General features: G+C 41.6%; 2 protein-coding genes across 4 annotated transcripts; one reads left to right on the top strand and one right to left on the bottom strand.

Annotated features, from left to right (window-relative positions):
• Positions 1–5186: 5186 nt before the first annotated feature.
• On the bottom strand, positions 5187–35665 carry RMND1 (required for meiotic nuclear division 1 homolog). Of its 2 annotated transcripts, none has more exons than XM_070417457.1 (12): positions 35309–35665; positions 31333–31847; positions 25691–25799; positions 23904–23979; positions 20674–20713; positions 18543–18643; positions 15866–15972; positions 14849–14913; positions 13576–13652; positions 10096–10216; positions 5782–5898; positions 5187–5405 (listed from the first exon to the last, which is right to left on the bottom strand). In XM_070417457.1, exons 2-12 carry the CDS (start codon positions 31831–31833, stop codon positions 5373–5375), a joined length of 1347 nt encoding a protein of 448 aa, XP_070273558.1. In that variant the 5' UTR covers positions 31834–31847; positions 35309–35665; the 3' UTR covers positions 5187–5372. The 2 variants fall into 2 exon arrangements, with proteins under 2 accessions (XP_070273558.1, XP_070273559.1); XM_070417458.1 differs by having other exon boundaries at positions 35551–35661.
• A 331-nt stretch (positions 35666–35996) lies between these two features.
• ARMT1 (acidic residue methyltransferase 1) lies at positions 35997–48076 on the top strand. Of its 2 annotated transcripts, XM_070419187.1 has the most exons (5): positions 35997–36093; positions 38847–38952; positions 39384–39628; positions 42979–43144; positions 46206–48076. In XM_070419187.1, exons 1-5 carry the CDS (start codon positions 36053–36055, stop codon positions 46971–46973), a joined length of 1326 nt encoding a protein of 441 aa, XP_070275288.1. In that variant the 5' UTR covers positions 35997–36052; the 3' UTR covers positions 46974–48076. The 2 variants fall into 2 exon arrangements, with proteins under 2 accessions (XP_070275288.1, XP_070275289.1); XM_070419188.1 differs by lacking the exon at positions 38847–38952 and having other exon boundaries at positions 36026–36093.
• The last annotated feature ends 11449 nt before the right edge of the window (positions 48077–59525 follow it).

The following is a 59525-nucleotide window of genomic DNA, read 5'->3' as shown; positions in this document are numbered from 1 at the left end:
TATTGGGCCGGCAGCCTTTCACTGCCAGCGCTGCGTCGCCAATGCCTGCCATGTTTCGTGCCGCCCCCTGGTGGTCAGCACACGTCATAGCGAGCAGTTGAACTCCCGGTCAAACAATTAGGCTTTTATTTATATAGATGAACCACTCCAGACATTTCTATGCAGGATTCACTAACATCTATCTAAGTCTCAGTAATGTTTCTGAACTATGGATTCAAGGGTGCAGGGGAGGGGGGGCTTTCCATCTCTGTTTAATCTCATCCTATGTGGATTTTGAGCTGAGGTAGTACTTTAATTAAACCCATTATACAGATGAGGAAACAGGCCCAGAGAGGTTCAGTGATTTGCCCAAGGTGATGCAGCTATGTAAATGGTGGTGGGAGCGAGAATTCAGGTCAAGGTTGGTCTTAACCACTGTACTCTCATGAGTGCTAGAAATTTTTTTTTTTTTTTTTCAATTTGATTTTTATTTTTATTTTTTTTTATTTTTTTTAAATCTTTATTGTTCAGATTATTACATTTGTTCCTCTTTTTTCCCCCCATAACTCCCCTCCTTCCAGCTCCCACCCTACCCTCCACCCTCACTCCCCACCCACTGAGTTCATCCATAGGTGCATGATTTTTGTCCAGTCTCTTCCCGAATCTCCCATTCCCCTTTCCCCCCCAAGAATAGTCAGTCCATTCCCTTTCTATGTCCCTGATTCATTATAGTCACCAGTTCATTCTGTACATCAGGTTATTTATTCACTTGATTCTTAGATTCATTTGTTGATAGATGCATATTTGTTGTTCATAATTTGTATCTTTACCTTTTTCTTCTTCCTCTTCTTAAAGGATACCTTTCAGCATTTCATATAATACTGGTTTGGCGGTGATGAACTCCTTTAGTTTTTCCTTATCTGTGAAGCTCTTTATCTGACCTTCAATTCTGAATGATAGCTTTGCTGGATAAAGTAATCTTGGTTGTAGGTTCTTGGTATTCAGCACTTTGAATATTTCTTGCCATTCCCTTCTGGCCTGCAAAGTTTCTGTTGAGAAATCAGCTGACAGTCGTATGGGTATTCCCTTGTAGGTAATTGAGCCTCTTTCTCTTGCTGCTTTTAAGATTTTCTCTTTGTCTTTTGCTCTTGGCATTTTAATGATGATGTGTCTTGGTGTGGTCCTCTTTGGATTCCTTTTGTTTGGGGTTCTCTTCGCTTCTTGGACCTGTAAGTCCATTTCTTTCACTAGGTGGGGGAAGTTTTCTGCCATTATTTCTTGAAATAGGTTTTCAATATCTTGCTGTCTCTCATCTTCTGGGACTCCAATGACTCTGATATTAGTCCGCTTAAAGCTGTCCCAGAGGCTCCTTACACTATCTTCACACTTTCGGATTCTTTTTTCATTATGCTTTTCCAATTGGTTGTTTTTTGTCGAATCTTTGGTTTGATTCTTGCACTCCTCTGGTCTGCTATTGGGTATAATATTCTTTATTTCAGTCCGTGTATGCTTACTTTCTAATTTCTTTATCGTAGCATCGAGGGTCTCATTAGTTTTCGTGAGGCTCTGCACAAATTTATGGCAAGCCCTCAAAATTGCGATTATTAGCTCCATATCCTCCATTTCTGTCATGTTTTTTTGTCTCCGCATCTTTTATGCTTACTTGGTGCACCCCCTTGTGGTCTCTGTGCGCAGTCTTGTTCTAGCGAAGCCTTAATTGTTGTAGTTAACACTAGAGGGATTTGACCATCAGGCCGACTGGCGGTGGAAATCAGCTGTGGGAAAACTTCAGTCCTCGTCGGCAAATGGTTGTGCGCAGGGTTTGGGCGGGGCGGGCTCAACAGGGCGGGGGGGAGGGAGCAGCTATGGCCGCTCTCAGTCCGTCCCCAGGGGCTCTGCCTCTCTGTCCCAGCAATCGCTGCAAACCTCGGAGGGGCCGTAGCCAGACAGTCCCGCTTCTCCCGTTTGAGTCTGGGTCCCTAGAGACTCGCCCGGATCTGTAGCCCAGAGTCTGAGACTCACTCCTGATCGAAAACGACAATCGCGCCCTCAGCCGCCAGCCCGCTTTGCGCGCGCACCCTCACCACCGCACCGCCGTACCTTTAAATTTTCCACACTGCGCCTCCGCTGAGCGTCGGAATGCTGTTGTTTTTGCTTCTAGTTGAAGAGACTCTCCTCAGCCAGCCTTCCCGTGGTTCTGGTTGATGTCCGCTCCGACTTTTAGTTGTATTTTTGAAGTGGTTGTCCACGGCGGCAGTCTCCGGTGTTTTACCTATGCCGCCATCTTCGATTCTCCTCAGTGCTAGAAATTTAAAAAAAAAATATATATATATTTTATTGATTTTTAACAGAGAGGAAGGGGGAGGGATAGAGAGTTAGAAACATCAATCAGCTGCTTCCTGCACACCCCAAACTGGGGATGTGCCCGCAACCAAGGTACATGCCCTTGACCGAAATCAAACCTGGGACCTTTCAGTCCGCAGGCCGACGCTCTGTCCACTGAGCCAAACCAGTTAGGGCAAGTGCTAGAAATTTGACAAACTTTGAGGAGTGCTTTCAGAGCCACTGGAGAGTGTAAATTTAAGTAGTTGAAAAATATGTAATTTCTGGTGTATCATAAACATTGATATTTAAATATAAAACTATTATATTCTGGCCCAGTGTGGCACAGTTGATTGGAGGGTCATCCTATATACACCAAAAGGTGGTGGGTTCAATTTCTGGTCAGGGCACATATGTAGGTTGCAGGTTCCTTCCCCAGTTGGGGATGTGTGAGAGGCAACCGATGGATGTTTCTCTCAAAATCAATAATAAAAAAGCTATTATATCTAATGTATGCAGTGGAATGTAATACCATGAGTTGATGTTTACTATGATCCAATTAAACAAATAAATGATTCAGATTTAACATTGATCTTTTTTCTCCCTGGAAACCTGTATTTGTTAAATTTCCACCACAAAAACATGACCCTAATAAATTTTTATGCTTGAAGGCCTTATTGTTTATCTTTATCTCTTTGCAACATACTTGTGTGTAAGTTGAAATGTTAAATTTTAGTTTGCCATGACCATAAGACACCACGTTCATGTTTATTTTATATTAAAATTGTTCTATAATGAATGCACTCTTGAACCATACAGCAAATCATTTGTTGATGTTGGGATAAAATTTTATTGGAAACCCCCCTTTTAAGAAAAAAAAAATTAAATATATTCTTATTGATTTCAGAGAGGAAGGGAGAGATAGAAACATCGATGAGAATCTTCAATCAGCTGCCTCCTGCACGCCTTCCATTGGGGATCAAGCCTGCAACCTGGGCATGCACCCCCGACTGGAATCAAACCAGCCAGGGCTAAAAAAAATATTTTCATTGATTTTAGAGAGGAAGGGAGAAGGAGAGAAACATCAATGATGAGAATAATTGATTGGTTGCCTCCTGCACACCCCTACTGGGGATTGAGCCCACAACCCAGGCATGTGCCCTTGACCCCTTGACTGGAATTGAAGCCGGGACCCTTCAATCCACAGGCCGATGCCCTATCCACTGAGTCGAACTTGGCTAGGGTGGAAACTCCTCTCTTACTAGGTGGGGATATCATGGTCTCAGTTAAAGGAGGCTTCGTTGACCAGTATTTCAAATTGTCCTGTTTGGCTTCCCAAAGGTTTTTACAGGTTAAATATAATTAAAGGTTTTTAAATATAGTGGACACCAAACTCGGATTCAAGCTGGGTGAGCGATGCCTTCTGTACAGTTTTGATGGGAAGACTGATTGCAGGTGTGTGCCTGCACACAGCAGTTTTATGGAGGTGCTTTTGTGGAACTTGATCTAGAAAGCAGTTACTGAACTATCCATGGCCATGTGCTCCTTGGAACATCTTTGATGCCCTTGGGGTATAAATACCTCAGAAGACTGCTACTTGGGAACTCTTGCCAAGTGCTGCAAAAGACACCAGGATGGTCACCTTCGCACAGGCACAGCAAATGGAGTCATCGGTAGGTGTATAGATGTCTGTTCTCTTGGTAGAATGCTATATAGTTAAACAAGATGCAAAATGACAGTGTCCCAATTTTAAACAATAATCCTTTTCATCAATATGTATACAATATAAGAAAAAGGACATTTAAATTCACTGGGGTGGAACAGCAGTGGGACAGTTATGCATAAAAAGGCAAATGAAGATAAAGACTTTGTTTTTAAAAGTTTTTATTGATTTTTAGAGGGGAGAAGGATACAGAGATAGAAACATTGATGAGAGAAACATTGATTGGCTGCCTCCTGCATGCCCCACACTGGGGATTGAGCCTGCCACCTGGGCATGTGCTTTGATCAGGAATTGAACTGTGACTTCCTGTTCACAGGTTGATGCTCAATCACAGAGCCACACCGGCTGCACTGCCTGTCTTATTTTATACTAGAGGTCTGGTGCACGAATTCGTGCATGGGCGGGGTCCCTCGGCCAGGCCAGCGATCAGGGCCGATTGGCACCAGCTGGGAGTGGGGGTGTGGGGAGGGGACACAGGAGGTTGGCTGGCTGTGGGAGCACACTGACCTTCGGGGTAGCTCCTGCATTGAGCATCTGTCCCCTGGTGGTCAGTGCGCATCATAGCTACTCTCCAGTTGTCCGGTCATCTGGTTGTAATGGTCGCTTAGGCCTTTATATATATATATAAAAAAGCCTAAGCGACCATTACAACCAAACAACCACAACAACCAGAACAACCTGTCAACCCATCGCCATGATGCACACTGACCACCAGGGGGCAGACGCCCAACACAGGAGCTGCCCCCTGGTGGTTAGTGTGCTCCCGCAGCCGGCAAACCTCCTGCAATCCCTTCCCCCACCCCTCCCCTCATCTGGGAGGCCCTGTCTGGCAGGTCCTGGCCAGCCCGGGCCCCATTGGGGCTGGGTGAGATGGCCCCAATAGGCCCTGATAGCCGGCCAGGCCTAAGGACCCCATCCGTGCATGAATTTTGTGTACTGGGCCTCTGGTATATAGATAACATTCCTGAGTTCCTGCATGGTTTCCTAGCCAAGGCCATGATTGGGATTCCTGGGGATAGATTAGTAGCAGTGTCCAAAATCTAAGCCTTAGGCTTTAATGAGTATCTTTGCTTAGATTTCCTAGATGCTAAGCGTATCCAAAGTTCTTTAAATTAAAATCGACATTTTTCTTTCAAGTGATCAGTGTTAACAGTCCCAAACATTAGGTTCTTCATAAGTTTTATTCAAGCAGCAATACATTTAGGAACAGAAGATGATAACTTCTTGATTAAAAAAATTAAATACTTATTAAATAAAGGAGACTTCCCCCCAACCGTGAACATTTATTTTTGATTGTAGAGCTTGAATTATGTCTTGCAATAACACTTTTCCTTTGGTCATCACTTGGTTATAAAAATACTCGTCCCAACTCAAACATTACCTTAGGGTGAAAAAACGAGAGTTAATTTCATGGCAAATTACTGGTACTAGCTAAGATGACTCTTCCAAGGTGGTGATTAATGAAGAATTCTGAAGAAAGAGTAAATACGTGTCTTTCCCATGTGGCAGATCAGCTCTGCGGGTCAGGCACTTGCTCTGGGCTTTACATTGTACATTTATAGCCAGAACTTTCTCTAAATGCCATATTTTAAAATGTAGTACTTTTTAAAAAATCAGACTGCATTTATAAACTATTACCATAGCCACCTGAAACTTAACCTCACTTCCAAATAGACTTAGTAATTGGAGCAAAGTCATGTTCTTTCTCCCTAGCATTTTCTATGCCAACTTTTCATGTTCATGAAAAGGTGACTTACCTCTATGGTGATGAGGATGACGATCATCCACTCCAGGCGGAGTGCCCTCTTCTCTGTCAGGTGATTCCGCATTAGATCTGTCAGCTCCATGCAGTGCTGAAGTTTTTCATTCATAACCTGCATTAGAAAAATAGTAAAAAAATTAAAAATAGGGACATAAAAAGTATCCTGTACTTCAACACATTTAATTCAGCAAATAAGTAACATGGTCACATGCTTCAAAATAGTACAGGTTTGAAATAGGTATACAATGGGGCCTTGACTTACGAGTGTCCCGACTAACGAGTTTTTCGACATACGAGCCGGCTCTCGGCCGATTTTTTGCTTTGAGTTGCAAGCTAAAATTTGGGTTACGAGCCAGCTTCAGATACCCCACCGCTAGTCGGCGCAGCGAACGTCACAGTGAACGCCACAACATCAGCCCAGCATCACGTGTCTCACTCGTTCACTTTAAGATTTGACATACGAGTAATCTGAGTTACGAGTTCCGTCACGGAACGAATTAAACTTGTAAGTCAAGGCCCTATTGTACAGTGAAAAAGCATCCTTTCAATTCTCTCTCCTCAGTTCTCTTCCTGAAGGCAACCTGTCAATATTCCCTGTCTCATGCATCCGTCTAGAGCAGTGGTTCTCAACCTTGGCTGCACATCAGAATCACCTGGGAATCTTTTTAAAATCCTGATTTTTGTGCCTCATCCTCTGGAAATTGTTTCTTTGTTACTAATGTGGCCCCACCTCATAACAAAGAAACAGAATTTCCAGAGGATGAGGCCCAGAAACCAGGATTTTAAAAAGATTCCCAGGTGATTCTAATGTGCAGCCAAGGTTGAGAACCACTGATCTAGAGATATTTTGTATGTACAGATTGAACTGCAAGAAGTACTTTGCATACTGAAGCTCTTATTGGTTGGGTTTTGATGGAAGATCTAAATATAAATTAGTTTCCGAGTCCTAGTTTTTTGGTGGCTGCCCGTGGATTTTAGCAGTTATGAAAGGCAAACGTGAAACATGGTTCATTCAGCATGGCCTTAAGATAAGAGAAACAATGATTAACCTACCTTATACTACAATTCACTGTCAAATCCCACAAACACTAACACGACCTGCTGCACACTCACCACTAGATGGTACTGCTTTTAGCGCTGAACTGCAGAGGTTCTGCCCGCTGATGCCTTCCTCAGGTTGGTTGAGGGGGTTCATGGGATACAGAATCTTTGAATTTGAGACTTGAATGTGACCACTGGCAAGTTATGCCTCCTAAATCTCTCTGTAGCTCACTTTCTTTTGGAAACTGTCAAGTCTGGAAACATTTTAAAAAATAGTTTGATTCCCCTTGATTACTTATGGGGTGTGCTGAAGATGCAGGTTTGGTCAGTGGAGATTAGAAACAAGTTACAGATGAATGTTCGGGGTTTGACTGAAATGTGTTATGTGCTGTATAATAATAAAAGTGTAATATGCTAATTAGACTGGCTGTCCTTCCTTCTGGACACAGCTGCAGTGGGCGGGGCTGAGGCAGAGGCCCCTAGCCGCGGTGGTGGGCAGTGGCCGGGGCCAAGGTCCTTGCATGAATTTCGTACATTGGGCCTCTGGTAAAACCATAATATGGTGCACTAACATAAACAGCCTTACTAATGAGCCCGGGCACATGGAACCACACTGGTAGCATGTTTCCAGACATTATGGTCACTTTGTCGTTTCTCTTATGTATAAATGCACAGGACAATGCTTTTCTTTTTTCCTTCCTCCCTCCCTTCCTTCCTCTTCCTAGTTTTGCTGGCTGCTTGGTCTTGGTTTATATCATGCAGCTCATCCAAGCTTACTTCTCTCTTCAAAATACTGACCCAACTCTCCATTTTCTTTCAACTTTGACTAAGGAACCTACATTTTCTTCCTCTACCTCCTCATCCTCCAACTTATTCCTTAAGCTTTAGAAATTGTATATATTACCACCACTCCCCTGAAACTTCCAAGCCCCTAATACGAAATCTAACAACTTTTGGTTAGATTCTAAGCCTCAGTTGACTCAAGCATTTGACCACACTTTGAAATGGATGTTTCCCTTGCTTTCCCTTCCCTAAGAACTAAGGTCTACCTCTGACCGCCATTCTTTTTCTGAGTCTTCTTTACCTCATCTTGCCTTTGAGTGACATTTCCCAAAGGCCTGATCGTGTCCTTGTCCTCCAGCTCTCTACTCTTACGTGATCTGACCTATTCTGGTTTGTGCAGATACTTCCTAAACGTCAGTCATTTCTGTCCTACATCACTACTTCTGTGATACATGTGCCAAGTGTACTATTAAATTCCACAAGACTGTACATAGAAATGTTTATTTAAAAACCAGTACCATCAATGGAAAACCAGTGCTACAGGAAATAGTACTTGCTGTCTACACAAAACTGAGTCTGACACCTGTTAAGACAGGATATGAGCATCCAATAGAGGACCACTCAAGACCCACTAACACCAAACAAAGCCTTTCTCCTCGACAGTAAGTGGAAGTGTTACTTGCTTCAGTGTTATCTCAGGGTCCATGTGTCACCTACGTTAATTTGTTGTACAAGTGTATGTATTACCCATTTTGGGAAAGACTAATAGAAATTACTATTTTATTTTTTCTTAAATTTCTCTTTTTTATTGAATTTATTTGGGTGCCACTGGTTAGAACTACTATTTTCTTTTTAAAAAAATATATTTTTATTGATTTCAGAGCAGAAAGGAGAGGGAGAAAGAGATAGAAACATCAATGATGAGAGAATCATTGATAGGCTGCCTCCTGCACACCCCCTACTGGGGATGGAGCCTGCAAAACCTGGGCCCATGCCCTTGATTGGAATTGAACCTGGGACCTTTCAGTCCGCAGGCCGACACTCTATCTACTGAGCCAAACGGGCCAGGGCAGAACCATTTTCTGATAACTCTCAGATATAAATGCTTATTCCTGATTTCTCTGAATTTCTGACTGCCTATAAAACATCTTTTGGGTTTCCTACCAGCACCTCAAAATTTAGCATTTCTCAAACTCACATTGACCTACTGTTCAAGGCTACCCTCTTGTGTTCCCTATCTCAAATCAGGTCACTATCTTCTCAGTTACCCAGGACAGAAACCTTTAATCTTTAATCCCCACTCCCTACAGTTATCTGGGGCTCTAAGAGGCGCCAATCTGTCCTGCATACCATGTCTTAATACTGGTAGACCTCCAGGGGGTTTCCTTTCTGTTACAGTGGTTTCAACTTATCATTCCAAACAGGTTAGATCATGTCAGTCCCCTGCTCAAGACTTTAAACCTCTACCATTGCCTTCATAACATCAAACAATTTTGGATCATTTAGTCCAATCACACTTTAGATGATGGCTTTCCCCTTCAACCTTGAAGGCACAGCCTTTGTGACACCTCTCCAACCTTCTTCCCCTCGGTGCTCCGATGGCACTTCATTCTGCCTCAGAGTTATGTTGTCTGCCCAGCGCCCTTCCCTCCTGCCCCCCTTCTTTCAGGGAGTTACCATATGATGCTGATAATGGTATCAATAGCCACCTGAAACCCTCCCGAGGAGCCAGAGGGTAGACGGGGTAGGTACAGACCCGGGCTCAGACTCATGTCCCGATCCTTTGAAGTTGCCAGGCAGAGTGAAATGTCAGTCTGGATATCCCCTCTCCCCACACCCCATTGTCCCATCTCATAGAGAATGCCGCTGAGAAGGAAAGAATGAGGCCAAACTGGTACAGAGTCTGCTGAGGAGGGAAGCAGTCCTGACGACCGACCTGTTTGGGTCTGTGCAGCAGACAGTCCCCGTTCCAAACTCAGCCCTGCTCTGTTGTGTGAGCTGGTACAGCTTATCTTAAATTTACATTCTCACCTCCTCCTCCCCACCTCTCTGTTTTCCCATTTTTCTACCCAGCGTTCACAGACAAACATCAGTCATCCTTACTCTTTCCTCTCCCTGGCCTTCCATGACCAAGTACTTGATTTGCTTAGAGGATTTTCTAAGAATGCATCTCTATTCCCGCCGTCACTATTACAGTTCCAGACCCCATGAAAATTGTTTGAAACTTGATGAGAACTTCCTTATGGGCCACTAGACCTCCAAACTCTCACCAATCTTATCTAGTCTGCAGAGCAAAGATCAGAATATGCTTTTACACAAAGAGTTGAAAATTATAGACAGGAAAGGGGAAAGGGGAAATCTAGAGATCTGAACAGAAGTCAAATATTTCTCCAAAAGCAATTAAATACAGTTTCCTGAAGTTTGTCTTCACATAGTTATGCAAATTATAGGCAACACTGTCTCCTGTAATAGTGCAAATACATACCTTAACTCTACGAGTGATGCTTAGGAACTGACAAGTTTTATCGTAAAGTTCTTCCAGGTTTTCTCTGTCCCAATAGAAATCCGGAGTGATCAAGAAGTCTGAACTCAAGTTTATACGGTGTCTTAAAAAAAAGGAAAATCATAACTTTTTATTTTCTATCTTGAATTAAAAATCATGGTCTCTATTATTTTTTATACATGGTGCTTTATTGACAATTGCTGATCTTTGTAATATTTCTGAGAAACAAATAAATTTAAAAGAATTTTAAAAATCGCAAACTAATTCAATCTTTACTATTAGTATTATTTATGAAGTAATTTGAAAACAAAATGAAACTTTGTTTCTACTTTTTTTTTATTAAAAAGTTTTACAGTATACCCAAACATATTTTTTTTTGTGCGGATAGGAATTAACATGGCTCAAAAGTAAAAAAGAAAAAGGTAAAGATCGACCACTCTTACTCCTCTTCTTATTACCAACTTCCCCTCTCTCCTATCCCCTAGCCCCTACAGGTAAACACTGTTAGCTTCCCCTGTAGCTTTCCAGTGTATGTGTGTGTGAGAGACATTATCTCTTTCGTAATTTCTGTCTATTTTTACTTAAGAGAAGTAAGCTTACTTTTAAATGAAACCTAAGTCGTAGAAGTAACATATAAATAGCTCACTATAAAAAAGGAAAAACCTAGAGAAGAATTCAGAGAAAAAAAGTGGTTAAGGCCTCTTAACCCAACATACAACTCAAATACTTCAGGCCCTGCAAACATGTTGCTGTGTCCTTCCAGACCTTTTCTGTGCATACACGCATGCATGTGTGCACATGTACTAGTATGTGTGGTATGTACACATATCAAGATGAATATGGGTATTTATTTTTGTTGGTCTACACAAAGGCAATCATACCGTATATAATTTGTGCATGTTTTTATCACAGACTGACTGACTACATTCCTTTTAATAACAAATGAGCACTTTTATTACAAAGAGAAGAAAACTTTGGATAAGAACAGCAGGACTCTACAGAAACTATTCACAAACCTAAGCATATTTATTCCTAACTTCTGAGTTGTGATACGATAACTGGCTATATCAAATTCTGCTTGCATTCCCAAGACAAGAGGAGGGGCTCTCTCTACCCCACCTCTTACAGAACTCAAGGCTTAGATCTGCTGTGGGTGCTCCTGGTGGATGCACCCTGAGTTAGGGTCCCTGAGCTATGAGAAATGCGTAGATGATGAAACAGGGACCACCGCTCTCCAGGCCGAGTATCTAAAGAGAATGTGGAAAACAATCTCAGGTCAACTGCTTACAATGAACTCTAGTCTCATCCCATACACTGGAGGGGATGAGACACTGAACAAGGCGGCCTATTGAAAACAACTCCCAAGAATCAAGATTTCCCTTCCATAAAACGACAATAACAAATTGGGACTTTTTCACACACTTACTTAAAATGATGCATTACTATGTTTCATCAATTTTAAGACAGTTCTTCCCAATTTAATATCTCTGAAAATGGAAGGCATCTTTAAAATTGGTATGTTATCTTGAAATGGCCCCCGTGAGGTAGGGACGACCCCGGTCAGGTCGAAATGGCCCCGGTGTGGTAGGGACGACCCCGGTCAGGTTGAAACAGCCCTGGTGTGGTAGGGACAACCCCGGTCAGGTTGAAACAGCCCCGGTGTGGTAGGGACAACCCCGGTGAGGTTGAAACGGCCCCCGTGAGGTAGGGACGACCCCGGTGAGGTTGAAACGGCCCCCGTGAGGTAGGGACGACCCCGGTCAGGTCGAAACGGCCCCGGTGTGGTAGGGACAACCCCGGTCAGGTTGAAACGGCCCCGGTGTGGTAGGGACGACCCCAGTGAGGTTGGAACAGCCCCCGTGAGGTAGGGACGACCCTGGTCAGGTCGAAACGGCCCCGGTGTGGTAGGGACAACCCTGGTCAGGTTGAAACAGCCCCGGTGTGGTAGGGACAACCCCGGTGAGGTTGAAACGGCCCCCATGAGGTAGGGACGACCCTGGTCAGGTCGAAACGGCCCCGGTGTGGTAGGGACAACCCCGGTCAGGTTGAAACGGCCCCGGTGTGGTAGGGACGACCCCGGTGAGGTTGAAACGGCCCCCGTGAGGTAGGGACGACCCCGGTGAGGTTGAAACGGCCCCCGTGAAGTAGGGACGACCCCGGTGAGGTTGAAACGGCCCCCGTGAGGTAGGGACGGCCCCGGTGAGGTTGAAACGGCCCTGGTGAGGCTCAGACGGCCCTGGTGAGGTTGAGACTACTCCAGTGAGGTTGGGACAAATAAAGGGGACCAGTATGGACTGATGAACAGGGGTAGATACAGAAGCAGAGCAACATTGAACAGAATGTTAAACTACAGTGGGAAGCCTGGGGAGGGTTGGGGGGGGGGGTTAAGAGACCAACTGAAGGACTTATATGCATGCATATAAGATTAACCAATGGACACAAGACACGAGGCGGGGGGGGCGGGGGGTAGGGGCCGGGGGAATGTCAAGGGGGGGAAAAAAGGAGACATATGTAATACTCTTTGTAATACTTTAAGAAATAAAAATTATTAATAAAATAAAATAAAAGAAAATAAAAAAAAATAAAATGTAAAAAAAAATAAATAAATAAAATAAAACTGGTATGTTATCTTATAGGTGGCAGCTGTGACTTAAATGTCAATGCCTTGAACAATTTATTTCCCTTATGCTTTCCTTTTTATGTATGACCGAGAGAGAATGTGACAGAATTTACACCCAAATAAAATTAAAAGAGCTATTTCAGCAAGTGCAAGATCGAAGCTCTGTGATAAAAAAGCACTGTATCACAGCCCTGCTGGCCTGGCTCAGGAGCTGAGCATCAAGCTATGAACCAGGACGTCACTTTACGATTCCTGATCAGGCAACATGCCCTGGTTGCAGGCTCAATCCCCAGTGTGGGGCGTGCAGAAGGCATCCAATCAATGATTCTCTCTGAACATTGATGTTTCTCTCTCTCCTCCCTTCCTCTCTGAAATCAATAAAAATATATATTTTTAAAAAAGCACAGTATCATAGTTTTAAGTGGCAGCACCATCCCTCTCCTGGGGCATCTTATTTGTCTATCAATGAAATGTGGTATGTAGCTTGTTTGGAGCAATTAGATCTATTTAGCATTCTGATGCAGTGACGTATTTTTACTGAGAATTCCCATTATCCAAATGCTAGAAGGTATCTTGCTACCTTCAAAGAACATCACCTATGCTCTCATGTAGGTTTAATGTAGATTAACTCTGACCTCTTTTGCACATGTAGACTTTCTTCAGTTCAGTCCTAATACAGCCCACTGCTTCTCATGGGTAAGAATTCTCCATGCTTATAAAGAACGAAATGAAAACAGCTCCAAGTCCCATAAAGGTGCAAATGTTGACTCTTTACTGTAGAACTACAGGAATGTCTTCTTGAGATCATTAAATACATGAAATATTTATTGGGAACATTTTACCTGAGGGCAAAGAGTTCACCCATTTTCTGCATAACTTCTTCGTGAGATAGTTTCACTTTCCTCCCAGTTTTTAAAGCCTATTTGGGAGGGAAAAAGAAAACATACATACTTACACATATATCTGCATAAGTAAGAGGACCATAAAGCAAATTCTGAAGCATTATCCAACGTAAACGACATCTCTTGGATGACTTTCCCAATCATGTCACTCTAATAAAAAATACTTAATCTTATTAGGTAGAAATTTTATATTCCCCTTTTCATTTCCTTTCTTACCAGCATTTTCTATATTGTACGTTTCTAATCTTATTAAAAATTCAAGACCTCTGCCCTGACTGGTGTTTCTCAGTGGTTAGAGGATCGGCTCAAGCACCAAAAGGTCAAGGGTTCAATTCCTGATCAATACCTGGGTTTCGGGATCCCTCCCCGCCCCAGGGGCATAGTTGGGGTGCAAGTAGCGGGCAACCATTCAATGTGTCTCTCTCACATCAGTGTTTCTCTCTCCCCCCTCCTTTCCTTCCACTCTGAAAAGCAATGGAAAAATATCCTGTGAGGATTAATACAAAAAAAATTCAGGACCTCTTATCCCAAGTATAATTATTCTTTCACGGTAAAAAGATTAATTAAAGCAAGCCTGATTTTTAATGTATTTTTAAGTTTTGATATAACTTTATATGCATTTTTCATGCCACTATTTTTTTTCACAATTTAGCAAAATACCTTTTTTAGTCAAGAAAAGTGGTCATAACTTCCTTCCTTAGAGAGAGGAAGCACTTCACTTTATTTTTCTTTAATGCAGTTACATTAAGAATACTGCAACATCAGAGGAAAGTAATTTGAATTTTACACTTGAAAAGTAAAAACAGCCCGGCTGGTATGTGTCAGTGGTTGAGTGTCAACCCATGAGCCAGGAGGTCACGGTTTGATTTCTGGTCAGGGCACATGCCCGGGTTGCAGGCTTGATCCCAGAGTGGGGCGTGTAGGAGGCAGCAGATCAATGATTCTCATTGATGTTTCTATCTCTGTCTCCCTCTCCCTTCCTCTCTCTGAAATCAGTAAGAAAAGAAAAAGGAAATTAAAAATAAAACAAATATGAAGTTTCTTATTCATCATTTTATATGTAAGTGGGATTCTTTTTTTTCTTAAAGTATAGCTTTCCTAATGTTTATTATTATTTTATTGTACTCCTAAATATATGGGTATAGTGGAAAATTTGCATTTTTCCCAAAGAGAAATCAATCCTTGAAAGCAAGCATAAAATTGGTATAATTACCTCTGGAATTGACTGAATAGATTCCACAAATTGATCCAGTGATGCTTCCCAAATAGCCAGTTTCACTGGGGAAAAATTTCACAATGGATCATTTCTTTATCATCACCTTCACATTTATACAGCATGCAGAAGGGCACAGTACCTTTTCTGCCACGTCAACAATACTCTAAGACAGTGATCGCCAACCGGTGGTCCACAGACCACTGGTGGTCCCTGAGGTCCCAAAGGTTGGCGAATGCTGCTCTAAGATGCAAATCTGCTAACAACTTGAAAGTGAAATTTAAGAACAGTTAATCATCATAAGGGACAGCACTAAAGTGGCAAAAGATAGAAGAAATGAAGTTGATTTCCAAGCCCTTGCTGGCAGTTCAAAGCTATATTTAATAGAATTTCTGATTTTCTAAGATTGTAGCTTGAAAACCAGAGAGAATGAGCTACATCCTGGGACAAAGGGCGGCTGCATAGGTGGAACAGGGACAGGCTTCCCTGCCCCTCAATTCCTTGGGGCTGTGAGTACAGCTCAGAAGTGCCTGGGCCCCCCAGGTGGTGTGGAGAGGCCACAGTGCAGGCTGAGGGCAAACAAATTCTTAAGGAACTTCTCAGTTTCATCAGGTGCATGGACCTTTCAGAAAAACATAGAGCCATGTGACCCTCCCCTTTCTGTGAAAAACAAGTGTATGTTTCTCCAGAAGCCTGTGCCAGTCACACAGGGCAGGGCTTTCCTGCACTAGAGACAAGCTAACAATGATCGCCACACAGAGAGGAGAGGAAAACAGGTAATAACAGCAACATAAAACGTTTTTGGAGGGGGTAAGCTTTATCCATACGATTAATAAGGAACGAGGAGCTTCAGCACAGATATTTATATTCTATTTTCTTTCTCTTGCAGGAAAAAAAGGAATGCTAAAGCTTTGCTGAGTATTCTATAAAAACATGTCCAAATCTTTACTAAATACTTCAACTTCCCTTGAGATGAAAACTATGCAGTGCTTCCTCGGATAAGTAGTATTAACTCACCTGAAAGGCAGAGAGCATTGGAGAAGGCGAATTTCTCTAGGATGGTGTCATCCACATCTAGCTCTGAATTTAACCTGATTTCTCCTCGGTGCAGTTTCGACTGCCCCCTGTGTAGAGGGAAACAAAATGTATCCTGTCCGTCTTAAAAAGCACTTAATTTTTTTCTTTTGAAAAAGTCACCTTAGAATCTTTCTAGAGGTCATTTTGGTAATTTGTATCAAGAGTCTTATAAATGTTCTTATACCCTTTGATTCAAGTAATTCCACGTCTCGAAATTCATTCTAAGAGAATAAAAGATGTGAAGATTTATGTACAAAAAACTTCATGGTCCAATGTTTAATAGTAAAAAATTAAGAAGAAATGAAATGTTCAACAGGAGAATGGTTTGTTTATAGTACCCCACAAAAAAAAGTTATAATGCCTATCTTGGAAGGATATTTAATGGAAAGGAAAAATAATCACAATAAATTGTTAACTGAAAAAAATGTTGAATTAAAAGTATAGACAGTGTAATTTAAAATCACACTGATGTAGTGTGGGTGGGAGGAAGGTGGCAGCTGTGAGAACTAAGGGGTCCTGGCCTGCCGGGAGCCGGTCCATCCTTGCTGCTTGACACAGTCGCTGCAGGAAAGAAACATCTGCACAGCATATGTTTCAATGGGCCTGGCATATATAGCATACTGTTCTTGATATGTTTGCTCCCTTTAGCGCCATGTGTTTTAACCAAGGTCACCTCTCCGAGAAAGGTTGTTTCCCCAGGTGGGGATCTTTCCCTGAGGTTAGGGAGGGGATACAACCCCTTAATTAAGTGCCAGGCGGGTAGTTGAGCTACATAATCTTTACTCCCTGGAATGGAGATAAGAAACGCCCTAACCTTTGTAATAGAAATTGACAGGATTAAAATCGGCTGGTATAAATACGGATGTAACAAGACAATAAACATCAGAACCTCATCAGTTCCTAACCAGAACTCCGACCAGAACTTTGGCTGGAAATCCTGGCTATAGGTCCTGACTAGGCTGCTGATCAACTGAAGGCTGTCTTCGTGTCATTCCTTCTTCGCCGACTCCATCCACACCTTTGGGGACCCCTGGACCCGCTGGGATTGGACCCCAGCACTGGCCGGTGGCTCGGCTGGTTGCAGTGTCAGCCCGTGTATCAACAGGCTGCGGGTTGATATATTCCATCCCGGTAGGGGCACGCACGGAAGGCAAAGGATAGATGTTTCCCTCTTTCTCTCTCCCTTCCTCTCTAAAATAATAATTAAAAACATCCTCAGGCGAGGATTAAACAAACAAAAAACTAAATTGCACATGTAGAGACCTCTGGGAGGGACTGGGGAGATGGGCAAATGGAGGGGATGTGGGAACATAAACATCAGAACCAAGTGGGAGAAGTATAGGGTGAATCTTCCCACCGGATGTGAGATTCGTGAAGGAGCCCAGGCCTCGTCACAGCTGAGGGAGGCAGCAGCCAGGAGTCACAGGCAGGGCCCACAAAACCACCACGCTGCTGGGCTGCTGGCTGGGTGAGGTGGTCTCACTGAATGAAACCAAATCACTGACGCTGGGGCCCAAAGAAATAAGGACCTGACCCCTCCTTAGACTAACAGGTAGTGAGAATGAGCCCGGAGTGTGCGTGTGGGTGGGTGGGGGAGAGTACCTAGGAAGTAGCAGTTCGATCTGGAGGTAGAGGCACAAAAGGGGGTTCATGGTAACTAGAGCCACAAGGCCAAGTGCTTAATAATTACTAATATTCCATCAGCTCCTCATTTTGTGGTGTCTCTTAGGTTCACATCCCACTTTCAACTACCGCGACCATGGGCCCAGGTCCTCACTCCCTGGTCAGGTGCCTTTGGGCAACACAGGAAGCCAGTTAATCGCAATGACAGGGTTTCTGCCAGGATTCAATGAAACGATGCACAAAAAGCACGTAGACCAGTGTTGGCATAGGCAAGGGGTTCGTCTTTCCTGATCACTCCTCACTCGTACCCATCCAGGCTTTCAGTGTCTTCCTAAGGGTCCTGAAGCTCTTCCTGAGTATTCCACCAGACAAGTAACTCCCGGGGAAAAAGACCTTCCAACCTGGTTCCTACTGCCTTCTCTCTACCCCTAACATCTCTTCATTACTCCCACACCTTGCCGAGACAGCCCATACATCCCCCCTGGGAAAGTATGTCAGGACCCCATTTCTACAAGTGGTCCTTTTAGATCACTCCCTCATTACATCCTGTTAATGCCAAAAATGTATCAATATGGAAAATGGACTCAAGAGAAAAACTACTAGAATAATCTGAGGGGTTCGTTCTGATGAAGGCATACTATTTTACTGATTTAGGCTGCTTACCATTTTGGGGTTAGGCTATCTGTTTGTTTTGATTTATGAGTAGCCCAAGAAGGTAAAAAAAGTAGTATTTATTATGCAGGGGTGGGCAAAAGTAGGTTTACTTGTTGTGAGTACACAGAACAGAGTTTGTTCTTATATTACTAATTATTGTATTATTTTCCATACCAACAACTGTAGACCTACCTTTGCCCACCCTGTATTTTTCAGCTTTGCATTTGTACCAACAACTGTTTTCTTAACACTAGTCTACGAATTCATCTATCGTTTATCTCGGCTGCTTTTCCCTCGCTGTCCCAGGTGCGCTCCCCGTGAACTGGTGGAAGTCGCTCACTCTGTTTTTATGTAGTTGAGCTCTTCGTTCTCCCAGTGCACCAGCGCAGTCTCATAGGGCTGCACTTCGTGCTTCTCCAGAACCTGCATCACATGCTTCATCTGGAAGGAAAGGAAGATGAAGCTGAAATGACCCGGCTCCTTCCGTGCGAAGTGTGTGACGTTTTCATTACAGTGGATGGCATTTCTCCTGCTGTTCAGTTCATAAGGAAAAGGCAAATTCATTGTGACAGTAAACTCACCAGGAAGATATATTCATTTGTCTTTATATTTGGAAAACACAAAAGAGCATAAAGAAGAAAATAAAAATTATCATTATCCCACAACCCAAAGAAAACCACTAGTAAAATTACAGTTTGTATTCTTTAAATTTAACTTTTAAAAAATGTTAAGTAACAGACGTTAAAAAATTTAAACAGCACAGAGGTCCCAAAAGTGACAATGTCTCCCTGCTCTCCTAAACTCCTAATTCCCCTAAGAACCATTCAACTCCGTGCACAGCCCGCCACTTTTTTTCCGTGTGTATATAGTACATTTACTTTGCTTTTTATAGGAAACTAGAGGCCCAGGGCACGAATTCATGCACAGGTGGGGTCCCTCAGCCTGGCCGGGGATCGGGCCAGTCAGGGCCATCTCGCCCAGTCCCCATCGGGCCGATGGGGGCCGGCCAGCTGGGGAGGGGCTGTGGGAGGGCTCCAGGGCATGTCTGCCCCTCTCACCCGGTCTCGATCATCCAGACCCCAGCAGCAAGCTAACCTACCGGTCGGAGTATCTGCCCCCCTGGTGGTCAGTGTGTGTCATAGCAACTGTCTGAGTGGTTAACCGAATGGTCGATTGATGGGTCGGACACTTAGCATATTACGCTTTTATTATATAGGATGGGATCATAGTGTGCATAGGAACGTTTTCATGCAGAAACTGCAGTCTGGTTAACTGTCCTAAATGTGCACCCATGGGGGAGGGGGGGGGGAGTCCTCTCTCCACTAGGACGAAGTGCACATCCGTACGTGTGTATCTGCATGGCCTTGTGGGAATATTTCTTTAGCATTGTTAGATCAAAGACATGCACAATTACAATTTTGATAAATTTTGCAAAACCGCTCTCCCAAATAGTTTTCCAATTTTAGAAAACATTTATGAGAGCATTCTTTAAAAACCCTGGTATTATCACCCTTTTAGATCTTTGCCACTTCAAATAGCCAATCTGTATCATCTTTTTCTTGCTGGTCATTTATATTTCTCTTTCCTTCAGGAAACGCCCCCAGTTACCGCGTGCGCGCGCGTGTGTGTGTGTGTGTGTGTGTGTGTGTGTTTACTCTTTGTAAAACTGGAATTATATGAGGTATACTTTTCTAACCAACTCTGCTATTATATTAGTTATAATTTGTAACCTGCTCTTTTAATTTAACTGTATTGTACACACATTTTCCACCACTTCCTAGGACTATTTTTTCCACATGATTTTTAAGAGCAGTAGTATATTCTACATTTACTACAGTAGTAAACTCGTAAAATTTGTAGTATTTAATGAACTTCATACTATCATGTATTTTGGTTATTTCTCCATTTTGCTATTGTAAACAATGTGTTGATGAACCTCATGTATCATCCACCATGCATAACTGCAACCATTTCCTTTGGATAACTTTCTAGATGTAAATCGCCGAGTTAGATACAAAGCTTTGATATGTATGCTCAAACTGCCTCTAAAAAGGTTGTGTTAAACAAATCCTGACTGGGGTACTGGAGAAATTGTTTCCTGTGAGTGATAAAGTCCTAGAAAACTGATCTAAAAATAAGACTCAGAGGACCAGCTCCCCGTGAACTGCGTGTAACGTTATTCATTTTGTAGGTTACCATGTATGGAGTATACTTCCTTCTGACTGGAGTGTACCTAGGATTGTTTTGATTCTCCCAAAATTAGCGTATGCTCAGAGAATGCAGGAGATTTATAAGCCAAAATAGCATGTAATTTGGAAGATGAAACTGCTAGGATAAATATGACATAATGCAGAGCAAACAAGTTGTAGATTACCTGTTAATTCATCTCCCAGTGGCTCAGATTGTTGACCGTTAACAATTTATTCTCAGAAAACTATATTTTTATACTTTTACACCTTATTTATACTCACAGTTTTGTCTTTTACATTCCAGAACACAGCAGCTCCTTCCCTAATTTAAAAGAATAAAAGAATCAACGAAGTTAAAGCTAGAATACATGCTTTAGGGCCATACATAAAGCCATGCTTGGGTGACTTCTAGAATGTATCCAGAATGCAATTTAAAAATATGTGATTTATTACTGATTTGACATTATGGTTCCTAGGTGGATATGCCAAAACAAAGCTACTCTTTGAACTCTTGAGAAAACCTGACCTCTCAATAATTCATGACTTCTCTCATGGTTTGCAGAATAAATAACTCTTTTATAATATTATGGAACGATGTATCTACACTGTTGTATACTTGCTTCAATTTTGCCGTACAAAAATCACAATAAGCACATTTTTGAGACTCGTCTTCGCTCTCCTACAGATTCTGCTTTAGGAGTAGAATAGAGGGCCATGCTTCATAGCTGTGGACTAAAGAGACTGAGATGAATGAAAGCCTCAGGTGGCACAGGCACCTGGGGAGTGAGGCTCCCATCCTCAGTGCTCACGGCAGAACGACAAGGAAGCCGCAGGAGCCTCGGAATCCAATTCTGGCTTTGATAGAATTTAAGGCCTAAAAGCTATAAACAACTTGTTCTGATTTCTGCAGTCTGCGTGTGGAGTTGTTAAGCAGTACATAAAAAAGGGAGTTATGCCCTGACCGGTTTGGCTCAGTGGATAGGCAATCGGCCTGCAGACTGAAGAGTCCCAGGTTTGATTCCGGTCAAGGGCACGTACCTTGGTTGCGGGCACAGTGCTGGAGGCAGCTGATCAATGTTTCTCGCTCATTGATGTTTCTAACTCTCTATCCCTCTCCCTTCCTCTCTGTAAAAAATCAATAAAATATATTTAAAAAAAGGGGGGGGGTTATGGCTCTGGGTTATTGCCCTGGAGGAAGGAAGGGTGGAAATGGAAGGAAGGTAAAATATCCTGACCCCCTAGCAGACATTTCTTAAGCAATGCACTTAGCATCTGGGCTAAAAGATGAGGATAGCCTAGTTCCTATCCTCACAGAACGCCCAATCTGGAAAGACTGATCCTAGACTGCCCATTTCAACAGCGTGTGACCAGTGCTCTGACAGAATTAAGCAGCATATACCTGGACGCGCACGGGACGGACACAGTTCCCGAAGGACCAGCAAGCCAGCCACAGGAGAGGAGGAGAGGAGGCAACCAGCAGAGGGCACACCCTGGGCTCAGGGAGAAGGTGGGAGGGATGGGCACCCTCTCAGGGTGGAGGCAGGGAGGAACTTTGTGCTTTGATAAGTTGAGTCAAATTCCATAGAACTTTAAGCAGCAGAGGGTAGTGACCAGAAAGACCTATTGAAAAATTATCCTGCCTGGGACAGGCACACAGACTGGTGGGGAGAGGAGACAGGCAGGAGACCAGGGAGGGCGTTGTTGCGGTAGGCCAGCACGGAGTCTCAGGACACGGATTTGAAGGCGTTTAAAGCCACAGCCAGAGCAGTCATTCAGAGGGTCACTGTCAGGCACACGAGAGGTCCCGGGCACAGTGCACCCTCCGCCTGGAGCTGGGCTGTGGCCGTGAGCACTTGACACAGGCCTGGTCCAAACAGAGAGATGCTGCATTGTGAGACACACCAGGTTTAAGACTTGGTATGAAGAGAAGAATGTAAAATGTCACACACCTGGAACTAATACAAAATAATACCGAATGTAAACCATAGTTGCAAAAAATTTAAAATTATCCTGCCGTACTCTTAGGGGAAAAAAGAATGTAAAATTTCATTAATTATTGATTGATTACATGTTGAAATAATATTTGAGGTATGTTGAGTCAAATAAAATACACTACTAAATTTAATTTGAGGCATTATATGATCTTATTAGTGTTATTCAAAATTAAATTCATCTTTTTTTTAACTTTAAAAAATGTGGCTATTAGAAAATGTATCACTATAGATGAAGCTTGTGTTTGTGGCTGGCATGATATTTCTAATGGACGGCACTGACCTCAGAATTCAAATTCCTCCCACTATTCTGCTGGGACTACACGTTGAACTCTGAATTATCTTCAAAGTAACATCAAAAGATGAGTCATCGACAGAGGCAATGGTAGGGCTTCCAGTTATCATCAACCACACAGGCCGTATAAGGCCCACAAAATCATTTGGTCTGGCCCCGCCAAGGCATTAGGGGTGAGTTAATTGTTTGACCAAATACAGGAGGCTAATTTTTAAGTTGATAGTTTTGTATGGCCCGAGAATGATGTTATAAATATCCAAATGACCCGTGGCAGAAAAAGGGTTCCCTACCTTGAACTGCAAGGATGAAGACCACAAAGACTTTATCAAAGTCTGGGTTCTTCCAGATGCTCCATGTTTCTGTTCTGCCACTTGTAAGTCCCCTGCTTGTGGATAATTCACTTAATTCCCCTGACACTCCCCCCCTCCCTCCCGTTTCCTCAGCTGCAATATGGGAATAACGGACTTTTCTCAAATGTTGGGAGGGTAGTATGAATTATTCTAAGTGGTTTCTACTATCGTTACCCTTCCCCTCAGCCACTCGGCATTGTTTGACATTAAAGCAACCTTTCAGTAATGGAGTAAGTGTGAGCCAGGTCGCAGTGAAAGTGTCTGGACAGGTAAAGCGGCTAAAACATCAGTTAAAGAGCTTCAGAGGGAGAGGAAGAAAAGGAAGAAAAGGCAGCAGGGCAGGCAGCCAGAGTCTGATAAGTAAGGGGCCTGAAGATGAATGGAAAATGGATGCTTTACCTGTACTTAGTAAATGCAAATCCAGACTTAAAGAGACAAGGCAGGGGAAGATTATTTACTGCTTTTAATATATTTTATTGATTTTTTACAGAGAGGAAGGGAGAGGGATAGAGAGTTAGAAACATCGATGAGAGAGAAACATCGATGAGCTGCCTCCTGCACACTCCCCACTGGGGATGTGCCCGCAACCAAGGTACATGCCCTTGACCGGAATCGAACCTGGGACCCTTCAGTCCGCAGGCCGACGCTCTATCCACTGAGCCAAACCGGTTAGTGCTACTAACTGCTTTTAAAAATTATTTTACAGGAAGGTTTACCAGAAGATTCCTAAAACTGACAAGCCCTCCTGGATATAATAAGAATCGAAGGATACATTTAAACCACAAACTCACTACGAGAGGGGAGGGAGGCCTGACCTTTAAAGACCACGTTACCCGCCCACGCGCCCACCTCCCAGTGGGTTCTTTCTTGTCTTACCTGAAGAAGAATATTGTTCCAGGATCACCTTCTTTTGCAGAGTTTTCCACACCCATCACCAAAATATTGGCTGCATCTGTGATTTAAAATAAATGACTGAAAAGCTATGTCACGAGGTGACACAAGGTTTAAAAGGCACCTATAAAGGTTTAATCAAGAACTCATGATCATTTCTTCATACACCATTAAGCACTGTATTAACACGCTGTCCATCTTCCTACTAAGGTTTTCTGAAAATGTTCCATGAACAGGAAAAGGCCGTAGGACATGACTTTCACAAAACATTCAACAACCTGTGAAACTATTAGTGCTATTTAAAACTGCTCATTCATACCCATTTTGATTCAGTAATCACTAGTCCAGTTAATTATTATTAAAGTCTTAGTTTCAATACAACTAAAGCTCAAGAAATAAACTTCTTTCTACAAAATTAATTTAAAATAAAATGTGAAGAACCATTTATATATTCTCATCCTTTAAATACCATTTTATTTATAATTTTATATATTAATAATATAATTCTTAAATGACTAATCTTCCTGAATTTTAAATGATACTGTGTAAATTGAGAGTAAAAAAAAATATACAGAAACAAAGCTACTGACCCTTTCAAAGTTAATTATGAGAACTACCACCATAGTCACCTATAACCTTGAAATATTTTAACCTTTTAAATATTAAATATCAATATACTCATCCATAAGTTGTTACAAGTATATGAATATCCTAAAAGTTGTAAATATATTAATATATCAATTAATACATATACTAATATTAATATGTAAAAAGTTATATATAATTTCTTAACCTCAAATTAGGATCTTCAAAGTTTCACAATTTCTGCTAGAAGCTAGGGAATTCAGATAGGGACCGAACCCTAAACCACCTTTTCTGGGTGAACTCTAACTTCCCTAAATCATACAGAGGGCAAAGTTCACCTGTAGCCGAGCAGCATAAATGGAGGTGGAAGCCTCGTCAGGGAGAACGGTGCAAGCAGCCCTGGTGTGCAGCGCCCAGGCCACCCTACCCGGCTGCCAAGGGTGACTCCGCTTTAGGGGCCCTGGACAGAGCTCCGTTTTTCTAAGTCAATTATGCCTGTTTTTGCCATCAAATAGAACAAACAATCTGTTCGGATCATCAAGGCTGAGAAAGCATAATGATATTTGGACTATTTCATGTGAGAATTCCTGTAAGAATTTTCTCTGTAGCAGGGGGTTTTCAACCTACTAGTTTTGCTACTTTGAGGTAAATTCATGAATTTCCATCAAACTGTTCCAAGTTACTTATTTTTTAAATATAGGGCAGGCTATTTTCTCAAGAATCCTTCCTGACAGTAGTCTAATATCGTCGGTTAAGGTTATTTTAATATTGTGTTCATCTTTTAGCTCATTTCCTTAGTTTTAAAGTCTTGGATTATATGGTAAATTTTTCTTTAACGGCTCTCTCCAACATCTCTATCAATCTCCTGGTTCAGCAGTAATACTCAAATAACAATTCAATGCGGCAGCAATGAACTGCCATGGCCTTCATCATCCAAGGTACTGGTGATGCTGTGCAGCTTAACAGGTCTTTTTGATTTTAATCTGAGAACTGAGCTCCCATAAACTACATTCTAATTTCTTATCTTTGTATGTTGTTTGTATGAAGAGGTTCAACCACCACTTTTGTGATGCAATCCTTTAAATAGAAAATGAAACTGAAGCAAGTGTAGACTTAAGACAGTATCAGAGGAAAAGCATTTCCTGATGCATTTGGACATACTTGGCCCCAAGTTCAAGGAGATGTACCTCTAGGCAGGCTGGTCACTTCAACATATCCTTGAGAGGCCAGGTCTTGAGAGAGCGTGCTCAGGTGATACTCATCCGCAGTTGCAAATGCTGTGCAGTGCATCAGGTCCTGTTTCGGCGAGATTAGCATGACAGGGGTCACTGGGAGGCCGAAGTGTCTGCAATGGTTGCTGTCACCTTACAGGCTCCGTCTTGCAAAGCTAGTGTTTTTCCAAACATCTCAAAGACTCATACAAGGGATGTATGAAAGAGGAGGAAGGGCAGCAGGCAGACAGGTTGCTGCTGAGAGTATGAAAGAACTTGCTCCTGCCAGCCAAGACGGCGGATGGCTATACTGAGAAGGGAAGCCGCTCCCCTACTGGGAGTTCAGGCACAGAGTGAGCGAAGATACGGAGGACTTTGAATCATATGGGTGCCTGGGTGACACGCTATTTATTTATTGATAGATTGATTGACTGGATGACATGATATTCAAAAAGTCTCTCGAACCCCGAGTTCCCATGACTCTTATTCACAGCCACATTATTATTTAAGGTCATTTAATAACCTGTCACTAGCCTGTACAGAGATTATTTGAAATCTACAAAGGAATTATAGATCTTTTACTCTGGTTAATATTAAGCACAACGTTTCATATATGTATCTGAGAATGCACCTGGGTTTGGTTCCTGCACTGTCTCATCCGTGTGTACACGTAAACATTCGTGATTTGTGTCTGTACAGTGCACGCATGAAAAGACGGTCCAGTGCAGTGTTTTTCTCAAACTGTCAGTCACAACCCATAGTGCATCCTGATATCAGTTTAGTGGCCCAAACCAGCTGAAAAACAAAACTAAACAGAATAAAATAGAAAATACTAGAGTACATTATTCATAGGAAGGATACATTTTATTTGGTGAAGTTTTCTGTCACTTAGATATGTCTAAGTATGTATACAGGGTCACTATGTATATATAATATAAAATACATTTCTCACTTTGGGACGAGGTCAATAAAGTCAAAAGCTATTGGCACAGGTGCTAAGAGTTCAGGCACAGAATTTGATTTTTAAAAAATCAAAATTATAATAATGCCTGCCTTTTAGGGTTGTTGTGAAGTTTAAACAAGGTGATCAATGTCCACTACTTAGAACCCTGACTGGCGCAAATGCTCAACATTTCTTACAGTTATTAAACCACCAAAATTTATGGGAGGTTAAAAAGTTTATCAAGTAAATTACATCTGAACATTCACATATTCCTAATTTTCTGTATTAATATCTACTGATCAGAACGAGTGATTCTATTCCTTTGATATATATGGGGCTTTAGCCCATCACTGATCAAAAGAGGTGAGTCACTAAATCAAAAGTTATTCCTTGGACTCACTCATCTCAGCTCCTAAAGTCTTTCCTTTTCTGTTCCAGCCCTGGTATGAAATTCAAGAAAAGGAGTATATTAATTCCTTCCTTTCTCCCATCAGCAATAAATTACAATTTTACACAAAATCCAGATTTCCACCGCCTTTTGATCATGGGGAAGAACTGGCAATAATTGACTAGGGCTGAGGAGGGGCGGGCCCCCCAGCCCACACAGCCTCCCACTCCCTGCTGTCTCGTCTCCGTCACCCCCATTTGGTACTGGCCAGGCCCATCTGTGCTGAAAATGTTCACTCTTTTGCACTCTCAAATATGGGGCAAGGCAAAGCATTTCATCACCATTTCCAGGAGAAAATTTATTCTGAGCTCCAAAGAGTCAGATTATAAATACATTTTAAAACACAACCTGTTTTTCCCTTAGCCAATCCAAGGACCTTCTCTGCAGATTCCCTAAAGATTGTCATATGTCCTTCTCTCCTGGGTCCCATTTAGTTTGGCTAAAAGTTCTAGCCAGTATCACACGGCGTACATGGCTGCCACACTACTTTCTGTGTCCTCCTTAACCCGAATCTCTGTTTAACTTATGGCTTCTTCTACTAACAAGTGATTCATAAAGTTTTTCAGTCTGACTTGGTAGACATTTTTTTTCCCTTTGCTCTTAAATTGCAAGACTGTATTTAAATCTATTTGGTAAAAGGAAAGAGAATTATGAAGTGTCCTGATTTTGCATTTCCTCCTATTAATTCAAAGTGTTACTACTTTGTGAGAAGCTTTCATTTTCATATATGTCTTTTACTTAATTTTTATAATGAATCCTTATTTAGTAAGCATTTTATACATACACACACATAGTACAAATTTCAGGTTTTAAAATGGGGTAAAAAAAAAAAAAAATGGGGTCAACAATTTGCTCTTAAATAAATGTGCCAAACCAACCAAAAATAGTTCTTAGATTTAAGACCTAAATTTAGGCCTTCCTATTTTAAAATGTTAAAAACAAAACAACCCAAAGCCAAGAAAACCACAGCACTTTCGGTTATGGGTTGTTGTTTTTTTTCCTGGCCACAGAAAACACGTTCCAGCAGATGGGGCTAGAAAGCTATACATGATTCTTGTTTTAGCATCACACGTTCTGATGAGACACTTGTTTTAAAAAGGAAAGTTTATTTTGTTCACATTCTGTTCCTGAAGAACATTAGCACATTACAGCAATGCTGCTTCCCTACCATAAGGGGGAAATGCATGTCTTTGCTGATATGTACAGATTGTAGGTGAAGTTTATTAAACAGGTACATTTTACGTTACTGTTACAATGCTTTAGCTTTCAAGCTTTTTGACTGCAACCTATGGTGAGAAGTCCTTTCACATACACAGCAGATATATGCGCATATGCACACACCAGCAACTGACACCGTTTCCCCAAACAATATTTTTCACCTTTACCACTTGTAATGTATTCTGATACATTTGGTGATAGAGGAACTAATTTCTCGTAAGACATTTTTATGTCTTCCTTTTTTTCTCTGTTAGACAACAAGAAATATATGACTCAGGAGGATTTCCTCCTTTCTTTGATCACTGGGCTTTGCAGAACTAATGAATTAGTCATACCAGGTACCTGATAATCTTTATTCCTCTGTTCATGTCAATTGTTTGCTCTACTGTAAATATAATGCTTTTATTACCTCACTTGACACTGTATTAAATTTTGAAAAATCTACTTCAAATCCTTTCTTCTAAACAGAAGAAAAGTTCCACAGAAAGATAAAAAAATGGAATTCAGGATAATTGCTCCCGAATCTAAGGCTAGCCCAGAGAAGTAATGCCTCTTTGACGTTTTATAACGACAACAACAAAAAAAGTAACATCTTTGACCTTGTCAGGATCTTCATAAGAAACCTGCTTCTGCTCTATGCTGCTCGACAGAACAAAAGAAAAAAGGGAGTTCATCTTCCTCTTTTTGTATCTGCCATGAATTGGGGTTTTTATGCTTAAATTAATCTCAGTCACTTAGATACTGGATTTCCCAGACTATCACAAAGCTGAATGTTATAATAAAACATCAGGAGCTAGGAAGAAGAAATGAGAGAAGTTCACACGGAGCTCTTCCATCCTTCATATACTGGGTTCAGAGGGGCCATACACGAATTTAAACAAAAGCAGAATCCAAAATGAAAATCATTCGTCGATGCTTAACTTCATAATCTGAAGATTAGTAATGAGGGTCTGTAGATCTTTTCAAAGGAAGCCAATAGCCCAGTAAAAAAAAACAACAAGCCCTAGCTGGTTTGGCTCAGTGGATAGAGCACTGGCCTGCAGACTGACAGATCCCAGTTTTGATTCCTGTCAAGGGCACATGCCCTGGTTGTGGGCTCGATCCCCAGTAGGAGAATGCAGGAGGCAGCCGATCAATGGTTCTCTCTCATCATTGATGTTTCTCTCTCTCTCTCCCCCTCCCTTCCTCTCTGAAATCAATAAAAATATACTTAAAAGAAACACAGACAACAAAATTAAACATGCTTAGGGTCCACTCAGAATTGAGATGTTCAGACAGACATTCTAACCTGTTTTCTGATAGATTCAGCAGGCCTGATCAAGTTTTAAATATTCTACATTCCTTTAAAAAAAAAACACAAAAAACCTCACTCAAGGATATGTTTTTGATTTTTAGAGGGTGAGGGGGGAGGGAGAGAGAGGGAGGGAGGGAGGGAGGGAGGGAGGGAGAGAGAGACAGACAGACACATTGACATTGATTGGTTGTTTCCTCCCGCACACCTGACCAGAGATCAAACCCTCAATCAACTGAGCCACCTGCAGGGCCACATTCCTATTTTTTGATGATGAGGAATACAGACATAGAAATAATTCCTTTGCCTCTTTTCCATCCTTCCCAACTTAATAAACATTTATTAAGTACAAGGCACAGTTCTAGGTATTATGCAAGATAGGAAGGTTAACAAAGGGCTTGATCCTGACCCTAAATATTTCTCATTTAGAGGGGAAATGTGATTATAGCTGAGAAAGTCCCATATACCTTGTAATAGTGAACAAAAATACCCCTTCAACCTTCAAAGAATAAAAAAGCAAAAACCTTCCCCCTGCCTTTTGATTTGACCTTGCCACGTCATCTCACTACCCCACCCCACCCATGCAGTCCCATGGACTAATGAATGCTTACCTGTCTGCACAGTTACTAAAAAAATTATTTCTAATTGAATAAAGAATTCAATTTGATTGAAGGAATTCAGTTTGATTTTTTTTTAAATGAGTGTTTTTTTAGGGCACCATTCCTAGACTGCATTTAATACTAGCCTGCCGGAAGCCAATTCCAGCAGGTCATAATTGCAAGAGTTTCATCAAAAGGTTGATGGAACTTGGGGACTCAACAAGGGCTGAGTCACATGTGTTGTCGCCTGTTGGGAATGGCTGATGGCATTTCTCCAAACCGGAAAAGGAATGATTGCTTGGCTGCCAGACAGCTCAGGGCATCTTCATCTACATGTTATTGCCTCCTACTGGCCAAACACCTGAATAGCCGTAGGCAAATTCTTCAATCTGACAATGGATTCTGTACCAAACCCTACCCTTTGAAGTGTATATATCTACCTTGCCTTAGGACAAATTGTGCTAATAAAAAGCAAGGGGTCCTGAGGAAGAGAATTTAGTTCATTTAACTAAGTCTTCTCTGACTCCCTAACGCCTTTCAAAATTATGTTTTGTCTCTGGACTCTTATTTAAGTTACACACAGCCCTTCTCCAGATTTCCTGAACCCTTCTAGATGCTGGAACAAGAACCCTGGCACTAGTCTTCTTTTGCAAAGTTTCCTTAGGCCAATAACTAAGCCTTTCGTAAACTATATTTGTACATTTAATCACCTATAGCTTGTCTTTATATGTCTCACTAATTCTTTTTTTTAAAAAATATTTTATTGATTTTTTACAGAGAGGAAGGGAGAGGGACAGAGAGTCAGAAACATCCATGAGAGAGAAACCTGCCTCCTGCACACCCCCCACTGGGGATGTGCCCGCAACCAAGGTACATGCCCTTGACTGGAATCGAACCCGGGACCCTTCAGTCCACAGGCCGATGCTGTAGCCACTGAGCCAAACCGGTCAGGGCTGTCTCACTAATTCTTAACATTAAAATTTTGATTCCCTTTGAATATAATAAGTTTTACTCTTTGGCAAAGACCTTGATGAAAAAATTGCTGAGCTGTGTGCGATCCATGCTAGCCTAGAGAGGGAGCGATTATTCCTCAAACGAAGGCCCTCACCATGTTTTTACCTCGTTCACGGACAGAACCGGAAGGTTGGTCCTGGACGGTTGCCGGGTCCTCGAAGCTTTTAGTGATCTCTTGATCTGCGGAAAGTCTTGTTTAGGAACCAGCGTTTCTGTTGATGTGGATGAGCAATGCCTCTTGATGATTTTTATAAGCCACTTAGGAACTAATCGATTGGGTTTGTGAGTCATCCGGTGCGTGCTCAGAGACTTCCTGGTGGGGAGGCGTGCTTGTTCATCTTGGCAACGTGCAGTGCTGGATGCAGAGAACACGCTTGTGTATGATGCGTTCGGGTTCATTTCCAGGATCTGGGACTCATTCAAACCACCGGCTCTGGTATCAGGAAAGAACAAATCCAAGGTTTGACTTCTCGCCAGGGCGCCGCGTGTTGCGCTCTCAAGTTCCTTAAGTGGTTTTCCTGTTCGATGAACCAGTCTTTGGCGCTGACATGCTTTTGATAAAACGCAGTGAGATCCGGCCAGGGCATGGAGAAGTCTGGCTGACATGACCACATCCCAAGCTAGAAGGAAAAGAATTCAAAGTTCAAGTGTTGTTGTTGCTGTTTTTTAAAGTTTCAAAAAATACATAATATTTTCCTAGGTAACAGGCATATTTCTGTAAAAATATTTGCAAAACAGATACATCTTAACCTAAGTCTAGCAAAAAAAAAGGTTACAAAATAGATACAAGTATTTCTGCTACTTTTCCTCTAATCAACCTTCCGCCTTTTTTTTCTGGAAGATTACAAGATTATAAAGCTGACATGACAAGGGCCTTAAAAAAGAAAGAGATGCGAGAACTCTCCATTTACTTCATTAGCATATCTATTTTTAAAAATCTGTCCTTATAAATTCCTTTATTCAAAATGTATTCAGCCTTTACAATGAGGTAGCAATGAGCTAGGGTCAGGCATGCTTCCATGAAAGGACAGGGTCCCTGCCATCGTGGTGCCAACGGTCTCCTGGGGGGACAGGATCTCCATCTGTTCACTGTAACTCTGTGGAAGGCCCTAGGCCCTAGCAAAGACCCATTGCAAGGCACTGAGAACCACGCAGGAGCGTGCCCCACTCCACAGGAAGAGTCAGGAAAGGCTCCCAGGAGGATGTAAGCTGCTACTCGAAGGAGAAGGTGCTTTTCAGGTTGGGGGTGGGCATGGCAGTGAGGATACGGGATGTCAGACAGACAGACAGACAGACATAGACACACTTTCTTTTCACACAAAGAAAACAGACTACATAAGTAATTTCCCCCACTATTTATAGTATAGAATATTTATTCTTTCCAAGTAAGCCTGTAGCAGGCAATTAAAAATATGTTACAAAATCACACGTTAGGTGGGAGTCAGTGATCTCAGGATTCACTGTCCAGCCGGGGAAACAGACACATTAATGTTGTGAGCACTACAGCACGAATTGCTGTTGGGCCTGGGAAGGGAGCATCTGGGGTAAGGCGAGGGCAGGACAAAGTCAGAGGTGACAGTTGAACTGGGTCTCAAAAGGGCAGAGGGATCAGCAAATCAAACACCCAGGTACACAGTTCTGTTTACCTGACAAACAAGTGCAGCTTCAGGGGAGGCGGGAGTAAGCTGCCTCAGCGATCAGCACTGACAAGGAGCAGTGGCCAGATCATAAGTGACCCTAGAGCGTTTCTGTGGGTAGGGGGAAGCCAGAGCTTTCAAATGTGAGACTCACAGGGCCAAAGGATGTTTAAGAAACGTATCTTAGGCCCTAGCTGATTTGGCTCAATGGATAGAGCATCGGACTGTGGACTGAAGGGTCCCGGTTTGATTCCGGTCAAGGGCACATGTCCGGGTTGTGGGCTCAATCCCCAGTGAGGGGTGTGCAGGAGGCAGCTGATCAGTAATTCCCTCTCATCATTGATGTTTCTGTTTCTCTGTCCTCCTCCAGGTCAGGAAACTGAGGCTTAAAGAGGCTCACTGGTCAGTTAGTGAGTTGCAGCGATGTAATTAAAACTGAGGCTTTTCCAGTTCCCAAAACAACACTTGTACCCATAGCACTGTACCACAGGAATGGAGGGAGGAGGACAGGACGGGGGTGGGGGGTGTTTAGGGTTAGGGTGGGGCAAAAGTTGGTTTACAATTATTCATATGGAAAATAATACAGTAATTAATAAATAATACCCGGTTCTATCTCCAGCCAGAGCACATACAAGCACTCAAAGCCCTGGCTGGTGTCACTCAGTGGTTAGCATGTCAGTTCTACAGAAGAAATGATTCAGCTCTTCTCCCCTCTTTCCTCTCTGCCATTTATTTTTTCCTCTTTACTGGCACATTCCTATCAGCATACAACGATGCTTTCATTTCTCCCATCTGATAAAACCAACTCTCCCCTGGCTCCATCTTCCCTCCCATATACTATACCTTTTCTCTGAGCTCCCTTCCTTTTAGAGTTTTATTTGCTGTCTCTGACTCCTCGTCTCTGATTTTTCTCAAACGCACTGCAATCAGGCTTTCATCCCCACCCCGTTACCACTTGTCAAGGTCACCAATGACCTCCACATTTCTAAGTCCAATGGGCACTTCTCAGTCTTTGGTTTACCTGACTTATCAGCGACATCTGATACAGCTGATCACTCCACCTTCCTGGGAGCACCTTCTTCCGTAGGCTTCGTCTAGGAGTCCCCACGGGCCACTTACCTACTGCACTGGTGGCACCTTTGGTCTCTTGCTGGTTTCTCAACCCCTCAAGAATGGAACGAGCTAAGGCTCAGTATTTTCGCCACTGCTCTTCTCTCTTCTCAGATCTTGGTGATCTCACCCAACCTCATGATCTTATATACCATTTTACTCCTTAATGAGTATCAAAAACTTACCTCTAAACCACTCTCATTCACACACAAAATGTAACATTCTCAAAACTCAGTTTCTGAAATCTACCTACAAATCCTATTCTTCCCACAGTCTCTCTCCCCCTTTCATGAAATAGTAATCACATCCTTATCTTTGCTGAAGCCCAAAACCTGGAGGCCACCTTGGTTCTTCTCTTCATTCTCTATACCCAATCTGTCAGCAAACCCCACTTGCTTTATTCCAGCTAGTTCCTGCCACCCTGGTTGAAGCTGCTATCTCTCCCAAAGGTTATGGCAATAGCTCCATATTGTATCCTCCCTGTGTCTGTTCTTGGACTCCTACAGATTCTGCTCAACACAGTGACCAAAGTGATCCTTTTAACACTTAAGTCAGATCACATCTTTTCTTTGTAGAAAATTTGCCAATGGCCTCATATTTCACTAGAAATAAAAGCCAAAAATCTTAAACTAGCTTGTGTGGCCCTGCATTCTCTGGCGCTGCAGCACTCTAACATCTCCCACAGCTCTTTCCCTTGCTCATTTTGCTCGTCACTCTGGCCTCTGGATCTTTGCATTTACTGTTTCTGAATCTCTTCTCCCAGGTCTCTGCAAGCCTCATTCCCTCACCTTCTTCAGACCTTGGCTCAAAAGTCTCCTTCCCCAACCACTTCATTTAAAACGCACAGTCAGCACCCATTCTCTATCTTCCTCCCCTTTACAGCTCTCCGTTGCATGTAACATCCCTTGCATACCTTACATTTTCAGTTTATTAATACACACAACACATGTGAACTGGGTTCCTATCATGTGGTAGGTAGACACTGTCCTACTTGCTGAAAATACAGGAAAATGGCTAAAAATCCCTATCTTTTTAACTTTACGTCGCATTGGAGTGACAGATAATAAATACAGTAAATCAGCAAAGCAGACATTAAACAGCAACAATGCTAGAAGGAAAAATAGAAGAGGAAGGGATAGATTTGTCTCCCCTCTAAACTGCGGATTGAGGTTTGTCTTTGGTTCACGCTGTCCCCTTGGCCACAGTGCCCGGCACACAGTAGGCATTCAGCTCCTGTTTTTTGTATGCAATACAAAGCAGCTACTCGGTTCTTGGGCACGTTTCCTACGAAAACAGTATCAGTGGCCAAGTGACCTTAATCTTTGGGAACATACCTTCCAATTCCTCAACTTCAAAGCTATTTCATCTGTGCAGTGACCGCTTTGCACCGGCTCAGAGGAGCGTTCCGTAAGTGTTTGTGGGCTGAGTGCTTTTCACTCCCAGCTAAGTGGACCAAAGAGCACCGTTACGCGCAGAGAACCACGGCGGTCCCGGTGACACTGTCACGCGGAGGTTTCAGGCAGGCGGGGGCCCCGCGCAGGGCCTCACGGACTGCCGGGGCAGGCAGTGCACTAACCTCTCCGCCGGAAGAGAAGGGGGCCCGGCCGCAGAGGAAAGAGACTGGTGGCGACAGTTCCCCGTCCCCAGAGCCAACCCACTCCTGCACTGGGCCGGTCGCAGAGCGCGGCACTGCGCAGGCGCACAGAGCTCCGGGCCCGGCGGAGCGCGAGCCTCCCGGTCCACGTGACTGCCCGGCCACGTGACCGCGCCGCGACCTTTTCCGCTCCCTGGTCCCTGGGACCTCCCGGTGCCTGCTGGCTTCCGCCTCCCGCCTGCTTCCGGGTTCCGCTTCTCAGGTCGCCCTCCGCTGTCCCCGCCCCCGTCCCCGGAAGATCTCCTCGTCCCAGAGCCGGCCATTGTTTGTCCCTCTCACGGGCACCAAATAAAGTTTCTTTGTTCAAAAGCACTTTTTTTTTAAGCCGCGGCGCGGCCTTTCGCAGCTCCTCCTCCGCGCCGGCCCCGCCTCCCTTCCTGCGGCGGGCGAGACCCCAGCGTCGGCGCGGGGAACGCCGAAGGCGATGGCGGCTTCTCCGCCGCCTCTGTCGGGACAGGACGAAGGGTCGGTGTCGCTTGCCTCGCCCAGTGCCCCGCTCTCTTTCCCCTTCCCCAGCTTTGCGTGAAGCCGGGCCTCGCCGGGAGGCTGTGGGTAACCGGCGGGGAAGCGGCGCGGGCGGCTCAGTCCTGCCGGCGGGTGGCGCTTCCCCTGCGCGGGGGCGAGGCGGGGCCGGGGCGAGTCTCCTGGCGGCGGCCGCTCGCCCGGCTCCGCGCTCGGGCCGGCGGCGCCGCATCTTCCTTGCGGTGGCTCGTGGCGTCTCCCCGACCCGGGACCGGGCCGAGCGTCCCGGCTGAGCCCACCCCGGCCCCCGCCGCGATCCTGCCGGCGTTCTCGGGCGTCAACAGCCGTTCGCACCGGGCAGCCCCTTGTCCTCGCCGTGATCTGTGTTACCCCGCATGACGGCCTGGGGCGTGTGCGACGCCCTCCTGCCCGTTTCTGGGTGCTGCGGAGCATGGCTTAATGGTTCAATAAACGCGCTTTCTTTCCGGGGGGCGGGGGGGGGGGGGCCGCGGGAGGTGGTGTACAAATTCTCTGCAGAGGCATCTCAGATGTATGGAGAAATGTGTTTCTTCTAGCGTGCCGGTTAGGGTAAGCATAATCCTGCTATTGAGAATCCTACCAGGTAAAGTTGTGGACACCGTAAAAAAAAAAAATCCATTGGTATAAATTGAACGGTCACGTTTACTATTTGAGTTACGCCCTTCTTCCAACATATTGCAAAACACAAGAACACTCGTAAGAAAGTGACCTCGGTCTACTCCAGGGAGGCGAGAGAGAGACGCCCGGTGCCCCTCTTTCAGCGGGCACTTGGGGGTGCAGCTGGAAGGAGGGTGCAGCCGGAGGGAGTGTTCGCTCACTGCCCGAGCCCTGACCGGGAGGGTACCTGCACCCGGGACCCGGCCTCTGAGGACACTCAGTAGCTGGAAAAATAGCAATGCGCGCTTGACAGCTAAGTCCAATCTTCAAAGCACTGCTTTGTATCTGCTGCTTGGGAAGATTCAAGTGTCAACTCAATGTTCCTTCTCTCCCCCCAGGGAATTAGTAGTGTTTTAAAAACATTTTCTTTAAATTGATTTTAGACAGAGAGGAAGGGAGAGAGAGAAAGAAACATTGATTAGCCGTTCCACTTATTTATGCATTCCCTGGTGGGTTCTCGGATGCGCCCTGACTGGGTGTCAAACCCACAACCTTGGCACATTGGGATAGCACGCTAACCCAGTGAGTCACTGTGCCAGGCCCCCTAGTGATGTTTAAACGTTAAGTTCTGATTACAATGGTTATTACACATATTATAACCTAACCACTTTAGGTTACTCAAAGTAACACAGAATCGGCATCTTCTGATTTCTTAAAATTTATACTTAAAATGTTCTTATCGATTTTAGAGAGAAAGGGGAGAGGGAGAAACATCAACATGGATATGGGCTGCCTCCTGAGCACCCCCCGACTGGGGACGGGGCCTGCAACCTGGACATGTGCCCTGAGCAACAGCTTGGTGTGTGGGTCAGTGCTCACCCACTGAGCCACCCCCGATAGGTATCTGTTTGTCGTTTTATAGTTGTCTTGAGGAAACCTCAGTTACTCAGGGTATAACCCAATATTTAAAAAATTTCAGTAAGATATTTGAGTTTTTATATTGTTTTTTTTTCTAATTGATTTTTAGAGAGACAGGCAGAGAGAGAAACATCAGTGTGAGAGTGAAACATCCATCATCAATGGGTTGCCTCCTGCACGCTCCCTATCTTGGTCATCTGGGCGATGACCAACCACCTGAGCCACACTGGCCAGGGAGATATTTGAGTTTTCAGAATTGTGCTGATCCCAAGTTAAAGTTAGAATAGGTGTTTGGGCATCGGTATTTACAAAATGATTGTGTCAACTTTCTTTGTTTTTGCTTTGTCTCTGATGATGTAAGTGAATTGATCAGCTAAGTTTTGTGCTCTCTAAAAACTGCACAGAATTTCACCACTGGCTAAGGTCTGCTTTTTTCTAACTGTGCTGTATGTCATTACATATAAAATGATAATCTGTAAATCTTGGTATTTGTAGGTCTAAACTCGACTATGTTTAATTTTTAAATGCAAATATACTCAAGTTTTCCCTTATCTAGCTTTCTTTTACACTTTTAGAAAACCTTTTTTTTTTTTTGGTTGGGAGTGTGAGCTGGTAACATGCCTTAATTTTGCTTAGGGACAGAACAGGGTGGAAGGAGTCATTGTGCAGGTAGAGAAGGCAGCAGGAAAAGCCTTTGAAAAGAATTAAAATTGGCTAAGACAGAGAAAAGAAAGAAGCAGGATCATAACTATCTTTGTTTTTCTAATACAGTAGAGTCTTGCAAGCCGTTTTACATCCATGGCCTTGTTCATCTAAGATGATGTCACTTAGCAATTGACGTGGGAGGAGAACCTGTTTGAGTTTTAGAGTAATTTTTTTGTCCTATCACATCGTTAAACTAGTTTCTGATTAAGGAGAATAAAAGTAATAGATCGGGAAAGGTAAGGATTTAACAGATTTCCGGGGAGAATCTGGGGCTAGAGGCACAAAGACTGCCCAGCTTTGATGACATACCAGAGAAGCTGTCACAGATTTTCCTATGTCTTGATATAGTGTTAGCCAGACAATGCCGATTTTCCTTATAATGGTTGTATGAAAAGGAATTTTAATTTAAATGAGTTGCCCCAGAAACTAAAAGATGACCAATCTTCTAGTATCAATGCTACTAAGTTATACACTATGTATGTGATTCCTTTTTCTAGGTCGTTTGCATATCTTACAATTAAAGACAGAATACCACAGATCTTAACCAAGGCTATTGATACATTGCATCGACATAAAAATGAAATGTTTGAGAAACATGGAGAGGTATGAAATGTATTTGGACTTTAATTATTTTCTTAAATCTTTAACAAACATACTAAGCTGTTTCCCCTCTTTGATAATGGTCATTCCACTTGAAGATAATGAAGGGACTCTAGTTATTAGATGAAACTTAAAAAAAAAACCCGGTAGAATAGATAAGGCAGGATAATGTTGATATGAGATCTGTGTGTGTGATTTGATTTTCAACTTAATTCTAAATTTAAATGTTTATAATAGTTTGTGAAGACATAAGATGTACTTTTGTAATATAGTATTTCTTTCCTTCTTAAGTTTAGGTCCATAAAAATGTGCTACCCTAGAGGAAGTATTCATGTATAGATATTTAAATATAAAGTATATATAAAATTTAATTACTTACATATAGATTATATATTTTTTTAATACGTGTAAATGTTTCTTCCCTATTTCTGTAGAAAGGCATAGAAGCTGAAAAGAAAGCAATTTCTCTTCTTTCTAAATTGCGGAATGAATCACAGACAGACAAACCAATTGTCCCCTTGGTTGAGAAGTTTGCTGATACTGACATATGGAATCAGTACCTAGAACATCAACAGGGTCTTTTAAATGACAGTGACGGAAAACCAAGGTGGTTCTACTCACCATGGCTGTTTGTAGAATGCTACATGTATCGTAGAATTCATGAAGCAGTTATCCAGAGGTAAGTATATAACCATCAAATAAACGTTCAGATAATTTATGCTTTTTTTGAAATTATAAAATGATAAGTTTGAAAATAAAAACCAGTGGAAACATGAATTTAGTTCAACAGCTATTAATGGCACTGCTGGACATGCTGCAGATGTTATCACTATAATAGATTCTTGGCAATTATAATCCACGTGCCCGGAGTAGACATAGATTGAATATCTGAAGTAGGAACTAATTAAAAATTCTTATAAAAACTTATTTTTCTTCATGAGAAAACAAATTATACTTATTGAGGAAAAAGATGTTAATTTGAAATTATTATAAAAAAGGGCAAAGTAAATATTTGCTTTATTTATAAAACTATATTGTATGTCAGTTAATTTGGTATAAGGAATCAATAGCACAGAGAAAATAGAAAGCATGTTAAAGCTTTTATTAAAGTGTAATATACCTACAGACCAGTGCACATATCTTAACTGTTCAGCAACTTTACCAGAACATGCTTGCGTCCCTAGTGTCCAGATCAAGAGGCAGACCCGTCCTAGGACTCCAGGAGCCCCCATGCATCCCCTTCTGTTCACTGCCATCACGGCCCCTCCAGGAGAACCACTGCCTTGATCTGTGTTAGTTTTGCCTGTTTTAAAATTTCATTCCAGTGAAATTACATGGGATGTATTTTGGTATCTGATTTCTTTCATTCAGCATTATGTTGCTGAGATTCATCCCTATTGTTTGCATATAATTGTAAATAACTCATTTCTATATAGTATTGCAATATATGAGTATATCACAATCTTTTTAGCTCTTCTTATTGTTGATAGGTATTTGAATAGTTTTTATTTTGCAGTTATTATAAAGAGTGCTGCTTTAGAGGGAAGGCGAGGGAGGGTGGGTAGGTGGGAAGAGATCAACCAAAGAACTTGTATGCATATATGCATAGCCCATGGACACAGACAATAGGGTGGTGAAGGCCTGTGGCAGGGGAGGGGGGGGAATGGGGGCAGGAGGGTAGGCTAGAAGGGGTCAATGGGGCAAATAAGGAAACATGTAATACTTTCAACAATAAAGATTTAATTTTAAAAAAAAAGAGTGCTGCTGTAAACATTCAAATGCATGTTTTGGTGAACATACGGGTGTATTTTTGTTGAAGATGTACCTAGGAGTGAATCACCAGGTCATAGTGTATGCACATAAGCAGCTTTAGTAGATTCTAAAATAGCAAATGTTTAAAAATCAGAAATCATACATAGTGATGTGCGTTTATTCTCTTAAATACAAGAAATAAAGCTCATTCTTAATATGAGGTGTGACTTTAAACTAATGAGCAATTTGTTAATAAAAAACTAGAACAGCCCAGCTGGTGTGGCTCAGCGGTTGAGATCGATTGAGGGCTCCATCCCCACTAGGGGGCGTGCAGGAGACAGCCAATCGATGTTTCTCATGGATGTTTCTGTTTCTCTATCCCTCTCCCTTCCTGTCTCTTTAAAATCAATAAAAAACATATTAAAAACAAAACAAAACAAAACACTAGAACAAAGGTTGGGAAAGTTTTTTTGGTAAAAGGCCAGATAGTAAATATTTCAGGCTGTGGGGCCACATGGTCTGTGTCGAAGCTACTCAGCCCTGTCGCTGCAGTGCTAAAGCAGCTCTGGACGCCACATAAAGGAATGAGCATGGCTGTGTTCCAGCTAAACTTCACGTATGGGCACTGGCATTGTAATTTCTGTATCACAAAATATTCTTTTGATTTTTCCAACCATTCAAAAATGTAAAACCACTCTTAGCTTGCAGGTCAGACACAACAGGTGGTGGGCTAGATTGGGTCTGCAGGCTGTAATTTGCTGACCCCAACACTGGAGCCTATGTATCCAGCCAGTTTTTATTTTTTAAGTCGCCTGGAGAGTCGGATTTATTTCAGCAGTGCTGCCATTGCTAAAAACACCTTTTCATTCTTTGGGATTTCTTTCAGAGCCAGTTTACAAGCCTCAAAATGAATATGTCTCATTATTTTTTAGTCACTCCTCATTTTTGACCAAAAATGTTTTACTCCATTTGATTTGATTCTACTGACAATGCTCTGAGTGACGTGTGGCTGTCTCCAAAAAGAAATTAACTCCAAAGGGTGAAGATAAGCGATCACCGACAGGACGGTTAACCATGTGCCACAGGTTCTGAAGAACATTCCAAAAGTGCTTTGAGCAATGGCAGCATCTTTGGAATAAGGGTGCACTCCCAAGGTGGCTGGTGCTGGAAGGAGCCAGCACTCATTTGGATTATACAGCCTGGTATGTTTTTGTTTTTAAATCAGTCCTATAACCGAGTCATATTGTTTTCACCCTAAGGTAGCTACATGAGTAGATCTAAATGTACCCTAATTTAGAAGATCAGATCATCTGAATGTCTTCACAGTTGATTCTGTTTAGGCCGTTCAGTTAGTATTTATACCTTCTTAGTTATGCTTTTGTAGGGCAATATTAATATCATTTGATCTCATTGGACAGCATGTGGATATAGCACATCATGGCACATATATCGCCATTGGTCACAGTCAGCTTGGGAGTAAAAGTTACCAAAAAAAAAACCACCCAAACTAAAAATCTACACATACATGATCAAAATATGTCATCATAAAACTTACATTAGTATGATCTGGTTTATCTCAAGTAGTCATTGTGTTCCCATAATGCTTCTATGTTCGAATCTTAGTGTTTACTACATTATATTCAGATATTCTCTTTCTATCCATATGCTTGTTATTTGGAATCCAGCCACTTGAGCACCCAAAAAATGTTTGTTAAACTGAAGCAGTTGTCTTAAAATTTTATTTCTCTTTCTCCTTTTGCCCTGGAAACGGGGTAAATAATTATGAATATGGTCACTAATTATTTAATACTTCCAGGGCACTTTTGGCAGTTAATTAAAATGAGTTTGGGGGATTTTGTGTACTTTGATTATCATTTTTGTGTAACTTGACCTATGTTATATATAGTGTTACCTGTCATTTAAAAAAAAAAAAATATATATATATATATATATATATATATATATATTATTGATTTCAGAGAGGAAGGGAGAGGGAGAGAGAGAATCATCGATCGGCTGCCTCCTGTACCCCCTCTCCCCCCACTGGGGATCGAGCCTGCAACCTGGGCATGTGCCCTGACCGGGAATTGAACCTGAGCCTTGTTGGTGCGTGGGACGACACTCAGCCACTGAGCCACTCCGGCTGGGCAGTTATCTGTCATTTTTGAGACCAAATGCTACTATTCTCTTTCCTTTAAAGAATGCAATTACTCAAACGTATGGGAAAAAGATGCAGAGTTACATAAATGTTTCACTTACGTTTTTCTCTCACTTTAGTCCACCAATTGATGACTTTGATGTATTTAAAGAATCGAAAGAACAAAACTTCTTCGAGTCGCAGGAATCCATCATGGCTTTATGTATTCACCTGCGAGAGCTGATGCAAATAATTGAGCATCTGGATGAGAATCAGTTGAAAAATGAGTTTTTCAAACTTCTTCAGGTAAATGTGATCATTCATCTCCTGAGTATGTTTGTTGAGTTCAATAGTTAAAAAACAGACTGGTACACATTTAACAACAAGCCCGGATATACATTGTCATTTTAGTTATCATTGATCATTTACAAGAGGTGACAATCCATTTAAACTCTGAAAATGGGTTTTGCAATCTCTTCTACTGCACCTGCCGGTGATGTTCGAGGCTTCATAGGTTCTGTCATTCTTGAGAGAATACTTCACAGTCATTTGGTCGGCCCAGCCTGACTTGGGCTTCAGTGTCTGCTTTGTCGCTTATTTGTGATTGGATCTGAGCAAGTTACTTAATTTCTCTGACCTGTAGTTTCTGAGTCTGTTCAATGACGGTGGTATTGAACACCTCATAATTTGATGTGAGGAACTGGATTCATTCACGTGAGTACTGCGCAGAGTCTGGAACACAGAATGTGCTGTCGTCATCATCAGGTAGAAACTGTCCTATTTAATACAGTCTCATTACACTTCTTCATCAAGCTTGTATAAGTTTAGTTTTAAATTCTCATTCAAGACATCCTTACATTTATATACTAGGTTCGGAGCGGTTTGAAAATGTGTAGTTGTACGCAGTAGTTCCCCAGCCCTGACTGCCTAGGAAAAGTTAGAAACATTTCCAGAAGGAGATGTCAGAAAATGTTATGAAGAGAAATAACGCAGGGAAGGGGCCCGGGAGTGTTGGGGGAGGGAGGCCATATTGAGTCAGGAAGGACCTGCTGGGACCGTGCCCTGGGGGAAGGCCTGAAGTGGTGAAGCAGCAGATCACAGGCATGTCTGGTGTGAGAACCCCAGAAGGGATTCTGTAGGAAATGAGAGAGGTAAGAGGAGGGGCTGGAAGGGCCACAGAAGGCAGGTCTGATTCCTAGAACGAAATGGGAAGCTATTAGAGGGTCTGGATCAGAGGAATAACATTAAATGACTTATTTCAAGGATTACTTCTGAAAACAGACCAAAGGGGCTCAGGGTAGAACCTGGGAGATCTGTTATTAAAATGACTCAGGTCCAAGTTGGTAGCATCAGAGGTGTTAAATCTCTCAAGATTCTGAATATACTTGGAAAGTAGAGGCTCCAGACAGGTTGTGGGACGTGACAAAGTCCTGATGGAACGTGTAGGGCGAGCAGAGCAAGCTGAGTGATGAAGAGGGAAAGGTCAGGGTATTGTTAACTAGTAAACCCAATTATCTTGTCTCCTCTGAACTATCCTTTATGCTTAGCTTAGACTTAAGAGAAGAAAAGCAGGACGTTACTCATTATCTATAGCTCGGTCATTCTTTCACAGCCTTTGAATATAATACATTTTTCGTCCCATAAGTATAATAAGTTGTGAGAAGAAGGAGTACCGATCTGTTTTCTGTCACCTGCTTCGGCCGCTACCCAAAATTGCTGCTCTGCTCCCCAGTAAAGGAGCCAAACCTGCCCCCGTCACTGTTCGTGAGCACCAGCAGGTTAACTTCCTGCAAGGAGCTCCCAGCTGTTTTAGTCTGTGGGAATATTGATCTGTTCTTAAAACCATAAAACTCCACCCCTGCCCACATAAACATTGCAGTGTCTACTCTATCAAACATTGTTCTCGATGGCAGGCATGTAATGGTGAGAAAACAGACCAATCCTTGCTGGCATAGAACTTGTAGTCTTGAGGGAATATAGACAATCAAATAAGGGCACAAATCAATATAGACTTAATCACAGACTGGAAATATGCAGGAGGCCAACAGAGACCCTGACCTCAGCTGGGGAGGGCCACCATCTACACCAGTGCATGTTTCTTTATCAGAGTTGGACTTAGATCTAAAAAAATATATGTGTGTAAGTATGTGTGTATATGTGTATGTGTGTATGTATATACATATATATGTATTCATTTAATCCTTTAAAAATAGTATTCTTGGTTGGAACATGCATTTTCCTCTTATTTTGAATCATACAAGAGTAGAATCTGTTTTGGTTACTATTTACTGAGTACTTCTATATGCCAGCCATTGGATACATTACTTACACCCGTTATGTCAATTCTCGCAATAACTCTATGAGGTAAATACTCTTTTTATCTCATTTTTCACTTGCATAACCTGAGCCTTGCGGGGGGGGGTGGGGGGGGGGGTCTGTACTTACCATTGGTTGTCAATTGGAAATGCAGGGACCTGAGCCCAGGTCTGCCTGCTTCCAGAGCCTGCACTCCTACACACGTACTTTTAGTTATGGCTTTAAAAAAAGGAGGTTATATGCCATTTCCCACAAAATAAGCTTAAGTATTGTTTCAATTTAAAGTAGAATAATAGATTATTAGAGTTGGAAGGGTCTTTAGACTAGACATCACCTTGTCCAATTTCTTTATTTTACAAGTGAGAACTAAATCCTAGGGAGACTGGATTTACTCAAAGAAATTGAGCAGGTTTTTTGGGGATTGGGGGTGGGGCTGGGAGGAAAAAAGTCACTTATTTTTTTCTTGACACTGAATTATAAAGTAAACTTTGTGGCTTCTTTTTGGATCTTGTTCTTATATCTGCAAGATGCAAAAATTTCATTCTGATTAAATGATATGGGTCATTAAAATCATTCAAACCAGTTTTTAAAATTTCACTACATACTAACCAATTAAAAGTTTCAGTGTTTTACCTTTTCTTAAAAAATAATGTGTTTTGTTTATGATTTTATAGAGAGAGGAAGGGAAAAGGAGAGAGAGAGAAACATCAGTGTGAGAGAGAAAGAAACATTGATCACCTGCCTCATGCACACCCCCTACCGGAATCAATCCTGCAACCCAGGCATGTGCCCTGACCGGGAATCAAACCTGAGACCTTTTGGTGCATGGGATGATGCTCAACCAATTTAGCCACAAGGGCCAGGGCTGTTTTACCTTTCTATACAACATCATACAAACACAGTGCATTATTAGACAAAGTGGATTTGTTGGACGTTTTGTAGAAATGAATTTTATGAATACTTGCAGCAACCCTTTCCCCGACATCCTGCGTGTTAGTTTTTGTTGGTTATTCAGAAGAAGGGTAAATATTTTGTACTTTTTCTTTTTCAGATTTCACTGTGGGGAAATAAGTGTGATCTGTCTCTATCAGGTGGGGAATCCAGTTCTCAGAAGACCAATGTAATAAATTCTTTGGAAGACCTAAAGCCTTTCATTTTGGTGAATGACATGGAACATCTTTGGTCATTGCTTAGCAATCGCAAGAAAACAAGAGAAAAAGCATCTATTATTAGAGTGGATATTGTTCTGGATAATTCTGGGTTTGAACTTGTTACAGATTTAATATTAGCCGACTTCTTGTTGTCTTCTAAATTAGCTACCGAGATCCATTTTTATGGAAAAATGATTCCATGGTTTGTTTCTGATACTACTATACATGATTTTAATTGGCTGATTGAACAAGTGAAATATTCTGATCATAAGTGGGTATCCGAGTGTGGGGCCAACTGGGAAAACTATGTTAAGACGGGCAGGTGGGTTTACCATGATCATATATTTTGGACACTGCCTCATGAATTCTGTGCAATGTCTCAGGTTGCTCCTGACTTATATGCTGAACTACAAAAGGCACATTTAATTTTATTCAAGGGTGATTTGAATTACAGGAAGTTGACGGGTGACAGAAAATGGGAGTTTACTGTTCCGTTCCACCAGGCTTTGAACGGCTTCCATCCCGCCCCGCTCTGTAGCATCCGCACGTTAAAAGCGGAGATTCAGGTTGGTCTGCAGCCTGGGCAAGGTGAACAGCTCACGGCCTCTGAGCCCAACTGGCTGACCACCGGGAAATATGGAGTATTTCAGTTTGATGGTCCACTTTGACTTGGTTTCTGAACTCTGACTTGTGTAGAAAGATCTGACAGGCAACAGTCATCCTCAGAAAAGCAGTGTGTGAATTTAGTCACGTGACTGCTTTGCTTTAGCTCTGAGCAGCTGGGCTTCTTGGGGCTCAGTTATATACTCTGGATGCCTTTTTCTTTGAACATTTTGCCCCATACATTGTTTTGGGGATAGATGGGTTAAGCTAGTCACAGGTCTTTGCATTTATGTTGGAAACTTAGTGACTTATTTCAAGTTACATGCATAATTTCAAATGGTTTTCATGAGCTTATTTTTAATTGGGCAGAAAGCAATATAAGGGAATAAATAAACTTTTTACAGAAAATACTATGCTGCATGATATTTAATATCCTAGGAAGCATGGAATTTTATTTAACTTGATTTGGGGCTCTAGAAATAAGGGCTCTGTAAAAATATACATCTTAAATATGCTTTATAAGGAGGGGCATTTCTTACAACTGTGATATTTGAACACATGAAAGTAAAACTTACCTCATAATTTAAGTATACTTTTGTTCTTAAGTTTTATTTAATTTCAATTGCCTGTTTCATTTGCCTACATTTGGATTTTGATTGACCTTTGGAATTGTAGGGAGCACAAAATTGAACAGAATGAAATAAATGATATTTGAAGAAAAATGTAATACCTTTTGCATTCTATTTGTGGTCAACTGAAATAGAGTATTTTAACATGTTTTAAATGAACAGATTTTTAGATTGCTTGGCAGTTTTAAAATATGCTTTAGATAGAAAAGATTCTTGTGCATTGAATTTGGAGTACTACCAACGAGTTGAATCTTTTTTATATTCTTACATATTTATTGGTGATCACCAGTATTAAAAACAATATGTTTCAGGTCAGTTTGTTTTGAAACTGAAATTGGAAATAAACCTAGAAATGTTTTCTTGCACTAGAATAATAAAATGAATTGTACTGAGAGTCACATTGGTTTTATTTTCTAATGGGGAAGGTCAAGAAGGGGAGATTTAAAATGAGGTGTATATAATGAAGAAACTCATACTGTATACTATAGATATTGCCAAAGCAGTACTTAAATTGTATCATTAAATGAAATTATATTGTATGCCTTTAAGTGTTTAACATTTGTTTGTAAAATCTATATATATAAAAGGATAAGTATCCATCCGTCCGACTGGTAGCTATGATGCACAATGACCACCAGGGGGCAGATGCTCAATGCAGAAGCTGCCATGATGTGCACTGGCCATTTAAAAATAAATGGCACCACGGACCTGGCACCGACAAACCAACACTTGGCTTTCCCCAAGTGGGACACAGGCCCCACCACCACCCTGGAGCGACCCCACCAAATCACAGCCAACGCTGCCAAGACCTCATGGTGCAAAATGCAGCCCACAGCCCAGCCTAGAAACGGTGGCTGTGGCCAGGTAATGACGTCACAGAGCAATGCCGGGCTTCCTCTCCCTAGTGACTGGCAACCTTGGAGTTTCTTCAGCCCAGGAACATGACTTGCTTTACAGCCAGGTACAAACATTTTACAGTTTAACCAAATGTTTGTGTAGCATTTTCCTATGCCTCATCTCATTTGATCCTCACAGAAGTCCTGGAGTAGGTAGATAGGAGACTCGGTAGAATCCTTTCTTTTCATTAGCAAGACATGAATAGCGATATTAAAATATTTCTTCTAATTAATTTCCTTTCAATGTGCACAAGTCCGTGCACCAGGACACTAGTGTTTATATAAAGCTGCATATTTTGAATTTACTCTTTCCTTATCTACATATGTTCCTGTTATAAACATTAAGTTACTTAAATACTGAGCATATTAGAATTATTTGCTGACACTTGACATAAGTTAGAACACAATTGAACATTTGTGTCATCTTTACAGTCACAGTGTGACCTATGGTATAATATATTACATTTTCCAGAGCACTGGATGTTTTATATTTTTACCATGTTTTATCAACATGAAATTAGGATGTCTGAGGAAGTAGTTCACCCCCTCCTACAAGAAAGAGAACAAGGAAGCAAGAAAGGTACCCTCTGGAAGAGGAAGTCAAGGTTGCGTTTAAACAAATGCTTAGCAGAAAAAAGCCCTCCTATAGTTTCACTAGTTGATTTTTTAACCAATTTTTTTTGAGATATGATTTACATACATGATTCATCCATTTAAGTGGATAGCATTTTAGTATATTCACAGGGTTGTGCATCCATTACCAAAATCTAATTTCAGAACATTTGCATCACCCCTGAAAGAAACCGTGTACCCACTGACAGTCACTCCCCACTCCCCTCTCAGCACTTGGCAACCAGTAGTCTATTTTCTGTCTGTGGATTTGCCTATGCAGATACGAACCATAAAATATGTGGTCTTTTGGTGACTGTACCTATGCCAAACATAGGCCTTGGTGGGGTGTTGCTCCAAGGTGGTGGCGGGGCCTGTGTCCCACTTGGGGGAAGCCGAGTGTTGGTTTGGCCTATTTCTTTTCAAGGTTCATGAGATGCAGTGCGTGCCAGTACGTCATTCCTTATTGCTCAATCATACTCCCTTGTATGGATATACCACATGGATAATCCATGTTTGTCCATTCATTGGTGGACGGACATTTGGTTTTCCACTTTTTTGAGAATAATGCTATCATGAACATGTACACTTTTTTTAAATACAGTTTTCAGTTCTCTTGGGAGAAAGTACTAGATCATATGGCAGCTGAGTTTTAATGTTTTGAGGAACTGCCAAACTGTTCAAAAGTGTTTACAGCATTTTACAGCAATGTATGAGGGATCCGATTTCTCCACATTCTTGTCAGCACTTGTTATTGTCTGTGTTTTTTATTTTAGCCATGCTACTGGGTATGAAGTGGTATCTCATTGTGGTTTTAATTTGTATATCCCTAATGAGAAATGATGTGCATATTTTCATGTGCTTATTGGTGATTTGTATGTCTTGGAGAAATGCTTTTAATTCCTTTGTCCACTTAAAATTAGATTTTATTAGTGAGTTGTAAGTGTTTGTTCTGCATACAAGTCTCATCAGATAGAATTTGCAATTTTTTTCTCCCATTCTGTAGTTTTGTCTTTTTACTTTCTTGGTGGTATCATTTGCAACACAAAACTTTTAGATTTTGATGAAGTTTTATCTGTTTTTTCTTTTGTTGCAAAACATTGGCTTTTAAACTGCTTCTTAACATCTTTAAGAGCCACTGAAGTGAGGGACCAAGGCACCCAGTGGACAGGGCTGCCTACAGCCCTTTCCCGCTCCCACACTTGTTTCCATTCCAGCAAATTTGGCCTGTAGGTTTGGCGTAGGCAGAGCAGCATGATGAGGAAAGCTGAGGCTTCGGGGGCAGGCTTCCCAAAATGGCATCTGCGATTGTTTCAACTGCTGATACCATAATTGGTTAAGTATGAAGTAACTCCTGGATAAAGCAGCTCATGAATTTTATGCAATGTTTTTTATCAAGACATAGATTCAATATCAGGTGTATTATGAGGGAAATGTAGATGAAGGGCAGGTAAATCAATGGAGGATGGTGGTTTTTTCTCCTTTTTGATAGAACAGCAGATGGACAAAATTTGTAGGGATAATTAATTAATTAATTAATTAATCTATTTTTAAATTTAAATTTCCCCCCATTGACCGATCCCACCCCCCAGGACACACCCCCTCTTACTGTCTGTGTCCATTGGTTATACTTATATGCACGCATATAAGTCCTTTGGTTGATCTCTTACCCCCTCCACCCCCGCCACCCTCCCCTGCCTGCCCTCTGAGGTTTGATGGTCTGTTGGATGCTTCTTTGTCTCTGGATCTATTTTTGTTCATCAGTTTATGTTCATTATATTCCACAAATGAGTGAGATCATGTGATAATTATCTTTCTCTGACTGGCTTATTTCACTTAGCATAATGCTCTCCAGGTCCATCCATGCTACTGTGAATGGTAAGAGTTTTCCTTTTTTATAGCAGCATAGTATTCCACCGTATAGATGTACCACAGTTTTCTAATCCACTCATCTGCTGATGGGCACTTAGGCTGTTTCCAAACCTTAGCTATTGTAAATTGTGCTGCTGTGAACATAGGGGTGCATATATCCTTTCTGATTGGTGTTTCTGATTTCTTGGGATATTTTCCTAGAAGTGAGATCTAATGGGAGTTCCATTTTAAATTTTTAAAAAAATGTATATTTTATTGCTTTTTTACGAAGAGGGATAGAGAGTTAGAAACATCAATGAGAGAGAAACATCGATCAGCTGCCTCCTGCACCCCCCACCCCAACCCCCAGTGGGATGTGCCCGCAACCAAGGTACATGCCCTTGACCGGAATCGAACCTGGGACCCTTCAGTCCGCAGGCCGACGCTCTATCCACTGAGCCAAACTGATCAGGACCATTTTTAATTTTTTGAGGAAACTCCATACTGTTCTCCACAGTGGCTGCACCAGTCTGCATTCCCACCAGCAGTGCACAAGTGCTCCTTTTTCTCCGCATCCTCTCCAGCACTTGTCGTTTGTTGATTTGTTGATGATAGCCAGTCTGACAGGTGTGAGATGGACCTCATTGTTGTTTTGATTTGCATCTCTCGGATGATTAGTGACTCTGAGCATGTTTTCATATGTCTCTTGGCTTTCTGTATGTCCACTTTTGAAAAGTGTCTAGGGAGGTCCTTTGCCCATTTTTTTCATTGGATTTTTTATCTTCCTTTTGTTAAGTTGTATGAGTTCCTTATACATTTTGGAGATTAGGCCCTTATCGGATATAACATTGGCAAATATGTTTTCCCATGTATGTAGTGGGCTCTCTTGTTTTTTTTTGTTGTTGTTGATGGTTTCTTTTGCTGTGTAGAAGCTTTTTATTTTGATGTAGTCCCATTTGTTTATTTTCTCCTTATTTTCCATTATCCTAGGAACTGTATCAGTAAAGGTATTGCCATGACATATGTCTGATATTTTGCTGCCTATGGATTCTTTTAAGATTTTTATGGTTTCCCATCTTACGTTTAAGTCCTTTATCCATTTTTTAAAAATATATTTTATTGATTTTTTACAGAGAGGAAGGGAGAGAGAGAGTCAAAAACATCAATGAGAGAGAAACATCGATCAGCTGCCTCCTGCACACCCCCCACAGGGGATGTACCCGCAACCAAGGAACATGCCCTTGACGGGAATTGAACCTGGGACCTTTCAGTCCGCAGGCCGACACTCTGTCCACTGAGCCAAACCGTTAGGGCAGTCCTTTATCCATTTTGAGTTTATTTTTGTGTATGGTGTAAGTTGGTGGTCAAGTTTCTTTCTTTTTTGCATGTAATCTGCCCCATTTTCCCAACACCATTTATTGAAGAGACCGTCTTGACTCCATTGAATGTTTTTCCCTCCTTTGTCAAATATTAATTGAGCATAATGGCTAGGGTCGATTTCTGGGTTCTCTGTTCTATTCCACTGGTCTATATGTCTGTTCTTGTGCCAGTACCAGGCAGTTTTGAAAACAGTGGCTTTGTAATATAGCTTGATATCTGAAAAAAACCAAACAACTGGGGGCAGTATTTTGTGTTTGATAAAACACAATAATGCTTTTGAACCTTTATAAAACCAGAACCCCTGTTCAACCTCAAGGTCATGTTTCTATCAAAGATCCTTCACAAACGGCAATTTCAACGCTGTCCAAACCCTTTACTTACATTTTCTGAAAATTATAGAGTGGATTGAAAACAGTGCAGAGTTAAATTAATTAAAATTCCCCCTCCCACTCATTTTCCTAACAGCTCTCTCTGCCCTGAATCCCACTGAGCCTTGTTGGGTGCTTCTGCCTCCACAAAGCTTTTCTCTATTCTAGCTCCTTTCTTTCTTCTTTTAAAAAATATATTTTTATTTATTTTAAAGAGGAAGGGAGATAGAGATGGAAACATCAATGATGAGAAAGAATCATTGATTGGTTGCTTCCTGCACGCCCCACACTGGGGATTGAGCCTGCAACTTGGGCACGTGTCCTGAGCGGGAATCAAACCATGACCTCCTGGTTCATAGGTCAACACTCAAAACCTGAGCCGGGCTGCTCCCTCCTTTTTTGCTGGACTAGGCTTGAGGGTCAGGGACACTGAACACTTCTACACATGCTTGTCCTATTACCTAGATAAAATGCTAATGTCATGTCTGACACAGTAAACAATAAGTGACATCGTGAAATTGTAGAAAATGAATAAAGCAGAGGGGAAAACAAGAACATAATCCGACCACCTCCAAATGTTCCTGTTAAGATTTTGATATATGTATTTCTAAGTTTATCTTAATGTGTAGACATATTTTTTTACATTTCTAAGATAAGAAAGCAGGATCATACTGTTTAACATGTTTTTTTTAAAATTCTGAAGTATGTTTTAACTCCTAAAGTTTTTGTCTGGTTGGTTGGTTTTTGTTATTGCTGTCATTTTACTTTTATAACTTTTTCCTAGTTTAGTGAACTAATAAGTGTTTGTGTTAGACTCATAGCCCCAAATTCTCACTATTGAACTAGTTTAGGAACTAATTAGCAATTAGTTCCTGCTGAGGGGATAAAGTGTTTTGTTTTTTTGTTTTTTTCTTGGATAGCAGTATGACCTGGGGCTCAGTAATGGTCCAAGACTCATAAATCCCTGTTTCCTGTGTGCCCTAAGTCACATTCTCACCATTTTACTGGAAAAGGAGAAGTTATTTCTGGTCAAATTGAACTACATTCAATGTCAAATCTGGATTTCCCTCGGGAAACCCGAGTCCTGCTGAAAGATAGCAGCGTTCTGGCATCCTCTAGTGGCCACCTGGATATTCTCTAACCGCATCTTCCCCTTCCTTTGTAAACTAAAGGCAGGAGTTACTGTTGCATGTGGAGCATCAGTTAGGATATGCTAACACCCCTCCCCCCTCCCCCGTGAGAGACCGCCACTCACGTTGTCTCCTGCCTTCCTGTGTTTCTGTGGTGGGTCACATTTCCCCCTTCCAGTGTATTTAATGTTCACCCCATTTTCAGATCTTTTAGAAAGTAGAAGAAAGATTGGTTCTTACCAAAGACACTTCCAATATTGATTCTCATTAGCCATGCATTTTTGGGGGCAGCCTCTGACGACAGTGTCTTCAGGAATTTGCCCCCCCCCCCCCCCCCCCCCGCCCCAGAGGAGGTGCTCAATGAATGACTGATAGGTGACACATCCCAGCATTTAAAGTAACTTTTAAACTTCTGAGGTGATGCTGTTGAAATTGAAGCCTGAAGGATGAGAAAGATCTGCTAGAAAGCCTGACCAATTAGATCAACTAGTACTGATTGAGCGGATTAGGAATATAGAATTGGGAGTTTTCCATAAGTGTGTGCCTCTTTGAATACTGTTTTATTCCTTCAATATTGTGATCAGCTTCCCATTTGTTAGAAATTCTTAAAAAATGTGATTTTTAAAGTGGCTATACCATTTCATCATATAGCTAGATCATATTTTCTTTTGCTATGTCGTTTTCAAAACTTTTGCTATTATAAAAGAAACGGAAGTGAACATCTCAGGCAACTTAGTGCCACTAAGACTTGCAAGTCTTCAGTGACTGTGAATCATTTGAAGCCACCATCCTCCCAGGAAGTGTTTGTATTAGACTTATAACCCCAAACTATTGAGTAATTGCTTTATACGAGAAGGGAAGTTGCTTTTTTTCCTTACTTAAAAAATTCATGCTATATACCAGTGATTCCCAAAGTGGGCCCTACCACCCCCTGGTGGGCGCTGCAGCGACCCAGGGGGGCTGTGATGGCCACAGGTGCATTTGTTTTAACTTTTTTTGGTATTACCTTTCTATTCTGAGTTCAATAAATAGTTTCATAATTTCAAACTTCAATCAATATTTCTAATTTACACCTTTCTTTACTATATTTTACGAAAAAGGTAGAAACATTAATACATATATCTTTCTGTTTAATTGCTATTAAAATTTTAAAAAAATTAATTACCAGGGGGCGCTGAGTAATATTTTTTCTGGAAAGGGGGGTGGTAGGCCAAATAAGTTTGGGAACCACTGCTATATACCATGCTGATGACTTTCAATTCTGCTTGAGTTCAATACAAAGTTTAGGCACAAGGGGGAGATCCATTAGCATAAAAAAGCGGCTAGATTTTTCTTCTGTACTATTTACTACAGAGATTTCAGCAAGAAACGCTGGCCGAGTATAATTTTCATTGTTGACTGCACACATTCCTGTGGTTTCAACTTTCAAATCGTTACGCTGGAGCCAGGGTTCTGGCATCTGCCGTGGTAAAACACAGGTCAAAGACAATACAATTGTGTCCTCATGCTTTTCTTGGCTGAATTTTTTTGTATATGTACAATACAACAAAACATTACAGTGGTTTATTGTAGAAGTATGTCAAAACGTGAATTTGGAAGCAAAATTAAAATTCAGGAAAAATGGAAAAAAGAAATAGCATTGTAACAATGTAGAAAAGTCACACAAGAAACTTAGTAAGAAAATAAAAATGATTTCTTTCTAGCCCAGCCAGTGTGGCTCATTGGTTGAGCATTGACCTATGAGCCAGGAGGTCATGGTTCCATTCCCAGACAGGACACATGCCTGGGTTGTGAGCTCCATACCCAGTGTGGGGCATGCAGGAGGCAGCCAATTAATGATTCTCTTTCATCATTGATGTTTCTGTTTCTCCCTCTCCCTTCCTCTCTGAAACCAATAAAAATATATACATTTTTAAAAGATTTTCTATTTGCTTATAATCTGTGCTTGAAGGAAAGAAGCAATACTATCTTTGTTTCCTTATTTTGTAAATTTTAATACAGCAAATTAATTTCTACTACGATTGAAAAAATTTAAAGGAACTAATATTCCAATTCTATTGCACATTTAAGAAGGTACAAATTGAGCTTGGTTTGTCTCCAACAGAGATTTGGTGTCCAAGGAGTTCAGCAGACAGAATCCAGGTGGCCTGAAAACTTGGGTGGGGAACATGTCATCTTTATTTTTATGAATATCGAATTGAAATTTAGTACTCCATTTTGAATATGGGCCACGAACCTCAGCAATATTAGCTGTACCTGTACTTTTGTCACTTGTAGAAACCACAGATCTTTTCATATGATGTCACAGTGGTTTTAGCTATTTTGAAATACTACTTTATCACTGTCAAAAATTTAGATATCTTATTTGGAAAAGTTTATGGCATGAAAGCAAGTTAAGAACACCTTATTTTTCTCCGTTTCTTTCAATTTTCTTTTACTTTTCACAAAGTTGGTGAAAGGCATGTTAGGTTTATTTTTATTTTTTATTTCTTGCAGGAAAGAGAAGACACTTTATACTGTCTTTTCTCTTCCCATCTCACACTTCACTTAATACCAATGGGCACTTAGGCTGTAACCAAATCTTAGCTATTGTAAATTGTGCTGCTATGAACATAGCGGTGCATACATCCTTTCTGATTGGTGATTCTGTTTTCTTGGGATATATTCCTAGAAGTGGTATTACTGGGTCAAATGGAAGTTGCATTTTTAATTTTTTGAGGAAACTCCATACTGTTCTCCACAGTGGCTGCACCAGTCTGCATTCCCACCAGCAGTGCACGAGGGTTCCTTTTTCTCTGCATCCTCGCCAGCACTTGTCATTTGTTGATTTGTTGATGACAGCTATTCTGACAGGTGTGAGGTGGTACCTCATTGTTGTTTGATTTGCCTCTCTTGGATGATTAGTGACTTGGAGCATATTTTCTTTTTTTTTTTTTAGTTTGCACTTTTTTAAAAATTAAATCTTTATTGTTCAGATTACATTTGTTCCTCTTTTATTTTCCCCCCATGACTCCACTCCTCTCAGTTCCCGCCCCACCCTCCGCCCTCACTCCCCACCCACTGTCCTCATCCATAGGTGCACGATTTTTGTCCAGTCTTGGAGCATATTTTCATATGTCTCTTGGCCTTCTGTATGTCCTCTTTTGAAAAGCAGCACAATATTAAGAGCTTTACTCATAATGTGGCATAATATCCTCATAAAAATCCTGAAAGCAAATTTTTTATTCCATTAAGCATATAAAAGCACCGAGTCTGCATGTTTTCAAACAACATAAGGCTACTCAACTAGTCAATGACAGAGCCAAAGTTGAAACTTCTATCTGCTGGACTCCAAAACTCAAGTTAAGGCTTTTATTTGAAGTTACTATGTTATTAGCATAAGTTGTAACCATGTAATTAAATTTTTTTTTAAAATGAGTAAACATACTATCAATGGACATATGAGCCCTAGGATTAGGTGGATAATAAGCCCTATTATGAGTTAATGAATATTTTAAAGTCTCTGTAGAAGGAAAAAAACTGACCTAAATATCAATTTTATGCTTTATTTTTTCAAATATATTTTTATTGATTTCAGAGATGAAGGGAGGGAGGGAAAAGGAGAGAGCGAGAGAGAGAGAGAGAGAGAGAGAGAGAGATATCAACGATAAGAGAGAATCATTGATTGGCTGCTTCCCGCATGCCCCACCCTGCGGATTGAGCCCCAAACTCGGGCGAGTGCCCTGACTAGGAATCGAATCATGACCTTCTGGTTTATAGGTCAACACCCAATCACTGAGATGACTCAACTTTATGCTTTAAAATAATTTGGAATGGAGGCGACTGAGAATATATTATTTTTCTGTATCATTATATTTCCTATCATAGGGCACATACGAATTCATGGAATTTTACAATAGGCTGAGCACCACGTTGAGAAAGGAAATCTTCTGCAAAACCTTTGATGTAGGGGGCTGAGCATCAGCAAAGCCAGTAATGAAAGGATGCCTCTTATGTTTCATGCCACCAACCAGCTGAAAAACAGTGGGTAGTTATTTTGAAAGGAAATTATTCTTGAGAACAGATGGAAGTGATTTGACAAGAATGAACTGGCTCATTCTTCCAACCAAAAATTGTTTTTCTGTCTTGGTGCAATCTAAAATTTGTTCATATAAATGATTACCCTTCTTGCCCAATCTTTGATAGCATTACTGATAAGTCATTTAAAATTAAATGAGGCACAATTTTATATTAATCTGTAAAAGTATGCTTTAATTTTATATTTCTAGTTCCTTTCTCATCAGTTCCCAAATGGAATGGGATTTGAACGGCTGAAACCCTAATAATGGAATCTTAGAGAAGACCCATCAGTGACTGTTCATTATTGAGGTAAGTTCTTGTTCAAAGAGTTGGTAACATGGGCAAGGGATCTGAATTTCAGTTCCAGCTCTATTACTAATTAACTATGTGATTTTTAGCTAGGTGTTCAATTATTCTGCTACTTAATGTCCTTATACATAAGCGGAAACTCATTTTTAGCTCTGTCTCTGATCTAATTTCATGATCTAGTTGTCTATGTTTGTTTGTTTGTTTGTTTGCCATACACCAAGACAGGTAATCCTATTTACTCTTCTGGCACAAAAGTTGGCATTTTGCCTTTATGGAAAATTCTACTTCCTTCTTTCTACTTTGTTTGTGTCATTTTTCTTCATGGAAAACTCTAGTTTTTCTCTGTATTCATCTCTGTTTAACCCATTGGAAGATTGGCTGATTTCCCTTGTGATTCTGATGTATAAGATGATGAACCCTGCCACTTTTTGCTGATACCATTAATTTTATTTTAAAAACCATACAAAAGTACTATAGAGCAAATACATTTAAAAGTTATTGTTTTGAGGTAACATTTGGCCTAACCCCCCAAAACTCCCTCAAGCTATATCTGTATAGTCTCCTGTGCCCCCACCCCAAACTCCTGGCACCATAGATCTGTTGTTTATGCTTATAGCTTTGTCCTTTCCAAAATGTCTTAGAAATGAAATCATACAATACACATCTTTGGAGATCAGCTTCTTTCACTCAGCGTAATGCCCTTGAGATTCATCTATGTTACTGTTTGTATCAGGATTTCAAGAGACTCAGCCATTCGGCTGTAAAAACTAGCCAAGGCTTGAGAATGTTGGGACCTAAATGTTTTTCAGCTGGAAAGAGTAATAATCAGTTTCTACAAATTCTCTGGGGAATTCATTATTTTATTTGTTTCACAATTATTTACTGAGCAACAATTAAGTCTTAGGTACTGTTTTCAGTGTTGGAGATATAGTAATGAACAAACTAAAAATCCATCCTCCAGGAGCTTACTGTCCAGTGAGGGGAAACAAACAAGCCTGTGAAAGATTTCATATCAGGAAGAGATGTGTCCTGGGAGGAGAGTGGGGGAAGAAGAGGCTATTTTCGACAGAGTGGTCAGGGAAAGCCACTGCAGCAGGTCAGATTTTATTACAGAGCCGAATAAAGTACATGAAGTAGCCGTGCAGCCATCTGGGAAGTGAGAGGTCCAGCGTAGGGAAATACGGGTACGAAGGGCCCTGGGGTGGGCATGCATGCGCTGCCATGTTTCAGGAAAAACAAGGAGGTGTGGACAGAGCACTGGGGAGACTGGCCAGGTCAGGTGGGGTCTTGAGGACCATGGAAAGGACTTGGAGTTTTGTTTGTTTTTTTTGCAGAGAGGAAGGGAGAAGGAGAGGAATAGAGAGTTAGAAACACCGATGAGAGAGA

Source organism: Myotis yumanensis, unplaced genomic scaffold, assembly GCF_028538775.1.
Source record: "Myotis yumanensis isolate MYYU_CA2020_CCGP unplaced genomic scaffold, mMyoYum1.0.hap1 SCAF_6, whole genome shotgun sequence".
NCBI lineage: Eukaryota > Metazoa > Chordata > Mammalia > Chiroptera > Vespertilionidae > Myotis > Myotis yumanensis.
Note: the sequence above shows the minus strand (reverse complement) of the source record. Positions and strands in the feature narration are given on the sequence as shown.

What these genes read in the sequence shown, in the direction of transcription:
- RMND1 (XM_070417457.1), bottom strand. Translation starts at nt 31,833, where the DNA reads ATGTCAGCCAGACTTCTCCATGCCCTGGCCGGATCTCACTGCGTTTTA. An exon ending in GGAACAATATTCTTCTTCAG is followed by an intron (nt 20,714 to 23,903) that starts GTAAGACAAGAA and finishes CTTTTAAATTAG; the next exon opens with GGAAGGAGCTGCTGTGTTCT. An exon ending in CTATTCAGTCAATTCCAGAG is followed by an intron (nt 13,653 to 14,848) that starts GTAATTATACCA and finishes CCTCCCAAATAG; the next exon opens with GCTTTAAAAACTGGGAGGAA.
- ARMT1 (XM_070419187.1), top strand. Translation starts at nt 36,053, where the DNA reads ATGGCGGCTTCTCCGCCGCCTCTGTCGGGACAGGACGAAGG. An exon ending in TGTTTGAGAAACATGGAGAG is followed by an intron (nt 38,953 to 39,383) that starts GTATGAAATGTA and finishes CTATTTCTGTAG; the next exon opens with AAAGGCATAGAAGCTGAAAA. An exon ending in AGTTTTTCAAACTTCTTCAG is followed by an intron (nt 43,145 to 46,205) that starts GTAAATGTGATC and finishes TTTCTTTTTCAG; the next exon opens with ATTTCACTGTGGGGAAATAA.